This window comes from Phyllostomus discolor, chromosome 11 (assembly GCF_004126475.2).
Source record: "Phyllostomus discolor isolate MPI-MPIP mPhyDis1 chromosome 11, mPhyDis1.pri.v3, whole genome shotgun sequence".
Taxonomy (NCBI): Eukaryota; Metazoa; Chordata; class Mammalia; order Chiroptera; family Phyllostomidae; genus Phyllostomus; species Phyllostomus discolor.
The window spans coordinates 41,011,259-41,083,347 of NC_040913.2; positions in this window are offsets into that span (position 1 = coordinate 41,011,259).

Genomic DNA, 72,089 nt, shown 5'->3' on the forward strand with positions numbered 1-72,089 from the left:
ATTAATATATATCCTTGGGCAAGTTGTATAGTTAATCTAAACCTCAGAGTTTTCTCTTTGAACAAATAGAAATAATAAAGTTCTCTTTGTGGAATCATAAGAATCAAAGAGACAATAAACATAAAGTGTTGATGGGGTTGGTGCCCCACCCCTACCCCCACAGCTGCCCATGTTCCAGGACACATTTCCAATCGACAGCAGCTGCATTTCATGCCTGAGGACTTGCTTTCTAAATCCATGTAAAATCACATTGCCCAAACAAAATGCATACTTCCCTGTGTTTGACAATAGGCTTTAGACAATGACCCCAGACTTGAGCATAAATATTCCAGCTTCTTTGCCCTTTAATTAAAATAATTCTGAGGTTTGCGTTTTACTCCTTTTCCCATATTTTCCCATATGATTAAGTTCTACCTACATTGTGCCTCTAGAATAACCACCTGCACTCAAACCTTTATCCTAGGATCTGCTTCTGGAAGAACCCAACCTAAGACATTGAACAATACCTACTGTGTAATAATCACTCAACAAATATTTGATGACTTAATGATTTATAATGATAATTCTTATGCCTACTAAAGAAAATAAGTTGTCCAGAAGAATTCTAATGATTATTCCAATTTCTAGGAGAACTCAAAATATTGTTCCAGCATTTAAACTCAGAATAGAAAATACTCATTATTTTTCTCTGGTACATAAAAAAACAGAGAGTAGCTTTGTGGGTAAAATTAAAAGGTAATTAGATTCCAAACAAAAGTCATCTGCATTGTTAAGAAAGCCAAGCAAAGACCCAAAGATATCAGCAGATATTATTAATAAATTATTTGAAAGAGCTTAAAAAGCTACAAAAAGCCAAGTGCCAGTGCTTCTTCTAGGACACGAGTTCAGACTCCTGTTGGTACTTCAGACTTAGTATAAACTGGCCTCTCCTTCTGTCTTCCAACATTTCAGGACAGTTGTTGATATAAAGATGTAATATATTATGTAGGTTTACTTAGAATTGAGGGGCACTCACAGAGGTGAGTAGGTCTACAGATGGTTTGACTAATCAGTAAGAGGGCATCTGCGAGGATGTAAAATGTTTTCAAACTTAAAAGAAGTTGGTTATGTTCACAACTGCTCCCTTGGCAGTGTCAAGCCTACCTTTAGAGATAAGTATAGAGATTGGTAATGGTAGCAAACTCCAGCCAATAAGTGTAATCAGGGGGCTCCCTGCCTTGGTTCTTGTCTTGCTTGCAAGAGAAGAATTCAAGTGAGCTGCAACCCGTATACTGGAAATGAGAGAGCAAGTTTGCTTCTGAAATGTAGAGGAAATAAGGTAGTAAGTTTGTTAGTATGTTCTATACACTAAGCACCTGGCTACAAGTGGGCGTTCAGCTAGTCTGAGTTCACCGAGCATTGGAGTTCAGGAGTTATATACTTTAGTCAGCTTTTAGGTACACCTCTTTCTCCCTCTTCATGAATTTGGGATTAATGTACAGCTACAAAGGCTTTATTTTTCAGCAAGTGAAGGCGTTTTGTTTTAGTGAAAATGCTATGGAGGTTAGTAAAATTGCTAGAGTCTCCCTTTCCCAGTACACAGAGTTTCAAGGGCTCCTTCTTCCTGCTTGTGATGATCAGAACAGCCAGCGATCTTATCTGACTGAGCTCAGGACAGCTGAGTCAATGGGTGAGACATGACTCCCCCTCCTCCCTGTCTATCCTACCTGACTTAAGGACATTTTACTCCATGACCCTCATTGTAAACTTCAAGCTAAAGATCACACAATTATACTACTTTTATTATTAAATAGTATTACCTTAATAATAAAAATCTCTTAGAAAAACTATGGTCAGCTGGTTTTAAGATTAAGAACACTAAACTATCTAGTAGAATATTTTACCCAGGGTTTTTTGTTTGTTTGTTTGTTTGTTTGTTTGTTGGTACATTAAAGCCAAGAGAAGAAAACTAACTCTCAGACTCTACCTTGATCTTTAAAAATAGTAATTTTCATTACTATTATAGTAATAGTAATGAAAAAAATAGTAATTTTCATTACTATTACTATTACTATTATTACTATTTCATGTGTGATAGTCACTGGGTAGAATATCTTGTGTGCATTGTTTTATTTATCCTCATAACCATCTTCCAATAGTAGCTATGGCTGCATAAACAATTTTAAAATTTAGTGACTTAACACAATAACTATTTCCCATGATGATAGACCAAGCTGTGTGGGGCCAGCAATCTCAGCTGGGCTCACTCACATGCCTGGGGCCTTGGCTGAAACAGCTAGGTTCTCCTGGCTCTGCTCCACAAGATCTCCCATTCTTTAGGAGGCTAGGCCAGGTTTGATCTCATGGTGGAGGCAGGGTTCCCGGAAAATGGAACCATGAGCTTGGAACTAGCACATCTCTTCTTCCATCAAAATATGTTGCCAAAGCAGGTTAGCCCTGATTCAGAAAGTGGGGAGTTGGGGGAGGAATTGCATCACTTGATGAAAAAGAAAAGCTTCAAAGTCACATGCAAAGAGCATGGATATTGAGAAGGGTAAAGAATTATGGCCATTTTTTTTATCAGAGCAGGACATCTGGTAATTGGTGTTATAGACTTCACTGATACTGTGAGGAGAATAAAATATAGCAAATCTCTGGAAATCTCAAAGTCTGCAGGCCTTTGCATGCAGGTAGAACAGATAAGACATAGGGCTAGAACTCCTTAAAATATTCTCTTCTTTCAACTCCTCATTTTCCTCATTAAATTTCCCCTCTGTTCCTCTGGGAAACTTCCTCTACATAATTGCTGGGGGCCCTTATGCACTCCTGTAATACACAGGAATTCTTCTGTCATGACATCACATTGTATTACATTTCTTTGTTTAACTCTGACTTTTCTAGAAGGTAGCTTTCTGAGGGCAGGAACTGTGCTTCCTCTTCATTATTATGCTATATGCACAGCAACTGGTAGAGTGCTGCAAGGAATTGCCACACAATAAATATTCTACTGCTGCTGAATACATGAACAGTCAGAAAAATGTGAATGAAAATAATAAGGAAAGTCACTGTGTGACTGAGAGTACACAAACACATAATGATTCTCATTTAAGTGAAGAGATAGGAATTTCTTGGGAAAGAGAAATCCCAGAACTAAATGCTGGGTAGCACACAGCCAACTGCCTTCTTGCTCCTTTTCCCCCTTGAGTAACTGTACTCTTTAGAGGACTAAGCATTTCAACACCATAACGGAGGCAGTCAGTCATTTGTCTGCAGGCCATTGTGCAACTGAAAGCTGAGAGTCTAACAAAGGGTTCTAAACAAGGGTGCATTTCTTGATTGGATTTCTGTCCAGCACAAAGCTTGAAAATACTGTAAACTGTGTCCAGTTTGGGGTGAAGAATATAGATCTGCTGGATCATTTTCTTTTCAGCTATGTTTCTAATCACTAACTAATTATTTTTCCAATTTGTACCTAACAGAAATTTATTTTCATTGAAATTGAATAGTCTTGGTTGTGTGGAACTAAGCCTGGAAAGTATTGGGTGGTACAGACTATATTAGGGGATACAGGGGTTGCGTTCTTAGACATGATTAGCCAATACAATTAATTTCAGCTTAAAATATATGTCAAAATAAATAGAATAAAGTTACTTTTTTCTGCAACCATTTTTCTTACAGTATTTTAAGATTGAACAAAAAAATAGGTTCCATGTGATTTGTCAAAATTTTTAAGTAAACCTCAATAAAGCGGACTTCTTAGTTACAAGTTTTAGGGAGTAAATGTGATATAAGCAAAATGTTCAGTACTTAAGCAGATTTATCAAACACTTCAGATCTGAGAAACTAGTTAAAGACTCCATAAAAATAGAATGAACAGACCCACATAACATTTAACCCAACAATTTAACCTACAGGAATTAATTTTAAAATTATCCTTGAATATGTTCACAAAAATGTACATTCAAGAATATTTACTGCAGCATTTAATAGTCACAAGTTACAGACAATCTAAACACTCGATGGAAAGCTACATGATTGTTTTGATAACAATACAATACAAAATAGGATGCTAAAACCCACAAGTTCCAGGAAGAGTCTAGGTGCCTGGATCAGGGACGCTTTTGGACATCGAGACAATTCTATGAACGCCTTCTAGGATATTTTGCAATACATCCTGCTGTGTTTGTGCCACTTGCTGAAGGCACCCATGCATGGCATGTCTGATCCCTATTCCTCACTAATGCGGGAAGGGCTGTCCTCGCACTCTCCCTGTGTAGCCTGTGTCTTTTCCAGGATATTCCATGACTTCCAGCTCTCCACACATGTACTAAATTGTACTAAAAGAATTCCAAAAGTTTCTGCCTTAATCTGCCAGAGCTTACTGCTCCTCTTAAGCAGTGTTCACAGCTCTGGCATTGAAGGTGCGAGGCCAGGGATTCATTCACTGTTTGAGAGATGTAGATCCTTACTTTTCTGCATAACTGAATGCAGGACACAGTTTCTCTAGGAGTGAGGGCTCTTCACAAAGTGTGCCCATCACTGCTCCACTGCTTCACCTCTCCTCTCAGCAACAGCAAAGTCCTACATCTTCTCAAGGAAGATTGGTAGTCTCACCCTAGCCATCGTGCATTCCTACATTCCGCCAAAGGAGATACCACTTTCTATGTCTTTTCTCCCTACTGCCCTGGGAGTTGGTAAGGCTGTGATTTCCAAATTATCAAGATTTCAATTCAAATAAAGCTGTTTTCCAACATAAAATCTAAGAAATAATGTTCTAGAGACCTCCTTCCTTCTCTATGAACTGTGTCTTCCAGGTGATACATTCTGAAAATTGGCAGCAAATATGAAAGGTAAAGAATTTTCAAAATTACAAAGGATTTTATTCAATAGTAAATGTCACATTAATTCTATAGGAGAAAAGCTAGTATTAGTCAGCCTTCCTTACTTTAAGCTACAGGAACAAACAGTTTCCAAATTTCAATGTTTTACAAAATCACTAACATTACATCAACAAATTTTTGTGGCTCTGTTCTGGAATCCAGGATGAAGGAGTACCAACTAAATAATGCGTAACGTTTTATGGCAAAAGGAAAGAAACAAGAAACCAAGCAATGGCTAAAGCTTTCATTGATCAAACAAATTTGCATGACAAGATTGATGTTGGCAGAATAGAGAGGCATAATCCTCTTCAAGAAGTAGTAAGGAAATAATTGGGAACAATAACACAATCTACCACAGTACTATATAGTAGGACACAGCCTTAGGTGACTTTATCCATTTAGTACACAATTTGCAATCTTACACATATACATAAGCCTAATAGCAACATAAATAAGTTAAAAATGAGAGGTGAGGAAATAGAATGTATCAGCTTGCCCTGCCATTTCACTCCAGATCCCAAATACCACTTATGGGTTAGGGAAAACCTATCTGAAAAGACTTTGATTAATTCCTGGCTTTGCAAGTCCACAAAACTCAACACTTACCAGTTCACTTGAGAATGAGCAGATTATCCATCCCTACAAGAAAATTATTGATAAATCAGGGTATTAATCTAAAGTGTATTGATCAACAGGATATAGATATAAAGTGGACCTAAAACAATTGAACTTTAAATCTAGATTCAGACACCCATAAACTGTATCAAAGACTGCAGATAGCTAAATTGGTAATCTGACAGTTTTTTATTAAACCAAAAATCAAAACAAAAGGAGTTAAAAATAAAACAGGATATATAATTTTTATTATATTTGAGATTTCCAACAGAGTTTGTCTTTCCAGTAACTGATATTACTAGTAACTGATGTTTTCCTCAATTCTGAATAATTCACAGGTTATTTCTTATGTTCTCTCACCTCCAGTTTTCACCACAGTGAACACCGCAAAGGTATGTGACTTCTGTCTGCATTTCTCATTGTTACTTTCCTTCACATCTCATAATATAATTCTAAGCTAGTAGGTGATGTGAAAGTGTTTATATTTTAGATTAGTTGCTTTCTTTTAAAAAGATGAGTCTCTTTATATCACCAGGAAAATATCCCTATTCTACATTTTGTAGAGGATGATTTCTGATGATTTGCTGAGAACTTGTTCATTCAACTTGCCTTGGAAGCTGAGGCAACTTTCTTTATTAGGCTGTCCATATGTGATTGCTGCTTCATTTTAACATTCTCTGATTATTTTAGGATCTAGACACTCATTAGAACTCATGCAAAATATTTGATTTAAAGCTTGTTTCTCATAGTACTAATAACCCAAATCAAAGGTAGAAACCATTGGGACCACTAGAGGATGCCTATCAACCAATCAGGGTATATTTGTTGATTGCTTATAAACATGCACAAAAGGTGAGAAGATACAGTCCCTGCCTTCAAAGAATTTACAAAGAGTATGTGAGAGGAATACATGAAAAGCTAATACACAAGGCACTGTTCTAGAGAAAATGTCAAAAAAAGCACAAAATAATGTAGAAGACTAGACATGTTGGGAAGGCTTCTCTGAAGACGTGGACTTTGAAGGATGAGTATGAATTTGACAGGCAGAATCCAGCAAAAGTACATTCCAGATATGATTGTGTTTTTTGCTTCAGGCAGGAAACAGTTCTATGTCTTTTTCTCTTATGAAAATCAGGTTATCAAATATCTTACCAATATTTTTATATGTTTTCATTCATGCTAATTACTTGACCGATCACAACTACTAATGATATTTTTATTCATTACTTATTAATTACTTTTAAAGTGTATTGAACCAAATGATGATACTATGATATTCAATGAGAAAAATTTCAATTATTTTATTCTGAATTTGGTCCATGATTACCTGCAAATCATCAGTTTTCTGAATACATGTCATAATATACAGAAGGCTGCCTTAGAGCTAATGGAATAAGTGTGAGTATAGCTACTTAGGGTTCTATCAAGAAAGCAAAAAACAAAATGTTTTGTATAAAGACTGACTATTGTCCAACTGCTTTGAATATTGTCAGCTAACTCATCAGTTCCTTTACAAAGTTCTTTCTACTTCTTGAGGATGATCATATGCTTAGTTCATAAAATGGAGCTTCACAAATCAAATGAAAGCTCGATCTCTGTGTTTAGACTCCACTTTTTATAGTTACCAAATATGTAACTCTAGGCAAGTAACCTAACTTTTCTGAGTTGGTCCATCAGTAAAATGAGGATAGTAAAAGTGGCAACATCATGGTGTTATGTGGATTAAATGAGTTAATACAAGTAGAATGGTTGCAACAGCACCTGGAAGATCACAAGCCATCAAATAAATGATACTAAAACCTAAATTTAACACAGAAAACACCCACAAAACTGTTTACTTTTATAATTATTTTTATTATAAATGTTACATACATTAAAGAAAAGAGAATGCCAACTGACAATAGCCAAAATTGATATGGTAGAAGGGTTAAGTGGATAAAAGAACTCTAAGTATCATCAACTTGTCAGGTGAAGACATTATTGGGAGAATAAAACTTTAAATGTGGTTGATTCTGTAAGTCAAAAATTTATAAGTGGTCTATGGCTCATTAATGAAGCACTAAATTGGACAACCAGCGATAATGAGAATTGCACAGTGCAATCACTGCACATCAAGCTGAGACTCTGGACTAAAGGCAAAATCTTACACTTAGCAATTCAGTTCCAAGCACTCTGTGTCATATTTCAGATTAGATGAGTAGATAGATTACCTTTATTTGTAGGGAACATTTTAGTTTTTGCTTATTATTATATCTTGCCTCCTTCAAAGAAAAAATAAAACAGTTAAAACAGTTGAAAAATATGAAGTTATGGCACAAAGACAGAATAACATCTATCAAATAATTAGCTTGATATAGTTTTTCTGCCTGAATACAAAACTGAATTCAAATCTTTCTGGTCATCAAGGATTAGGGCAAGTGTCCAGTGTTCTTAGTAACTATCTCAGCCAGAACTATTTCAAAATTTATTTCTCTTGTATACCTGACTTTCTCTATTAAATATGTAGAAAAATCTCTAAATGTCCTACATTCATTATTCCCTCACTAATTTAAAGTGTTCTTTCCCTTCATTTAATATGAGGGACTAGCTATTTGTTGCAGAGGTCCTATTATCTTGTCACCTGGGAAACCAATGCAATCCTCAAGCAAATACGCCTATTCCTAAGATGGCCTAACCTCCCAGAGACCCCTTGGGAGATGAAGGGAACAGTCTACAAACGACCCATCCATGAGGAGCTAACCTTTTGCTTGTGTGATTATGAATCTGAAACACACCAAACCTTCCTTTTATAGTTTATATTTCCTGGAAAGATGATTTACATGAAACCTCACAGTTTAGCATCACGGAGCAGTTAAATCAGACTTAATTACCTGTCTAACTTAGTTTCTTAATCTTGGCACAATATGCACACAACTTAGCCTCATCCAGTTCTTATTTAAAGTCATGTCATTGGTGCTTTATGCAGAATCGAGTGGTTATTATACACTGTGGAGTGAAGCAAAGGGAAATATTAATTTTGCAATCTGACACTGAAAGGAACACTTTAAAACAATGGTTAGGGGCTGGATCTGCTCAAGGAAAATTCTGAAACATATCCATTGTAAGCATCAACACATCTATCTGCTGCCATGAGAAAACCCAGCTTTGTAAGCATAATTTCTGTATTCTTAAGGAAAAGCACACTTAAAATGAAAAGATCAATATTTCTGGCTACAAGTAGTTTGGCATCTTTCTAATTTACTCAATATCCCATTCTTTAGTCAAAAATTTGCAGGCAGAAAACTAAAACCTAAATTTTTACAGAAAAAAAAGGAATACTTTGAAAGTAACTTTAAAAAACCTAAACTCATGAGACCTTGCAACAGAGTCACTACCCTCAAAAGTAATCATTACAATAATTTTGGAGGACACAATTTATATCATGATTTTTAATAAGGAAAAATATAATAAAACTAGAAAACTTGGTTTTTATTTTCCTTAGTTTCTTATATGTAAACTCTTTTGATAATAATTGAAGGGAAAACATCTATATTTTTTTCAAACCTAAATCTATAATGATCACTTGAAGGCCCATTATTTTCTCTTGAGGAGCAACTGAAGGGAGACATGAAACAAACTTTCAAGTGGATGAAGGGTCATCACACAGAGAATGTTTGAAAGCATATGAAGAGGGGACATGATGTGAGGTATTCATATAAAACCCAAAGGCAAATTTCCTGACCGTTAATGCTGATAGGCCTGGGGATGTGTTACCAGGGAAGCAGAGGAATCTCATTTTTCAGAAGTATTTAAAAACAACATTTACTGGATTTCTATTCTAAGTACAGACTGTACTAGAGTCCTGGGAGTATTTGAAAGCAATAGGAGCCATGATCTAACTCTGGGAAAGTTTGAGTGGGAAGAGGAAAACATAGCTGCGAACTTATTCACAATCCTGAACCAAAGTAATGTTGGCAAACGATTTAAGTTGGAGAGTAGAAAGTCACTTCCTGAGTAGCCTTCAAATTGAGACACACAGGTTGATGGAGAGGAAAAAGGACCTTCAGTCTTGAGGGGGAGGGTGTAGACAGGATATAAATGATGGTGAAAGTACTAAATTCAGTAAAAATAAGTTCAGTGCATTCTGTGTCCTCCTCCAAAAACAGGAATAGTATCAATTTTTTCACATGGTTGTAAAAGTACATAAGGTAATATATATAACACATTGTAAAATTAAGATCTTAACAAATGGAAGTAATTGCTAATAAATATAATCACCATTATTGTCATCATTGTAAATATCACCACCCACTTCTATTACCTCTATCCCTACCACCAGTGACAGTGTTCAATTTAATAGGCAACAGTCTCTGGTGTTTCACTTCTACCATGACCTGCACAGAACTTGTTTCCTCTAACTGGCTCACGTTCATACTGATTAACATGCCTAAAGCTTTGTGATTCCTGTGCATTCAGCAGCATGTAATAACCACAATGAGATACCACTTCACACCGTCAGAATGGCCATTGTAAACATATCAACAAACAAGAAGTGCTGGCGAGGTTGTGGAGAAAAGGGAACCCTAGTACACTGTTGGTGGAAATGCAGACTGGTGTAGCCACTGTGGAAAACAGTATGGAATTTCCTTAGAAAACTACAAATGTAACTGCCTTTTGACCCAGCAATTCCACTACTGGGATTGTACCCTAAGAGCCATGAAACACCAATCCAAAAGAACCTATGCACCCCAATGTTCATAGCAGCACAATTAGAATAGCCAAGTGCTGGAAGCAGCCTAGGTGCCCACCAGTAAAATAAGTGGATCAAAAAACAATGGTACATTTACAGGATGGAATACTACACAGCAGAAGGAAAGAAGGAGCCCCTACCCTTTGTGACAGAATGGATGGAACTGGAGAGCATTAGGTTAAGTGAATTAAGCCCAACAGTGAAAGACAAATACCATGTGATCTCACATATAAGTGGAACCTAATCAACAAAACAAACAAGCAAGCATAATATAACCAGAGTCATTGAAATAAAGAACAAACTGACAGTAACCGGAGGGGGAAGGGGGATAATGGGGGGAAGGAGAAGAGTCATCAAGGAACGTGTATAAAGGACCCATAAACAAAGCTAAAGGATGAAAAGATTGAGGGTGGAGGACGGGGATGGATGGGGTGGGGAAAAGTGGTGGCAGGAAAAGGGAGACAACTATACTTGAACAACAATAAAAAGAAAAAAAGAAACTAGAAATACAAGATCCTCTCATTTTACTTTAGTTTTAATGGGAGTCACCTGCATCTGAACACAGGCAAACTAATGCCTCAAACCCAAACTCCTGAGCAGACAAATCAACCAGACAAAGCCACATTCATGCTCAAGATTAATTTTTACCTGGAATTTTCTTAAGAAAGATCTACACTCATATAAAAAATAGTTTTTAGGATTTTTTGATTCATATTTATCACATTCATTGGGTAGTGAATGATTTTATTAGTAGTATTCACTCAACCCTGTAATTTGGCAACTTTCAGGAGATATACTCAATAATTTATCATTGTGAGTTCTATCTTCAATCAGAAGCAAAAACTTCATTACTGTGTTCAAAATAGGTCTTAATGAATATGCTAGCTGGGAGCACATTAGCACATTTAATTTGCCTCTGTGTTTGTTTCTAAAGAAAACTAGTAAATTGCTTCCTTGTGTATGTTTAATGTTAAGTAAATTTCTAGCATAACAAAACCATTTCCAGCTTCCTCACTTCAGCAGCAAAACACTTGAAAGATAAGAAATACTCGCTATCAATATAATTTTAAAGTGATATTATTCAAAGGGAAATTGTTATGACTTTTACTAGAAATGGTTGAGGACATTACAGGTGCTTGACATCTTGTTACAAAGAGGAGTCGTTCATGATAATGATCAACATGAGTCTACTGAGTCCCTGACCCTCAGCCAAATCACACTCAGAATCAAAATGCCTAGTAGAAATTCATAGGTTCAGTGCATTAATATTTACTTAGATATTCACTGAAGGACATTTCACAAGGTAAAAAATTACTTCCTAGAGGGATCATTCTTTTAAATGGGTCTTAATTATGCCCAGTTTCCAAATAATCCCCGTTTACTGTTTATGGCATTGTTTTGTACACACATCTGATAAAAGGCCTTCCATTACTGAAACAATTCTGTTTCATTCCTTATTCCCTTGGTGTCCAATTCATGGTTTCCTCTTATTTCAGACCCTTATGGAATGGACTTGAATGGTCAATGAGAAACAGGACACTGCTCCTGAGAAGAAATTACAGATTCTATCTCCATCCTCCTTCAGGACCCATTAATTATTCTATTCAATAATGGCTTGGAGTTTTGTGATAATTCAAGTAAATCAGTGTAGGAAAGCAAAACAAAACAAAACAAATGATGGCTGGCCCTGAATTTTAAATGGAAGTTTCAGTTTAATGTAGAGAGCCTGATCTCTTGTCAAAGCACATGAATGTGAATCACAGCCTTTCTTTTTCCAGTCTTTAAAAATCATGGTTAAATTTTGACCTCTCCAGACTTCAGTATTTTCCACCTGTATATATCAGAAAATAATAATCTACTTAGATGTTATTGGAATAATCATGAGATAACATGTAAAAATATCGGTAAACTGTAGTAAGTGAGAAATGTGAGAATTACTGTCATTAGTAATAATAATATCAGCAAAAATGATATCCTCCTTACCACTTCAAGTCAACAGGATGCTCCAAGCCTGTTGAGGTGGCTCATTAGGCAAAACAGCTGAAGACTATAAATAGTAGAAATCCAGAAGTTCTGCTCTAGCACTTGCAAGGGGTTCAGACTATTTTGGTTCTTTCTTACTCTTTTCTCTTTGTATATCCAAATACACCAGTCATTCAAGGTAAAAACACAACTGAAATGCCAAAAAAGATTTGTGCAGTATATGGAGAAAGTACTGTAACTAATCAAAGGTGTCAAAGGTGGTTTGCAAAATTTAGTGCTGGAGATTTCTCACTGAATGATGCTCTATGGTTGTGTAGACCAGTGGAAGTTGATAGCAATCAAATCAAGACATTAATTGAGAACAATCAACATTGCACCATGTGGGAGGTAGCCAACAAACTCAAAATGTCCAAATTAATAAAGTTATTGGTGAAAATGACAAATGTGTCTTTATTTTACAGAAAAAAAAAGTTAAACAGACTTTTTGGCCAAACCAATATTAAGAGTGCTTACTATGTGCCAGGCAAGGTTAGGTACCACAAATTTAACTATTAGCCCACATGATTTTAACTTCAGCAGGTTTGAAAGCTTGTAAGACTGACCTTACAGCCTGCTGATGTCCCCTATCACCATCTCATGCAATACTTGCAGCACAATTATCCAAAACACCATTTTAGTATATTTCTAGATCAAATGCTTGGAATTTTATCCATAGTCTAGTGGGTCAAGTTCATGATCTATCACACTTTTCCCAAATTACTCCATTTAATTACTCCATTTTTTTATCATCCCCCGAGATGAATGCATTATTTTTTGTGGATATCACAACACATCTTACTCACTCCCACTTTCAAGCCCTTGCTCCTTCATCGCACCCTCCAGGAATGATATTCTCAGTCCTCTCTATTAATCCATATTTAGTCCATCAATCCACCGCAATCCTGCAGAAGGTCCCTTTATTGTGGCTTTCCTTATTTTTTTTTATCCACAGAAACTCTCAAAACCCATAGTACTTGTGTGTTTAGCCTCCATTTGACACTTTTCCTATTCTGTGAATGTATTTTGAAAGGTTATTACTAATAACTTTCAAATCTAAGTCAAATGTTAAATAATTCTTTAAATTTTTTAGTTTTTCAATTAAAGTTTACATTCAATATTATTTTGTAGTAGTTTCAGGTGTACAGTATAGTGTTAACTAATTCTTTTAAATTCATCTCCATACCTGAAAAGGAGCTCTAGGACTCTGGATTCCTGTTTTATGTTTTCTTGAACTCCTTTTTAAGCATTTACAAATGTGGAATTTCTTGTCTGATCTTAATATTTTAAAATTCTTCAAAACTGACTAAACAAAAGAGCAAAATAACCCTAGACATAATCCACTTATAACCATTATTATGGATTTTCTATTAATTCAGTTCTGCAGAAGTTAACTTAATAAAGCAAACTCTGTTATTTTCTAATCTTTAACATCTCCAAATAGATACAGAAACCTCTTTACGGTCTACGGTTTCATGGTATATATAGCCTAGATATAGATTTCTTTGGAAGTCATTTCAAAACAAGTAGAGTTTTAATATAACTGTGTATTTGTCTTTCACAATAGAAAACATGTGGACAGCTTTCATTATAGCTGGATAAATTTAGATAAATGAAGTGTGTCAACTAAATAATTACTAAATGTTATATGTGAAGCAATTAAAGCATGAATACTTTTAGACCCCCTTGTAGCTAAAGGCTATTTTATTTGTTGTTATTGGTTTTCTTTATTTGTTTGTTTTTTATGAATTGCAATTCAATATAACAAATCTGCCTCAAAAGGAGTCAAAAACAAAAAAGGTGAAGATACCCTAAGAATCATTCTACTTTTAGGAAGGTTGCATTTCACCCTTTAGTAATCAAAGGTATAACAGTGAGATGACTTTTTATAACAATATTCTTTTACACTCTGCTGCAAAATAAACTACATAATACTTTGAATGTACCTAAGAGTATAACTGAGGCAGGGATACTATAATATTTTATATTAGATTCAATTACACAAGTGAATCATCAGCCAAGCCAAGAACTCAGAACTCATATGTCTTAAAACATATCCTCTTGACACCCTTAACATCAGACTATGTCTCAAAGCCATCAAACTTTGAATTCCCTTACAATGAACAAAATATAGAACACATAAACAGTTTGGCAATAAGGCTATTTCAAACAATAATAATTAATACATGGTGTCCTAAAGCAAGTTGATCAGTAGTCTCTTTTTCTCTCTAAATATATTGCAGTAAAATCAAGCCATGCATTCATTTTGTTAAGCTCTATGAATTCTCATCAGTTCTGAGAACTACCAGTTTCATGTATATTGATACTTGGCTCGAACTTAAAATGAAAAATCAATAGATTAGGGGAAGAAATGTGCCTTGCTCTTTAAATATTTCCTCTGTCTTTCTCTCTTTCTTTCTTTCTCTCTCTCTCCAACCCCTCTCCTTGCAATGACCAAAGTTTTGAAGCCAGGGTGATATAGTTTTAAATGCAAAGGACTAGTGAAGTCCTTTCCAAAAAAATAGTGACAACTAGCATCTGTTGCTCTATTAATTTAACATTGTTCACTGGATGGAATCCAGGTCCTAAAGATCTGTCAGTTTTGCTCACTAGTTGGTTGTTCCTTGTCATTTGTATCTCCACTGGGTAATATAGCTATATGAAACATAGTAGCAGAGACTATAGATTTCCCTCCAATTTCTTATTTTAATTTGGGTTTCTGGCTCCCCAGAAGAGCAACATTTCCCCAGCCGACATTCTATTAAATGGAATGTAAGAACAAGTGATAGGCAGAAATTCCAGAAGTACTCTTACAGGGGAGTGCCCCTTTTCCCACTTCTTCATGTGCTCTGAAATGAGACATGGCAGGCAGCAGGACCTTAAGCGGTGATCTTGAGTTGTGAAATAGGAGACAGGGCAGATAATGAAGCAAAATGATGAAAAGAAACTGGATGGACCAATTGGGGCACCATATTGTTCCTTGGCTGCTTATTTCTGCCTTCTTTTCTGTGAGAGAAAAATCAATCTCCACATCAATTAAACCATTGTTATTTGAGGTTCTCAGTCATGTGCAGCCAAATTTATCCTGATACAAACATAAAAGTTCAATGAATATCTTTCTTTTGTCTAGATATGGAATTTCCAATATCCAAATGATGAGTGCTCTTAAAAAAACATATTTCACACTGCATTTGTCGTTTGATAAAATTGATCCTTTCCGGTCACCTCTTCTGAACTCTATTTAATACACTAAAATATGTCTCTAAAATAATTGAAAGAAAAATACATTTTTTAAACAAAATAAAATCTGTGTGATGCTAATACCACTAAAGCTTTACACTCACACTTTCAGGACTACACTGAAACAATAAGCATTTGGACAACACACAATTTATTAAGAATATGCAGTCACAAACACCTAATTCAATTCTAAGCATAATCCAAATATCTCCCACCCCTGAATGTCTTTGAGAACTCTGGTTATCCTGGTGACCTATTTCTTTAATGTGTAAACGGAACTTCTCCAACCCTATGCAGCCTGGAGACAGTAGCAAGTTCAAGTCCATAGACAGCTTACATTCCTCTTCATGTCACTCTCCAGTTTCTTGCTTCTGCTGACTCCCCATCTTCCACCCTGGTCTCATTTTCTGAGGTTCCTCCTTCCCTTTCTTTCAGGGTTAACTCCACACTGGACATCAAACCTATTCTTTCTTTTAAGAACCACACACACAAGGAGGCTATGTGTGTGTTACAGGTCAAATTTCTGGTCATGCACACTGGAGAAATTTCTTACTGCCCACCTTTTAAAATTCAGGCTGCCACTTTCTGCAGATTTCTTCCTCATCTTTCTTCTTCTTTTCTTATCTTCCTGGTCCCTGTGACACCACTTGCTTTTAGAGCTCTCAAGAGGCTGCCCTCTAATTCTTATTACTTCGTTTGTACATCAAGCTAATGTGTTTTGATGTAATCTTTTATTATAGGGGAAGAGGAGGGGGGCTATTGGCTCCTTCACTATCAAGAGTTTTATTAAGGTAAAAAACAACAAGTAGAGACATAAAAATGATAACCTTTATCCTCACTTATAAATGGGGATCAAAAATTAGAAGTATCAATTTTTTTTAACTTTTGGCCAGGTTGAAGTTTAAATATTTAGGGAGGACTTTCTCCTGAGAAAAATCTCCGTGAATGAAAAGCATGACTATAGAACAACTGTTGTCCTGACCTTCAGATCACATCTATAGAATTTGGAAAAAATTGTCCCCATTACATAAAACCCTCTAATATAATACCACCAGGGTCTTTTGACTTTTAGGGCATTGCTCTTTCTACTAAATTACATTGCTTTCCAAAGCACTTTATCAGAGTTTCTTTTCTAAATCCATTTTGATACCTTATACAAAAGTAATAGGACCACGTTTGAACAATATGTCTTTGGAATTAATTGCTGATAAGGCCATCTCATTCCTTTTAGTAAGGGCATGACCAGACTGCATTTGCTTTTCATGAGTAAAAAGACTCCTCTCTCCTCATAAGTACCACTCACAGTCCTCAAATATAGATTTAAAGCTCTTCCCTAAACAAAATTCCAAGCATGAATTTCTACAGAAGACATACTCTTAGAATTTTGAGAATTATTTCAGTTTTTTTTCAATAATCGTCTGTTGAATACCTTTTATCTAGTGCCATCACACTGGTCACTATAGCTATTCAAAGATAATAGGATTTTATATTATACTCTGGAGGAGAAAAAAGGGAAGAGAAACAAGATAAAGGTATGATAATGAGCTATACAAGTACAAGCCCTTACCCCAGTCAGAGAGGCATCACTTAGAGCTTCATAAAGAGGTAAAATCTGAGCTGAATCTTGAAAGACAAAAGGAAGTAAAAGCTAGAAAAATTAGGTCTCAAAGGATATTTCATGCAAAGCAAATAATTTGAGCAAAGATTAAAAGGAATCAAATTTTATATGCAAGTAGTTTAGAATTACTGTAGCATTAACTGCAAAGTGAGAGACCGAAGTTATTTGCTTATGTATTTACTTCCTTATTTGTGCTTTGTCTGTCTTCCCCACTAGTTCTAGGAGAGTGGGATTTTGTCTGTTTTTCTCCCCCTCAGCACCTAGACCAGTGTTGGGCACATAGCTGTGCTTGGTAAATATTTGTTGAAAGACCGCATATCTCCGAGTATAGCAGGGGGAAGGTGGTGTAGTGCGGGGATGGAGAACACAAGGGACCCATGGAAACATGCCCTAGGAACATGAATAAGAATGTGCCTGGCAGCGCTCTTCACAATAACAAAATCCTGGATACAACCCAATGCCAATCAACTAAAGAGCAGATCAATAAAATGCAGTACACTCACAAAATGGTTTATTATATCATAGTCGGAGTACAATAATATAGATCAATCTTAACAATAACACTCTCAAAAGATTACATATATTATGGCAGCATCTTTGAAGCAAAAATCATCTCAAATAAAAATATACACTTTTTAGAAATACACATGATAGCAATAAGTGTATATAAGAAGAAAAGTGGACTCAGAATAATGGTAAGTTCAGGGAATCAGAGGAAAGGAAACAAAATGAAGGGTCATATTTTTAGGTTTAGATTATGTCAGGGTATTAACTCATGTTTTGGTGGCACTTTGGTGTGTTATTACATTATTAAAAATGACAAATTACCCATGCATGGCAATGTTGAGAATGTCATAAAACAAACACTACGCTGACTTAGCCCAAAGAAGAAAAATGAGGAAAAAAACATGTTCCTAAGCACCTGCTCTCTCCTGGAAGTGGGAGATGGCAGCCAGAAATATTTTGTGCCCTGGAATCAGGCCATCTGCATTTAAATTCTATACCTGCAACTTTCTAGCTGCGGGATATTGGATTAGTTTCTTAAAGACTTCATGCCTCAGTTTCCTCAACTATAAATGGGGGGGGGGGGAATACCTTCACTTTAGAGTTGTTTTGAGATGAAATTAAATATATGTAAATGTGTATGCCCGGCAAACACTTACCCTGGCAAATGTGTATGCCTGGGGTAAGTAAATGTTGCAATAAATCCAAACTGGATAAATAAATATTTGCTGTTAGTAGTATAAGGCCAGAAAGTGGAAGACCTTGTATATATGTTAAATCATTCCTGCTTCACCTGTAAAGACTTTGAGAACTTCAGATGAACTTTAAGTCAGGAAATAACATGAGTAGATTTTTATTTTCAACATGTCCTCCTAACTGCAATATTGTGAAGAAGTATAGTACTTCTAGCAGGGAACCCAATTGATATATTATTACAATTGTTACAAAAAATGTATGATGAAAGCCTAACTTAATACAATAGTAGTAGAGAAGGAAAAATGAGGACAGAAATGATGATATAGTTATAGTAAGGAAATAGAATCTTGGTACATAGTTGTATCTAGAATGAAGAACTTGGAATGACTCCTAAGATTTAGGGTTGTAAGGTGGGGGAATGCGGGCACTGTTCCATAATAGGAAGTACAGAAAAAGTGGTATTTCTCAGTCTAGGCACTATTGACATTTTTGGCATGAATAAGCCCTATAGAGAAGAATCAGATTTATAGGGGAAGACAATGAGATCAGTTTGTGATGTATTTGATGCGTCAACTTTGAGATGCTTCTGGGCCTTACAGGTGGTGCTTTCTAAAAAAGAGCTGGATGTTAAGAGTGTGATTCATGAGAAGAGTCTAAATTTTCAGTATAGATTTGGACTCTTAATTTATATATTATAAATAAAGCAAAGCCATGAGAGACAATGTGTTTGCCTAGAGAGAGAATGTGGGGTAAGAAGTTAAAGCCCTGAGGATAGAAACCTAGAGAGCACACTGATTCAGGGAGGAACAAAAGACAAATCAGAAAATAGATTGATTTCTTTTTTCTCTTGTCCCAGTGCATTTGCTAGGATCTCCACTGGAGTGTTATATAGCAGTGATAGCAAGTTTTTCTCAAAATAAGAATGCTTCTAAAATTTTCACTATTTAGGTACTTCCTGGAAAAATTTGATGGGTATGATGCAGAAAGTGTTAAAGACATCACTTCTAAAGAAATAAAAATAAGGACACAGAGGGAAGAATAAACTTGAAAAAGGTAGCATAAAAAAGAATTACCTCTTTCTCCAAGAATGGAGAAAACAAAGTGAGAAGGTTTTGATTTTTTAAATTTTTTGTTGTTCAGTTACAGTTGTCCCGCTCTTTCTCCCTTTCTCACCCTAACCCCTTCCCCCTGACTCCCACAGTCAATCCCCTCCTTGTTTGTACCCATGAGTCTTCTATTAGTGTCCTTTGCTTGCCCCTTCCCTTTCTTTTCCCATTATCTCCCTTCTCCCTCCCCTCTGGTCACTGTCACTTTGTTCTTTATTTCCAAGCCTCTAGATCTATTTTGCTCATTTGTTTGTTTTCTTGTTTAGGTTCCACTTAGTGAGATCATATGGTATTTGTTTTTGACTGCCTGGCTTATTTCACTTAGTATAATGCTCTCCAGTTCCATTCACGCTATTGTGAAGGGTAGTAGCTCCTTCTTTCTTTCTGCTATGTAGTATTCATTGTGCAATGTACCACAGCTTTTGATCCACTCATTTACTGATGGGCACTTAGGCTATTTCCAGCACTTGGCTATTGTAAATAACACTGCTATGAACATAGAGGTGTATAAGTTCTTTTGAATTGGTGATTCAGGATTCTTAGGGTATAGTCCCAGCAGTGGGTTCTAATAATTACTTCCCTGTTTCATCTATAATATATATAAAGTATTTAACTCAGACTAACTCTCATAACCATTATACCAATAAAATCAGACCAATATTTTTACCTGTAAGTTTATAGGTTTAGGGAATGAAGAGGACTTTATGCCTAGTAGTTTCACCAGTTTTTTTTTAAGTAGGACGCAATTGATTGCAGACATCTTAATGAATTCAAAGTGTCCCCCAAAGGCTAGAAATCCAAAGCTTTACATAGGAAAGCTGAACAGGAGTAATTCCATATAGGGAAAGTGACCTTTTAATAATATTTTGTTCTGTGATTAAGTTAAATTCTGTGTTGCTAAAATATTCAAAAAGATTTGGAAACTGCCTTTTGATTTAGACTAAATAATCCTTTCCAAGAAAAAATGAAGATGGTAAAATGCAAGATCCAGCAAGGTACAAGCTATGGACTGACAAATGGCAGCCCACAAGCCAATCTCCCTGCCTCTCTCAATCCCTGGGCTCTACTTAGCCCTAGAGGCACAGGGAACCAAGCCAGACATCTGTCCCATGTCCCATGCCCCACACACACACAGCTGCCTCCCCTGCCAACACTGAACCTTGCCTCTGGCCAGGGTCAGCACACATTGCCACCTCAGTGTCAGGGACTTCACTGTTAGCAACAAGTGATGGAATCTCTGTCCAGCAGACACCTCACCACCAGGCCCCACTGCTCAAGCTGGTTACTCTTCCCCTGCAGAATAGCGGCTGGGTGCCAAGACTGCTGGACACATGGACAGCCAATTCCAGGCAAACATAGCAGAAAGAAGCTGGGCTTTTCTTCCAGGCTGCATAAGCATCTTCAGATTTACCCCATGGCCCTACAAAGCCTAAAACATTTACTATCCAGCCCAGAGTTTGCTGATCCAAGATCATTTCTTGGAAAATGAGTAAGGGGAGGAGCCAAGAATTTTAAAAAATATTTTAAAGAAAATCACAACCATTTATCTAGCTAAAAAATAAAATATTTTTATTCTTAAGCAAACTAATTTACCAAATGTAAATAATATGTCTTTGTCATAATTAGGGTAATTCAGGGTTTCTCCTCCAGGTACAACTGACACTTTAGACTTGATAAGTATTGTGCACTGAAGGACATTAAAGGGCAGCCCTGGCCTCTGGCTCCTAGCATGGGTGGTAACACTCTGCCTCCCCACCATGCAGCTGCGACAACCAAAAATGTCTCCAGACATTGCCAAACATCCCCTGGGGGAGGCAAGCAAAATCACCCCCCAGGTTGAAGCTACAAGAGTAATTAACAGGTAGTAAAATCCCCTAGACCTTTCCCTTCCTATTCTATCAGTATTTTAACTACATAAAAATTATTTTCATCACTTCTGGGAAGTTATTTAAGAGTATTCTTCCTTCGATCATATGAGAATTTAAATCACTGGGATGTCTGTGTCAGAATCCTCCCCTGGCGATGTGTATGGGGAGGGGTGGGGATGGGGAGCAGGTGGTAGACTATGAGGACAGAGAGAGGGAGAGCACTTGAGCCAGCGAAAATGATGGAAACACAGAAACCAGGGAAAGGAAGGGGGCTGGGAAACAAGGAGCTGCTGTTATGCAGTACCCTAAAGGAGTCCAAAGATTTGACAAAGACAAAAAGGCCAAAAGCAAGGATTAAAGCAGGAGCCAAGAGAATGATGGCAAGCACAGCACACATGAGTGGGGAATGGACCAAGATAGTTGTTTTGAAAGCCTTCATTGCCTGTGGCTTTTATTTGTAGTTGCCACATGGCGTCTGAACTACTTAGTAAAGTTGAATGTGCCAGAGAGGATACTGACATACTGATCTGATCTTATTGGCACTTATCTTAGCAAAAGGAAGGAAAATTTTTCATTCTGATATCAATTCAGAAGATGGGAGTCATGGTGATGCACCTGTGTTAAGTGCAGGCAACCAAGGTTTCCTGAAGCTGCAAGTGCGCTCGCACTCGCAGACCAGATAGCCCACGCCAAGTGAGCATGGCACGGGCACACCAAAGGGCTCTGACCCAAGGGGGACTGGAGCAAGAAAAACTAGGGGTGGGAAGGCTTTCCTGTAGCTGTGTCCCTCACTGCTGCAGCTACTAAACAGCTTTTTTCAGTTTCTTTGCTGCTAGATGATATCTGTCTTGATATCAAAGGGCCACCTCCACCCCCTATACCAGGCCTCACCACACAACCCCCTGCAGGCTCTGGGTGCTTCTGTCACTGTAGCCACATTTTTAACACTCAGGTAGTGATGTATTGGACTGCATATGAGTTTCTGAGAATAAGTTTTTTCCTGTGTATTTTCAGTACTTTTTATTCTGTCCCTTTTATTTTTGTGAGAGTGAGTCACTCCCATCCAATTCCCTAATGTGACTGGGACAGTTGTCTGCAGTGCTGCAGGTACTCAGGAATGCTGCCTACCTGCCTGGCCACTCAGACATGGATGCTCGCCCCAGCATATTAATAACAGCATTTCTTTTAAAATGACATGGTGGTTGTGTTATATGTCAATGCTGGAAATTCCCTGAGTTTCTGTTGGTCTCTGCCTCATTATCTCTTTTTCTAAAGGTTTTATCGGTCACACACGCAAGAATTCTAACCATGTCTTTTCCCCTAGGAACAAGATTATGAGCAAGAATAGCAAAATGAGATTCAAGTTAGAAAAATGCATGGAATTTTCCCTAAGAGAGTCTAAGAATAAGAAGAAAAAAAAGTCAATGAATCAGAGAGGAGCAGATTTAAAAGAAGGAGAGGAAGGCAAATAGCAGAACAATAGCGCTTCTTTTAATGGTTTGCCATTGAACACTGTGGATCAATTTGTACTTGCCTGGATGAGAGACCATAGTCTCCTCGTCTGTCTCCTTGACAGCTGTGGCTACTGGTGTGTGTTGTAAGTACAGTACTTCTGTATACACCTGATAAACAACAATGGTCACTCTCACTATTTAATCACCAGTGTTTCCCCAGAATAATAATTGATCAGGTAATTTTGGAAACACCTTTCCCTGTGAACACACCCCACACATTACCCTTGTTTGTTATATACTCTATGAGCCCACCTTGCTTTTTTTGACCCTGAAACCCTTTCATCCTATCATTCATCCCATCACTCATCCCTGTACCGAGACATGGCTCAGCATTGCAGGGTAAAGCCAGAGAAGAATAGTAGTAGCACCAGAGGTCCAGCTTCCTATAATGTTACTAGGGAGCAAGAATGTACCAGATAGGCCAGCCTCTCTCCCACCAGAGCAGAAAGCTTTCATTAACAGACAAAGCTAAGAACAGAAAGGATGAAATACACTCTCTTGCCCTCTTATGACTTTGGGGGGATTCCTGGAGGCAGCCCGAGGCCAGCAGGAGGGCCATGTCCAGTACTGATCCAGGCAGGTGCCACTTGAGATATGGGTGGTGCTTGGCATCAAAGAGGCTGTGTCAAGTCAAAAGAGAATCTTGAAAGAGAAAGTGGGAGAGAGGGCACTGGTTTGCTGTACTTTCTGGTAGAAACAATGACTGCAACTAACTAGCATGAGCTCCCAGGCCAGAAGACAAACAGGGCATCCTTTTGAAAATTTCCCTTCTTTTTGGAACCCTGTGAGTGGCAGTTGCAGGATGAAAACAGAAAGAGACCAGTCATGATACCTGTCCTGTTTCTTCCTTCTGAAATATAAATTTCTAGTTCTGGGGAAAGGCCAAAAGTTATGCTATGACTCTGTACCATCTGCTGTTAATGAGGCCTCCCGTGACATTTCCCCACTAGACAGTGGAAGAGGTAATGATATTGGTTCTAAGAAAGGGGCATCTCTGATTATTTCCAACTGCTGACCCCCACCTGGGGGTACCCCTGGTCCTGACAGCTGTACTAGTCATGGAGAGTGGCTGGGATAAAAGGCCCTGGTTTATTGGTGGGTTGGCCATGGGAGGGTACAGAGGAGAGCTTTTTTTTTTTTCAGATACTCACCTGAGGGAGTTTGCGAGCAAGATGGGAGCACAGGGAAAGACACAGGTTCTTTGGGTGCCTCTGTATTCTTCTGCAGCTCTTCAGCCTCTGTCAGGGCTCAAGGTGCCACTCAGGCTTGTCCCAGGCATTTGCTGACACTCAGTCATGCCACCCACATGTGGGCCAAGCCTGGCTTTATCTAGCTTGCAAAGTGAAATGACCTTGTTACCAAGACTGACTGACTTGGTTTCCCAAAAGTGTCACCAGATAAAAGCCTCTGAGAATAGTACACTCATAAGACACTTCCTAAGAGGGCAGTGTACAGGGCTGCATCTCACCACCCCCTCTCCAGATAGCCTCTCTAAAGGCTGATACATGCAGCTCTGTCCAGGCGCAACCTTGCCCATTTGTGCCACCCAGATCACCCAGGCACTGGCTCTCTTCCTGCACTCCATCTTGCACTCTCCTTTTTTATTCTTTAGCTCCGTTTGTCATTACATTCCAAGCAAATACTACTTCCCTGACTATGATTGATCCCCACTTATTTCATCTTGAATGCAAAGTATTTGATTTCAAGTGTGGTTCATTCTGCTCAGTGAACTCATTATAAAGTCAAGCTAAACATCTCACAGATGTGAATCACCTTGTCTTTGAGGTTCAGCAATCTAATTTGGAATCTCATTATAGACCTTCTACTGGTGGTGAGCACAGGGGCAACTACCTGGCCTGGGTTTTTCTGCCCACCTCCTATCACATAAAGGAACTGTCATTTCAATACCAGCACACTAGAATATTCCCCATTTTGGAAAATAGCTTATTTATTTATCTATCCACAAATGCCTCTTGGCACTGATGAAGGAGTATTACTTTGTAGGCTATTTTATTAAGCATCTCAGGAGGTCAGGTACTGAAAGAGACAGCTCACAGCTGCTTGCTTCCCATCTATTTAGTAGGCTTCTCTATGCACTGCATGTTACATTTTCTAAAGTTTGTGGCATAGATATCATCTTGCTAAGGATCTTTGCTTGAAACCCTAATGTAGTTTAACTTGGGGAGGATCTGATTTCTGGTGTCTCTATGGTGGATGAAGGAAAATTGGGGTTGAAATGGAAAGTTAGTTTTATTTGTAGAGAAATGCATTGATTCTGAAAGATTGATGCATTCATTTTTTTCACCTGTTTGGTGCTTTCAAAACCAATGAGCATTGAAGGCTCCATTCTGGCTACTAATGAAGTTTTTATTTCTCCACTTTCTATTTCAAAATTTTGGTATGGAAGAATATTTGCCTCTCCAATTGCAATTGTTTCCATTCCCCTATAGAGCAGGCCAGTCTTGAAAAGGACAGGAACTTTGCTTCTTTGCTATAGAAGAGTAAATAGATCCCTGAAATCACATAGAAGGAAAAGGAGCTGATGACATTTACTTATATTAATGAATAGAGGTAGGATGATGTAGCTATGTCCAGCAAAGTATACAGATACTTGTCTTGCATTTTATGTTCAGCAAAAACACAGTCTCCTACCATTACACCATACCTCCTGATTTCTCAGTTTAATCTAGTAAAGGGGTCTGCAAACTCCCGTCTGCAGGCCAAATCCATCTACTGCCTGTCTTTGTTTGGAATACAGTCACCTATTTATTTATATACATTTCATCTTTCAAGCTGCAAAGGCAGAATTAAGTAGTTGTGATGGATACCATAGCCCACAAAGCTTTGCCCCTTTACAGGAAAAGTATTGTGACCACTGGTCTAGGGAAAATGATCTTACAGGTTCTATTCAATTCATGTTTAGGAGTGCATGTGTTTTGAAAATAATTTTCAGTAGGTAACTGAGCTTTAGATTACAATGAGCATAAAATAAAAGTCTGACCCTGCTGGCGTTTTGTGAAGATTTTATGGTCTCTTAATAAATACTTTATTTATTTTTTAGAGAGAGGGAAAGGAAAGGAGAAAAGATGTGAGAGAGGAACATCAGTTGGTTGCCTTTCTAGGAATTGAACTGGTGACTTTTTGCTTCATAGGCCAGAGCTCAATCCACTGAGCCACACCAGCCAGGGATGGTTTTATGAATCTCAGGTGTCTGCTCTTTCTACCCAAGAAAAGACTTTGAATAGAATGGTCAATTAATTGCAAAAATATGACATAATTTTTATTTTGAATGACTTTTTGACTTAAAAAACTCCTCCACTGACTTTTGATTTCCATTTATGGGTTAGGGAATTAATTATTTTATTTTATTTTATTTTATTTTTATTACACTACATTTGGGTCAGACCTATCACTCAGAAAAAGTGGAATTAGGAATAAGTGATGAATAAGTGATGTTAAAATTTTATAGCATATCCACTCTATAAAATTTTGTTATGATGTGTATTTCTAACATTTTTGTCCTTCCTTCTGATAGTTTCTCTTTGGTTGTTATGGCCCTTTAAGAAAGTACTGGCAGCTTCAGTGATAGTAGAACATAGAGTTGACACATATCACACAGCATCATGTATTTGGGAGCACACCAACCATCAGATAACTATTGCCTCCTGCATTCTTCTCTCAGACCATGAGTTGCATGCACCCATTCAAATATGATTACAACAAAGCTATGAGATTGGATGGATGGATGGATGGATATTAGATACACAGATAGATACATGGATAGATAGTTACATAGATGGGTGGATGGATAGATAGATGGTGATAGATAGATGGTGATGATAGATAGATAGATAGATAGATAGATAGATAGATAGATAGATAGACAGAAGAGAGAGATAGAGAACTATTGTGGTTAAAGACCCAGATTTAAGTTCTGCCTCTGCACTTACCTCAGCCAAGTCAGGTACCTCTTTGAAATGTCAGCATCCTAAAAATAATAATGCATTATGAGAACCTCATAAAAACTTTAAGAGCATAGCTGGTAATACATCTGAAAGCAAGTTTATAATTATAAAGTTACTATTGTGACAGGTCTAAACATTACTTTTTACATGGAAGTTTGTAACATTTCCCCATTCCAAGAAAGAGTACTCTAATATCGCCCAATCCAACCCTTTCCTTCCTCCTTGCTTTTAGATAGAAAGGAGTTTGTGTGGCTGTTGTTAGGACATATCAGTGTGCATTATAAAGGAATGGACTAAGGGACAGAGAGAGAGATAGGAAGGACAACTAGTTCGGAGTTGAAGTCTGAGACCTGCAGAGTGGTTTCTAGTGTGTGATGGGAAAAAAGGAGGAAATTTAGAGTTTTCATAAGTGCTGCTCATAATGATGTATTGAACTATCTTTCCTAGTCTGAGAAATGCAACATAAAGATTTGTTTTTTCAAAATTCATTGGTTACTTGAATTTGTGTGTTTCAACTGGAAAATACCAACAGGGACTGAACTTCATAATTCATCCATGCTTTTAAGGGTTTATTATGAATTATCATCAGGAATCCCTGGTATGTTTGTTGGGTATTATTTTTAAGCAAGCCTAAATTTATGCAAGGGGTGATTCTAGGTGTTTTTAAGGTATATACTGAAGACTCTTTCACTTAAAAAGCCGTTCTCCAAAATCAGTTAGAAATGTCATTCCTTTGTATTTTTCAGACAATAGCAGAGGGTCCTTCGCAGTGAGTAACAGAATATAGTTCAGAGATTTTCAAAGTTGGGGGGTAGGAGTATGTTTGTGTGGCATGATGACAGTATTGTTAAAACAAACCAAAAAAAAACTTACATTCAAACTACTCTCTTAAAACAAACTAAAGAGCATTCAATATACATCTCCTTGTCTGTTAGTTGTAAGTAGAAGACAGAACCAGAAAGTCCATAAAGAATGAAAAATGGGGGGGAAGGAAATTTTGAAACAAAAGAGAGAGAGATTGAGAAACCTTGTCAGACAGGGTGCCAGGACTGAGTGATCATGATGATAAAGAGGTTCTAAAGTATTTGAAAGAAAAGTTAAAGTTTAATGGAGAAAGAAAAATCATTATTAAGTACTTACTATGTGCCAAAAACATGTTCTACATATATTTCCCCATTTAACCCACCCCATAGCCTCTGAAGAAAGCATAATAATCATTATTGTATAGAAGAAGGTGAAGGTTAGCAAGCAAATCATAGGAGTAAAACCTTTACCTAGGTGTCCTTGTTTCAAAGCCCTGGTTCTGCCAAGCTGTCTTCCACTACTGAGTGAATGGCAGTGTCAAGCTAGCAGGCCTCAGAGTGAGGGAGTAAATCATCAAACTTTAAAGCTGGTGGGGGGCCCTATGCACCAATTTTATAGATGAGGTTCTGCAAAGTTAAGTGACTTTTTCAGAGTCACATAATTAGTTACAGGCTGCCCCAGAATTGCCATCTCCTGAATCACATTTACACCTATTTCTAAAACTGCATGTCAGGGAAGACAGGGACACCTCGCCCAGAGGGACACTGGAGAGGACCCATTGGCTTCCACTAATGCTTCTGTTTCTTTTTTTTTTCCTATTCTCATCTTCTAGTCTTCTTTCCATTTTTTTTCCTACATTTTCCAAACAAATGTAGCCAAAAGTATGACTTTTTTATATTATTTTTTCTGTTATAGAAAAGAACCCAACTGTTTTCATTTCCTAGGGCTGCTGTAAAAAAAAATCACCACAATCTTAGTGATCTAAAACAACAAAATTTAATTACCTTGCAGTTCTGGAGCACAGATGTACACAATCGAGGTGTTGGCATGGTTCATATCTTCTGGAAGCTTTGAGAGAGAATCCACTCCAGGTTTCTCACCTCGTTTTCTGGTGGCTGTGCACAATTCTTGGTGTTCTTGGCTTGTAGCTGCATAACTCTTTGTCTTCATCTTTACCTGGATGCTGGGTCTCTGTGTCTTCTTCTTTTGCGTCTCCTATAAGTACATTTGTCATTGGATTTAGTGCCCAACCTAAGTCTGGGATTATCTCATTCTTAACTGAATTAGCAAAACTATTTGCTAATTCAGCAAAAACTATTTCTAAATAAGGTCACATACATAAAAACTGGGGGTTAGGATCCACAGTATCTTCTGGGGGAACATAATTCAAGCCAATACATCAGCAAAGGCTCTGCAGCCCCTGTGGTGACTTGCTAATCCTATGGGAGCCACAGGTTGTATAAACCAATCAGGAACAAAAGGGGAGTTGTTATGGTGACCACTCAGAGCCATGGATCTGGGTGCTGTCAGCCATACTCTCCAAGGACTCAGTAAAAGGGATTGTGGTCTGAGCCCCTGTGGCCTCACTACCATGACCTTGGGTAATGGCTAAATGTCCTTAACCTTAATTTCCTCATCTATAAAATGGGACAACAATGGTAACATCTACATGCAATTTTGATTATTATATATAAACATTATTTTTACATTATACAATAGCAATTTTAGTATTAGCTAGTTCAAAGTCCAAGTAAAGGGTTCTATTTCGTTTTTTATTTTGCATAGCTTTTGCTTCTTCCATGCTTTCAGGATCTGTATCATTCCCATAGTAGTTTTTGAAGACTTTTATTTTAACTCAGATCCTTGGCATGATCTAAAATAGTTTTCTATATTTTGCATTTATATTGAAATGATTATATGCAGGTATATACAGGCAAGCAGAGGTGACATTAACAACAGTTAAATTATGAAATCAAAAGTAGGAGATATATCTAAATATTTCACTTCATTCATAAGTAACAATATGGCTTATCCTAATTGCAGATAAACAGAAAAAAAGAAAGAGTAAAGTTAAATGTCTTTGGCAAATATCATGTAAACCTGTCCTTCCCAAAACATTTTCATGATCGCTTAAACAGAAATGAATAATATAATTCAAAAATATAAATAGATGATCATATCAGACTACAATGGCAGCAGATGTTTCAAGTTATGTAAAATTGTACCCCATCTGGTAAACAGTAAAAATGTCTCAACAGCAACCCACAGAGGAAATGCTGCCAATACAGTGAAAGTAGTGGGAATTGGGTAGAAGTCAATTTTATTGGATTACTTCATAAAATGCCTAAAAGCTATAAATATACATAGAATAATTTCACCTCTTACAGTGATTATCATTCCAAGAATTATTTCTAAAATGTTAGATATTGCAGCTGACCAATTGCACGATAAATCATACTATTAATAACAGTTGTTAAACAGTTCATTTTCTCCCCGAGGACCTGGAACCTAAAAATCCACCCTGGAGTGGTAATATATTTATGGTAATTGAAACATTTCTTCCACCTTCAATCCAGTGAGGATGAGCACCAATGAGAGAATAAAATTAGAGACAAACCCGACTCCCACTGTTGCAGACCCCATTCTGTTTGCAACGAGTAGGCGGATCTATTGGGAACATTTGGTTTGTGTCAGCTTGCCTTCTAGCTGGGTTTCATCGTGTGAACTACTGCAAGTCTTTTCAGCTTCAAATAGGTGGCTACCAATATAAACTTGCTGCATTATTCCAAGTTAAATTATCACCAGAAAAGTTTTCTAAGAGCAATAAACAACACAAAGTCTATTCTTCAGTCTCTCTACTGCTTAAATCTAAAAGTTGTATTCCCACCACATTTTTGTACCCTTTTTTTCAACTGCTCTATGGAAACCCAGTACCAATTTACTTATTCATTCTAACTGGAAGAAAGGTCCCTCACACCGCAAAGAAATCTGTTAAAAACTAAATGAATCACTCCCGAATATGGGCAGATTTCTGCTTACAACAATAAAAGGAGGATTTCTTGCATGTATGAGGGGTAATCCTAGCTGCGGAGAGAAATTAAGTGAAGGGGAGGAGATTGTAATTATAAGGACAAGTTACTATGCTAATTTTTAAATATTTGTTCTAAGAATTCAATTTAAAGCGCACCATACTCATACACGGACACATTCTGCACCATTCCCCAATGTTCTATTTATACTAGAAGTTTGTTTAGCAAAACCTTTTTCATAGATTAGAGGAAATAACGCAATTAAAACTAAGTGGCCAAGACAATAAACATGAAAATTTAGAGTTAACTATTCTTTTATTTTGAATGTTTTTTAATCTTACTTTATTCATTGAGTATGGGTAGACTCTGCAAATGTTTCACATGAAAAAAAAACAAAGACCATTAATATTCAATTAGAGTAATTAAGCCCTGGTCTTATAACAGATTCAACTTAATTTAAAAAATATCTATATTATCTTTGAAAAATATAAGTCAAATGATATCACATTCCTGCTTAAAACCCTTCAATGGCTCCCCACTGTATTTAAAACAGAATCCCAACTATTGGTCTTAAGGCATCTGGCTTCTGCCTACCTGTCCAATTCTATCTCCTACCTTTTCCCACCTACCACAAAATGCTTTCAGACCATTCCTAGAATGTGCCAAGCCTTTTCCTGCCTCAGGATTTTGTTCATCCTACTCTCCAGAATGCTCTACTTGGCCTGCCCACTGCCACACCCTAGAGTGGCACTTGTTTACCCCTCAAGTAACCACTACAAAGGGTTTGCTCTCCCCCTCTGCCTAATGAAACATCTCCTTACCCCAAAGATTCTTTTATCCCATTACCTCATTTGTTGCTTTATAGCATGAATCAGGATTTTTAATTATTTTATCTATGTTTTTATTTATTGTTATTCTCCCACCACTGGAATAAAAATTCCATTAGAACAGGACTCTTTGTTTTTTGTGCTATTTGTTTCCGAGCACCCAGAATAGTATAGTTGCAATGTGCTCAGCAAATGCCATTTAGAAGTTCTCAAAGAACTTACAGTCTGGAGGGTAGATAAGATAGAAATGCAACTACAATAACAGGAGAATTTGAAAATGCTAAAACTTGGGGTAGAAACAGAAAATAAGTAGTAATGATCTGAATAGGGTTACAGAGACAATTTAATTTAAAAAAGGTGAAATTGGAAAGGGGTCAATAACTGACAAGAACATCAGGGAAAAGGACACAGAACGAGGTGAGTACAAGAGACATGCAGAACGATGGAGAAATTGGGATGGATGGGACGTTGGGTGTATGAAACGTGGCTTGGGGACAGAGAACAGAGGGCTTCAGTGCTCTGACACGGCATTCAGGCCAATCTTAGAGGGCACTCAGAATGGTCCCCTCAGCAGAAAGAATGACAGGTGGCCCACAGGGTAGTGGGTGCCCAACCAAGGCCAGAGCAAAGGGGAGCCAACGGAGGATGGGGCAGCAGGGTTTGCTTTAATGACTTAATGAAACTGTTTTCATATCTCTTACTCTCTGCTGGCTTCAGCATCTCAGGCCCTTGATGGAATAAGCCCTCCAGAGATAGTGGTTCCATCAACTGTGTGTCAGAGTGAAATCTCACATTTTCCCCTCTTTAAGTGCATTTCATTACAAGTAGTTAGCTTTTTTTTCCCTTTCCAATTCTCAAAGGCACTAGTGAGTGATAAAGGAAGAGAAGTAAGAACTTAGGTATTTGAGGTTTATGTTTCTAAGTAATGTTTTTAAACTCATGTCTAGTTTTATCAAGAGAAGAAATCAGGCAATTTTTCACAGGGTGAAGATAATGCCTTATGCCTGTGGCAGTTAAAGTATTTCCGGTGCTTCTCCCTTTTTTCTGGCTTTAATGAGGACTACTGCAGCACTAAACCTCGGCCAGAAAAGGCAGATACAGTCAGTGGACTGTTTCACCAAGATAAGAGGAGTAAAGGAGAATATAAGTCTCTATGCTCCGGGCGCATATGCTTTACCCTATGATAGCAGGAAGCCCATGTATTAGCATTATAGAAGGCTGTTTTCTAGTTGACCTAACAGAAAGATTTGAAGTCATCAAAAATCTTAAGTAAGACTCATGTTCCTCCTAGACTTGCTTTAAATTCTGCCACTAGCTTCACACTTTACCTAATTGAACATTTTTAATGTGTACAGTTTTGATTCCTCTGTGTCTGGCTACTATTCATGATGATATGGTCTCTGCAATAATATTTCTAAACATTGTTAACATCATTGGTGAAGTTAAGCACTCATTTGTTACAAAGTCTCTAATTTGATCAAGCTGCAATGCCGGCCCTTAATACAATTATCTAAAATTTGTTTGGGAACCTGCCTGTCTTCAACCACATGCATAAAAAGAAAAATATATAGTAACTTCTGTATTGTATATGTGAGGCTTCGTAGCCATGAGTAAAAAGTAATTGCATATTAAAATATGCTAACTGACCTAGAATCCTGTGGGGAGAGTAGGGGGAAAGTAAAGTGACCTCCCATGTGGCAGCTTTGATGACCTCATCACCACCACCCAAGTTCAAGGACTTGATTCCCTTTAACTCCTAGAATCTCTGAATGTCAGGCTGGAGACATATGTATCACACATGTGAAGATTGTCCATTTTTGTGTGATCCTCCATCCTAAAAAGTGACTTTCTATCTTCTTTGTATGTCCATATTTAGTATATAGCACATACTAGATACAATAAATACATAAGAATGAATGGGAGAAAGAACATCTTGAAATTTGTCAACTTAGAATAGTATTGGTTTTGTCAAGACTTTAAGTTTTATTAATATGCCAAGTATATTTAAAAATGCAGAGAAAATATTCATGCTTTCCAAAATGCAAGTCTGAACATATCTCCCTCCACTTAAAGACTTTGAGTGTCTTTGTATACATTTAGAATAAACTCAAACATCTCATGGCTAAGAAGTCCCTGCCTGATAGGACCCTCTGTCCATTTTGTATCTCTCTCTCCTGCTCCTACACACTCCACACATTCTGGCCCATTTCAGTCCCTGGAACACGCCTACCTACCTTTGCATGGAAGGCTCTCATCTTCCCATTCCAACATTTCTGCGACTAAGTCCTTTTCTTTCAGATCTCAACACAGAGATACTCATTCATTGAGACCGTATTGCCTAAATTAGACTGAACATTATTTTTTGTTTGATTATTTGTCTGCGTTTTTTATCTTAGCTTCTTTTTTTTGTTTCTTCCATGGGCCTTAAATATGTTTCCAATCAATTTACTGACTGTATGCGTGTGTCTTCGGTTTCTCGTATTAGAAAGTTCGCTCCATGGAGACAGGCCTCTTTCTGTCTTGGTCACCCTTGTATCCCCAGCATCTAGCACAGTGCTTGGAAAAAAATAGAAGTTCAATAAATATCTGTTAATTTTTACATTGAATAAGTACCTACCAACTGGAACTCTACTATTTCCTCCTAAAACCCCATCTCTGGGGGATGTTTTTAAATAAAGCCATTTTTAAAGCATCTTTGTTTCAGACTATTCTTGGAGCAATGAGTCATTAACTTCTCTAGGATGAGGATCAGGTGACTGGCCACTTGGACAGTTGAGCCATTTAAATACACTCCATTTGTAAGTACAATTTCAGGTCATTTTGGTGAGTATAAAACTGCATGTATTTAAGAGAAACCACTCCCTTTTGGAAAGCTGGCTGATTAGCAACACTGAGGAGTGATGGAGTGTGCTCCAAGCATCAGTGCTTTCCTCCAGCATTGCGGGGGGGTGGGGGGGGGGACCGTCTGTGCATTAATCTCAACTACACTAACGCCATAGCACCTTCCTTCTCTGAGGCTCTGGGAAACCCTGCCTGGGGCCAACAGCCACCTACCCTGATCCTGTCTCACAGAATTACAAACCTTTCTTTCTGATTCTGATTCCCATGCACAGTATTGCTTGTTTAGATAATAAAAAGTAATCTAAGTATCAATCACATGGTATATTCAGTGCCAGATGCATGCTCTCAGCTGTCACAAACAAAACAAAACAAAAATTACTTTATTAACAGATCTCCCCTACCTATACTATACATTCATGTCTCAGTTTTGTAGATGTTGATACACTTGATTAGGGTTCATTTTCACGTCTTGACAGTTGCTTTGTTGTTTAAAATTCTCAGCAGCACACACTGGATGGAGATGAAATGTACCAAATCCCTGGGAAATTTAAGTGGAAAGGCAATGGCTTTGTCTGCCAGGTTTATCAGAAACCTCAGTTCCTCTTCCCACTTTGGAGAAGTGCACAAAAGGTCAGTGGAAATTCAAGTCTGGTCAAGTTACCTCTAACCGTGAAGGAGGCACACTTTAGATCTTGAACAACTCACATGTATTCTGGCACTTCTCAAGTTGCTTGCAAGATGAGTCATGTTTGTTGACAGTGTAATGACTGCAGTTGTCCAACTGAAACTTTATGAAATTGATGGGGCTTTTTTTTAGTATACTCAGTACTCTCAGAAAAGCTTGACATTATTAAAAACTGGAATAGTGTATTAGTATAATTAGAGCCTGGAAAGGGTATCCACACAGGTTGTGCAAAAACATTCACAGCATCAACAGTAAATAGTTCTAGGAGCTAGAAAGACAACACTCTATTTAGGGAAAAGAAAAAAATAATGTATATAAAAAGCAAAAAGAAGGAAGGAGTCCAATGTGACTTTAGGATTCAAGTCTTACTGACTATAAGGTTGATGAAAAAGCTGAAAGATTCCAGAGGGAGAAAATGATTTTTACCCTTTCAACAATGAAAGTCAATATATATGAAGTGCTCACTGAGTGAAGGCAATGCACTAGGTACAAGAAACACATGACTGAGACACCATGTCTTGTACCAAAGAATTCACAATCTATTGGTTAGAAAACACAGCAGTCCCTTCTTATCTGCAGGGAGTATGTTTGAGTCTCCCAAAAGATGTCTGAAACCACGGATAATATTAAACCATGTACATATATAAACATATATAGTAAACCTTACCTATGGTAAGCTTTAATTTAGAAATTAGAGTAAGAGATTAACAATAATAATAAGATAGAAAAGTTGTGGAGTTTCTCTTTGGCATATGCAAATCGCTAGCATCGTTATTCTTGTGATTTGGGACCATTATTAAGCAAAATAAAGGCTGCTTGAACACAAGCCCTGTGATTACCCGACAGTTGATCTAACAAACCAGTGGGCTCAGAGTCTCTGGGCGGGGAGAGCACCCGCAGTGTGGAGAGGCTGGACAGAGGGTGATTCATGGTCTGGAGCAGGACAGCACAACATCTTATCAGGCTACTCAGAATGGCATTTACGTAAAACTTACGAATGTTTTATTCCTGGAATTTTCTATTTAATATTATTGGACCATGATTAACAGCAGGTAACTAAAATCACAAAAAGTAAAACTGTAGATAAGAGGGGACTACAGCAATTACAATTTGATAAGGGGCCATAATTCAGGTGACCAGGATCCTACGGGGAACATGATGGGTTCCTTTGGAGTAGTTCAGAAGTAACTTCAGCTTTGAGCATTCAACAGGCTGAGACTCATGAGAAACTCCATCTGTTGACACCTTGTCCTGCAGTCTAAAAGTGAATCGGAGGTGGAACCAATGTTCAGTCCTGGTGAAGACAAAACCCAGATGCAGGACTGTGGTTCTTACTCCTGCCTGTTGCAAAGATCTGAGCACAAGCCAGGAAAAACATCCAGGGCCAGGTGATTATGTTCTCTTTAATGAATCACTCCTTTCACAAGTTAAGTGCTTTTGTTTGTTTTTCCCAGTTTCTATTCTCTCTGACATCTGTCTACTAAGGTATCCAATATTAGGGAGATACTTTTTGAATTCTTATAAAGAAACATCATCAAGCTCAACGAAATTCATAGAACTTCAGGGATTATCTGGTCCAAGTCATCATCACCTACAGTCCTCCAGGGTGGTATGTTTGATGCAAAAACAGGTCATATTAAAATCAGAAATGAGTACTCCATTAATGCTCAACTGAGCCTTTTCCAGGGTTATTTTTGCATAATTTTATGTTTGTCTTAAGTTGTCAAAGGAGACCACAGTTACTTACTCCTGTAGGTTCCCAGTTTACTCAGAAAGGCTATTGATGTGAGCAAAGATACAGCATCTGCAGGAAGAAAGCAGGGGAGAAGCATCCTTAGACATTTTCCTTTTGCCTTTCTGTTCTCACGGGTAACACTGAGGCAGGCACACATGGCATAACCCTGCGAGAGTGGAGAAAGATGGTGAATTCTTGCTATGCCACAGCTCTTTTCTACTCAGGGTTACATCTTCCGTACAGGTGAACTTACAGTAATTATTTATGAATTTCAGGTTGTATTAGTTTTCTATTGCTGTGATAATAAATTACCACAAACAGTGCTTCATAACAAAACTTTATTCTCTTACAGTTCTATAAATCAGCAATACAACACAGGTCACACTAGGCTAAAGTCAAGATGTCCTCAAGGCTATGCATTCCCTTCTGAGGGCTCTAGGAAAAAATACATGTCCTTGTTCTTTCCCAGCTCCCACAGGCCACCTGCCTTCCTTGGTTTGTGGCCCCTTCCTTCATCTTCAAAGCATATCACTCCAAACTCTGCTTCCATTGCCATAGCTTTACCGATGCTGACCCTCAAACCACAAGCTTCCTTGTGGTACCACTGAGTTCAGCCAGATAACCCAGGATAACTTTCCATCTCAGGATCCTTAACTTAGTCACATCTGCAATGCCATTCTGACATGTTGTGTTCATAGGTTATGGGGATTAGGACCTGGGTCTCCTGAAAAAATGAGGCATAGCATTGCATCTACCATACTGATAAAGGAACTCTTTACAAGGGTTTGTCTCTCTTGATTCCTGAAGCAAAACTCTACTTAAGAAGAGCACATCTTCATCTGTTAGCCACTTCTGAATAGCATCTTGGACTCCAGCTTCTAAGGGTTTCAGAAAACCAGACTCCTAGCAACCACCAAATGAGTGTTTCAGCTAAAATACCACTTAAAGAAGGGAGACAGATATAACTGATAACTCACTGATGTTAAGCATGTCTTTGCACCATTAACTCCCCTGTAAATTTCTTGTATCTCCAGCAGAGCCTGGCATATTTTCTTGTACAATAGGTACATAGGTTCTTTAATATTTATTGAAAGGGTAAACTACCCTGTTATAAAATAGGTGTGATTTCACATGTCAGTATTTTTTGCATGGCAGCATCAAAATCAATTTAAAAATGGAAGGGTTTTAGTCAGGCAGCAGTGACATAAAAGACATAAAAACACTCGTTCTTGGAAAAGTGGAAATATCAGTTTGGTTCTCTAAACAGCTTAGAAAACAAAGCAGAAACAAACAAGTGAAATGATCTATCTATAACAAGTTACTACTCTCAAAGGTACATGTTACATTTGTTAAATGTCTCACACGTTTACTTAAATGCTTGATAATAACACTGGATGGTAAAATACTTTAAGGCTAATCAACCCACTTTCCTGGCACAGCAAATGTAGTCTGTGAAGCTAAATGTATTGACTCCATATTACTCAAATAACATGTTTTGTCTTTTGTTTGCCAACTCTGCCCACTCTTCCCTAAAATAAAGTTGGCAACTGCACCTTGTTCATTTTGTTTCATTTTCTATGAAGATAGACTCCCATTCACAATCTCTGCGTTTTACAACTCAGTTGTAAATCCGAGGTAGGGAGGAGCAAATTAACTTCCACCCACATGCTTTTAAGATTGCCCCCCCTGCAAATCAATCACAGTAGTAAAATTAATAAATAAAGGCTCAAAGACTTCCCTAACCCTTCCATCTCATGCTAGATAATAAAACAATAGCTCTTATTTCTACCACCAGACATTTCAGGATCTAAAACCTCTTCATTCTATAATCTGAGGGAAAAACTCATCTTTAATGCACTTTTAAATTAATAGTCTGTAATGCTGTCTTTTTATGAGTGTGAGCTAATAGAATAGAAAAACAAATGCTTATTTGTTCTCTCTGCTGAAAATGTCTAATGTTAGAAGAAGAAACTTTGGTTTCCACAGAAAATATTGGCTCCCCCATTAGCCATCTGCTAGATGGTGGGAATGTTCTGTGTGGTTTTCTCAGCTGGAACATTTGGAAAATGAATACATTGTTGCAAGAACTCACATTGTTGGCCATAATGTTTGTGATAATGTTGTTGACTTACCAGATGTCCTGGAAATTCCTGGGGTGGAAGTATTTCCAGCCCTTCCAAACTCCTCTGTTATGTTGCAGAATGGGGTTTGGTATACATAACTAGCTATTTCTCATGATTTACCACGGAATTTTTCATTCAGTCAGTCATTCCGTAAGTTAAAAGAACATGGAAATAGATAATATTGAATTGCTCATGTTATTCCAAACTTTACCTTGATACTCAGTGTGTAACATCTATTTTTTCCATTTTTCAAAATACTTCCTTCTCCAACTCCTACTATATACATCTGTTCATATGTAAGATTAAATAGCATGACCATTGTACTTGTCTCTAGCTGGTAGAAAAGCAACGGAATCTAACAGTTGAATGCTTTGCTCACTCATTATGCCTGAGGAGTTTGTTTGAAATGTGAATAACCTCTGTTTCCAGTGCAGGCCTTTCCTTTTGAAATTAGATTAATGAAGTCATGAAAAACCTGAAAAGTCCTTTACAGTTTGGCATGAAAATAGATTAGACTTCCCTTGCAAATAGAATGATTTCTTACAGGTCTGTTTCTCTACCTGTTTGCCTTTCTTTTAAAGCAACAGAATTCTCTGAGCAGAGCGAGGACTTGTTCTCAATGGGAATTCGTTTTAATACTCTATAGAAATCTGAATGCTGAACTAATCATACACAGCTATGTTTATTTGTCATGCTACATGATTCATTTCGACTTTTTACTCTATCAGAAGGAAATCCCATAAAGGTTTACATCTTCAAAGAATTTTAAAGAATGGCCTCATTTTTATCTGAGTACTCTGTTCCATCACACCATCCCACTTCATTTGTTCCTTGGGGCTTACATAGTGTCATAGCAAAGGGGTAGCCTATCTGGTCTCACGTCACTCATCTCCTGAGCATCCATGACCATCCATCCTTCATTTTGATGCTCTGCCATCAACATGCACAGTCACTGCCTGGTCCCAGGGACCCCTTCAGTTCTGGAGGTTCTTGCTGTTGCCTGTAGACATGAGATCGGATGAGCTGTCTGTGGCATGTCCTTCTAGACAGGCCCCGAGACCATCTCTTCTTTGGGCTTTACCATTGGTAGGGGTGAGGGTTTCCATCAGGAAAGTGAGCTAAATCCGCTCTGGCCATATGTCTCAGGTGCCCTGCTTATGGTGTTCTGTCTCCGCAGCTGCCTCCTGCAGACGAAGCCCAGGCCCCTGTCTCCTGGGCACAGTGAGGTCTCTGTTCTTCACTTTTCCTTCTTTCCTCTCTGTTCCCTTTCATTCCACCTTGAAGCAATTCATAATCTGGAAGACAATCCCTGTATTAATCTCCTTAAAGGAACTGGTTTTAAGGAACTTAAACCTGTGCATGGCTTTTTTTGCTACACTTGTTCGTCCTGAGGCCAACTGTCTGCTTGAATATGGTTATGGAAGAGGGGGGAAGAAACACATTTAAAAGCATGTTAATATTTAAAAGCATTTTTTAATTATCTCAAATACATCATGACACCACCTAACTAGAAAAAGGACAGAAGAATAAACAGAGGAGAAGGCAAAAATGTAGGATGGAGGATTGAATATCAGCATTTCCTGACATTCAGAGGACTTAGCTCCAACAGCTCGTATCCATGAGCACACCTCCACATTTAAGGGCCCAGTGCTTGATAAGCAAGTAAACCCACCCCTCTGATTTTCAACCTTGAATTGGAGGAGTTTCAATAGTTATTCCATCTCTGATTAAATGAATGAATAAATACAAATTGGACAGAAAAATATTGACCATTATATCATTGTCTTTTAATACCATATGTTATTTTTATCGATAGTTTTGGTTTGGGGTTCTTTTTTAAACCAACAAGCATTCTTTACTTTGGGAATATCCCTATAACAAAGAAAATCCATGGAAACATAAGGCTGAAGAAACTTAAAGGCTATCAAATTCGGTGGTTTTCTATCTTTTTTGTATGTACTGGTCACCTGGGGAGATTTCACAAAAGCAGATATGCCCCACCCCACCCAAACTAATTGGACTAGGTGGGCCCCATCATTGCTGTTTTAAAAGCTCCTTTGGTAATTCTAACACCCTGGAGGTGGGGGAGCACCATTTCTGTCTCATTCTCCCATTTACACAGGTAGTGGTGATTTATCCAATATGTATCATTATAAGTAAAAAATCAATGATTTAACACTCTTTCTCCTGACTCTTTGTTATATATTCTTCCCAGCACACCCCCACTAAACATCAACATTTTAAAAAATTAGAGTGACCAAAAAATGACTCTGTTCTAGTATATTTCAGTGTTGAAGAAAACAGATTAGAATAGTATCAAATTGTATTTTCATGGTTTTCTCACTTCAAAAGCTATAACATTTGTTCATATTTCCCTAAAGAATGACTCCACAGCCCCCAAGCCCCACCCCATCCATGTGTTTGATAAATGTTAAACAACACCTTTATGAGATGGCATTCCATTCTGCTATGACATTTAAAAGCTGAGAAGTTTAATTGCTGTGGATAGCCATCGATCATGGCTGGGATGCCCCTGGGACGGTGGACTTTGAGGTATGCCATCCATCTCGTGGCGATTCTGTGGCTGGCTGCCTGCCCCTCTTCATCACCCACCAGCTGATGGGGCTGATGGAGATGGCTGCTGCACTTTCAGCATGCCTCCCGTTCCCTCACCTGCTCTGCATGACTACTGAACTGAGCCATGTTGTGACAGTCCGCCTGCTCTTCCCTGTTCAGATTAATGAATACAGCTTTAGCTGTTAATTCAAAGCTAGTCAAGCTTGTATCCAACAATTAGAGACCAATTTTCATATTCAGCTCAAGTGTATGTGTGGAAGGGTGTGGAAGGGGAGTGCAATTTGGCATGATGCTTTATATCTAGGGGGAGCGTGAAGAAGAAGCAAGAGTAAGGGATCCTGAAGACAGTACCTGCAACTCTCATTGGGTCTGGCTACAACAAAATGTTTCAAGTCTCAACATCTCTCAAGCTACAACAATTTGACCCCGGGTGTTTGAGCTTCCTGCCCTGCAGCCAGACTGCAATCCATCAAAAATAACAAGCATGCAGGCAGGCGGCTCCTGTGCACTTCTGTCTTCAAGGAGGCTCAGCAGCTAACCAAGTACTTGAAGGGGCTTTAGAAACAGAGCCCCAGATCCCCCGCTTCTCTTTTCTTCCCTCCACAGTAAGAAATGGAATGTTTACTTGTCCATAGAATTATGTAAGTGACCTCATGGTCCCTTGTAGGTTTGTCCAGGACAATGAAAACTGAACACTTAATTCTTGACCATGAAATATCCTCTCTGAGAAAGCGAGCGTTACAGATACCTTGGCTTACGTGGACAGGTTATTTATGGACCCAACTGCCAAACACTGTCAATGTGCACTCTCACTGGAGTTTCTACTCACAGAAGGGCCGAAACAAGCCCAGTCAGTGCATTCGGCCCCTGGTTACTGATCATGGAGGTGACCGTGGAGATGGAACCTATGCCCATCCAAGTTAGGCTTCACCTTTGCCACAGGAATAGAAATATCTGTCTAGACATCTCAAGAGATCTTATTTTTAAAGCATGCACCCTGGGGTTAGAGCACAACACACAGCAGCAGGTAGTAGTTTTAGTCATGTTAATAAACTCTAGTGACTTTCCTGATTGAATTTCCTTTAGTTATGCCTTAGTAACTAGCAATTGCCTTTGGCATCAAAGTAGCTCAGCTATGCAATGAAGGATCAAGGAATGGAATTGTCATCCACTTTGGGCAGTGCACCCATGGGACACCTGGGGATAGCAGAGGTCGCCCAGCGTGAACATCTCCACTTGGCGGGTGAAGTGCAGGCAGAGGGTCAGAGGCGACACATGCAATCACCCTTTTCCTGACTTGCTGTTTTGCCCAGATGTTCGAAATCTCTATTTGGTATTTTTAAAGGATGTCTGTTATCTCATCTGTAAATTAGTGATTAAAAAGATATGACTTGCAGATTTGATGTTATGAATAAATGAGATAAATTTAAAGCATTTAGTACAATGTCCAACATGTAGGCAGAACTTAATAAATGATACAGTGGAAAACATATTAATGATGGTTCCTATCTTACTGGAAGTTTATATCTAATTGGGGTACATACAATAAACAATGGAACAAATAAATAAATGGTTGAGTAAGGTAATTACTCAATAGATTGAGTAAGGTAAACTATGATGGAAGAAATAATTACTCCTGAAGAGAATAGCTGGGAATGAGGGGGTGCTTTGCATAGGTGGTCAGGGGAAGCCATTCTCTGAGGAGCTGACATTTAATCTAAGAGTAGAAGATGAAACCAGGGGTGGGTGAGTGGCACTCCATGTACAGGGAACAGCAATTACAAAGCTTGAGGCAGCAAAGTGACAGTGGCTGGAATGTGGACACCAAAGGGAGAGATCAGGATGAAGGGAGTCTGAACAATTTTGATTGCCCTTCAAGTTCTTGCTACTGGAAGTATGACCCAGGCATTGCCTGGAAGCTTGTTGAAAGTGGAGAAACTCAGGTACCATGCCAGCCTCCAAGTCAGAACCTTCATTTTTTTAAAGAATTTTTTATTTATTTATTTTTAGAGAGGGAAGGGAGACAGACAGACAGACAGACAGACAGACATCACTGTGCAGTTGCTGGGGGTCATGGCCTGCAACCCAGACATGTACCCTGACTGGGAATCTAACCTGCGACGCTTTGGCTTGCAGGCCTCATTCAATCCACTGAGCTACGCCAACCAGGGCTAGAACCTTCATTTTAACAAGATCCCTGGGTGATACCTTTACATGTCTGAGATTAAGCAGCACCAGATTAGGAGGTCATGGAAAAGTCTGGGTATGATTTGCTTTATATTTTTTAAGGGTCATTCCAGGTACTATCATGAAAATGGATTAGAGGGGACAGTTTTTATTGCTGTTTCTATTACTACCCTTGAAGTTGCCTAACTCCTCCTCCCAAGACTAGATCCTGCTATAATCTGGCCAACTTCTGCCTGGAATCCAGCCCAGTGGCTACTTTCCTGCTCTCTGCATATGTATTGCTCAGTGCCACTGCCCACTTGCCTTGTATTTTCAAGTATCACCTGTTACTATACTCCCTAGATCCCTGCTCTGCCCACCACCTCAGAACGCCCGCCCTCTCACATCCTTATGGCCCACTCTGAGGCTGGAGACAGACCTGTCTTTGATGAGGCACCCCACACCTTCACTGGCTCTCTTCCACACCTGGCCTCTGCCTTGGAGAGGCTCCATGCCACATCCATCTGTTCCCACTGTATGCCCCTTTCATGCCCCAGGAATTCAGGGACCAAGTAAAACATGAGCATTCTTAGTGACTATAATTAGATTTCAAAGATGAGAAGCCAGTTCATAAGTAAATGTCAACCATCTTCTTATAAAAAAAATAAAACTTTTTAATCAATTGTTGGGGGGGAGCTGTTAATGAGCTAACCATTTTTAATTCAATATTTGACAGTAATTGCAACAGAATTATATTTAACAAGACAAGAACCTCTCTGGGTTTTTAGCAGTCAAATGAGGTAACAGAATGGTTCTTGTTAAGGAATGAAATATTATCAAAGGAGCCTTCATGCCTTTTGTGGAGTCTGAGTGACAAGACTACCAACAGTAACCCCCAAAGATGGATGATACTTGTTGTCTAGAATAAGAAATGTAATACAAGATATCCCTGTGCTTAGTATAGAAAGGTTTAAATGCCAAGGCTGATGGAGCATGTAGGTTGTTGAGGTTGGCTGGAGAGCTTGTTCAGCTAAAGCTGTCAAGGAGGCTAGGAGCCAAGAGTAAAAAATGGCACTGCTTAATGAGTTCTAATGGACTTTCATACTTTTGCAGCCGTTCTACAAGTAGGATGTCACGTACCTTACCATTAGGGGGCGACAGTGAGAAATATATTTTTCCATCCTGTGTTGTGCTCTGGAGAAAAGGAGCCGTTAGTGTTGGTGCTCAGCATTCTTCCTGAATGGCGATGCAAAGCAGCCCCTATATTAGCAGAGTTCAATCAGACCCACGAAATAAGGGCAGCACTAAAAGAGGGGTGTTTATACAGAAGACAGAGGAGAGAGGGTCAGAATATCATAAGGGTTTAATCAGGTCACATTGCCTTTCATCCTTGAATGATCTGAGTTAAACAGCCGGCTCCAAAATTGTTTTCATTATGCACTTTCTTGAAGTCCTCTGAAGAAGCTCACCTTTCTCACCTCAAATGACTATGTCATCACCTTTATTTCTGCTCTGACTCTAGCTGTAATGGATTTCCTGAGTGTCTAACTTTGAAGTCACATAGAAAGAACAGCCTCGCCTGAGTACCATAGCTGTTACTCAGATCAAATGTCATCTGTCCTCAGGGACACCTTTAACTTCAGAATGATGTTCAAATTTGAGGGGTTTCAAACCAAGCAAATAGATTCTATATATTTTCAGTGTTCTCTAAAAGGAGCTTCAGAAAGAAGACTTTCATTTTCTCTCAATTTAACACCATATCTGTTATAAAACAAATAAAGTCAAAATGCCATTTTCTATAGTATCTTTAAGGGAAAATAATGTGAGAAGAAAGAAAAATAGCTAAAAAATATTCACATTGCTATATAAGGAAAATGAACCTTTGGATACAAAGTTCATACTTGACAGGTATTGTGACAGTAAAGGGGGAAACATGAATGAAAATGCAGTGAAAAGTTCACACTCTCCGTGCACAGAAAAATAAGTGAATGTCCTGAAATTGATCAGCTTTGCAGCTAGGAGAAAATCTTCAAATAATTGATGGGTGTGTGATAGTTTTTCTTTTAGATGTATGTTGAACCATAGTGTGGAGATTAATTGGAGTCAACTTTTTCAAAAGAATATTAAATGCAATTGTAATGTGCTGTGTTTTACATACAGTAGGGAGTTAAAAGTGCTTTTAAGGTTAATTCAAGACCAAGGGATAAATTGATGGAGGAAAACAAAAGATTCTAAAGAGATGCTATAAATATTGAAATTCTTCTGGAAGCTAAATCTGAAGATGGTATCAGACTGAGGAACTTTTGAGGAAGAGCTAGTAATGAGGTCATCACAGCCACAAACTACTGGGTGAGTGTTCAAGTTCTCATCAGTGAAACCCAGTAAAGCAACTACCTGTCATGCACCAGCAAGACAGAGGTTGAAAAAGTGTTGAAACAAAATTAGATGGCATGAATAAATGGAATTCTTCAAACTGACTGCTCTTGGAAATTATGTGGGAAGCTTCTAAGAGAAGAAACTCTAGGATTCCCTTGACATTGACTAAATCAAAACTGCAAAGTGGACCCCATGGTACTTCCTAAAGTTCAAATCCTCTGCTTCTTTTTCAGGCTGAATCGGCATGGTTTTAGACCAATGGCTGAGTATGAGGACCCCATTTTAATGTCAAAAAATTGGAGGAGCAATATGTTTATAGTTGTGGTGAGTGTCTGCTACCGCAGCTGAATGAGAAATATAGCAAGCATATATGCATGATAGCTCTGAGATGAGTAGTTGTGTATCAGTGACAGAACACTGGCTTCATAAGGGGAGACAGAGTTTTCTCCACCATTCTTTCTCCAGACTCTTACACAGTGCCTGATGCATAATGGATAACCACAAAACATTTATGGAACTAATTAGGGAATTAGAAGGCCTCCAAACTATTGTCTCTCTTTCAGGTAAGGTTGAAGATTTAGAAATACTATACCCAGTGGTATTACAAAGGAGATAAGCATGGAGAGCACTTCATACACAAGTTTTATAACATCTCAAAACAACTAGACCCAGGAATCTCGTCCACCTTGATCTTTGAGGCCTTGTAATTACCCCTTTGTATCTTTCCTTGTGCTTATCACAATGACAGGTTCACAGGAAGTGTACAATAAATAACATTGTTCAACAAATTAGTTCATCCTTTTGGGAGGTCATTAGAAGAATTCAGATTTATCAATTATAAGGAAAAATTTTATAGTTGGCTTCTTCTAATTCTTTTCAAAATAAACAGATACTAAAAAGAAAAACCGGTAACTATATCTAAGCTATATGAATGTCACATTAATTCACATGATTCGTAGATCAAGAGAAAGCTATTTTAAGTTTCTTAAAGAGCTTAAAGTTTTATGCTTATTAATTCTTTATTACATAGGTAAAAATGAAGAAGAGCTCAAGAAGTTTCTTCATCATATCCAACTGGTCCACCCATTTCTGTGGATTTACCAGCCAGTTAGAGTGACAGGTAAAATTCTGTCTTAGAATTTCTGGCAGCCATCACTACCTATGGCACCTCTCTAGTCATGTGTCAGTTACAACTAAACAGATGTGAACAGAAGTTTTCTAGCCAACTTCTGTATTTTCCTCTTAAAAATAAAACAGCCTGTTCTTGCCTCCCTCTCTTTTCCCTTTCCACTGGCTGGCCTGTTGACTTAGCAGTGACCCAAACATAGATAACACCCTTAAGGACAATGGAGCCACAAGATGGAAGGAAGCTGGGTCCTTGAATGATATCATGAGCAGATCCTTCCCCACAAGCCTGAACTTCTCACCTTCCGGCTGTTATGTGGAACAAAATAAGCTTCTGCCTTGTTTAAGTCCTGGTATTTGTGATTACTTTTGTCAGTAATTTAGCTCCACTAAATATTATACTTCTCATTCTAAGGTTCTGGAATTTCACATATTTCCAGTAGGTAAAACATCTAATGTTTTGTCGCCAAGAAATATACTAGTTACAGGTTTTCTCCCAAAGGAGATTGTATGGGTTAAAGCTAGTATTCTGGGTTATCCTACAAAAATAACAACCACCAAAAGAAAATTTCCTCAGGACAACTGTGCCAAATAGTGAAAAAAGTGAGATCATGGAAGCTAAAAGTCTTACAATATGCAATATATTCTCACCTGGATATATCACCTGAAGGTGCATTTTGTTTGGCATAATTTAAACACATTCTCAGTGACAAGAAACAATATTTGTGAGTCTATTTCTGGGCACATGCACAGAGTTAATTAGAAACCTCCCAACTTACTGTGCATGCAAATTTCAAAGTTCAAGAAGTAGCAATTTGCTACATAAACCTTATGTAGCTTTTACTGTTTTGTCAGATCTGCTTAGTTAAATGCATAAATTAAATACTATGTGTTCTACTCACATAAAAATATGGCAGGGTTCCTTGAGAGAAGTGAAAATTAAAATGTCAGAAAGAAAAAAGCTTTGCCCTCTCTCCCTCAAAGGTTGTGCCATTGGATGAAAGTCAGTTTTGGAGATGTGTTAGCTGCCAGGTTAAATGTGGCCACACAGTCTGCTGGTTCTCCTAGTCCACCCACTCCACACAAATACACTCACTCTTGGCACAAGGGAAGTCTATAAATGCTGAGCATTGAGAACACATGAGCTTCAGGAAAGCTAGCAAGCAAAGAGTTCACCTCTCCTTTTCCAAGTATTTCATTTAACATTTCAGTAACAAACCCTGGTCCAAGATTCTGAAGTTAAGATTATCTTTGTTGTTCTACATAAACCAGGCCTCTTAATTCTTAATTTTGTCAAAATTGTCTACACATTCCTGATAGAAGGCTAAATTTTCCTTTGCTGTGCCTCTTTCATGACAGAAACTATCCCCTATGTAAAAAGATAAAGATTAGATTGTTTGCAATAGAGGCAGAGTAGGTGAAAGCTACAATCACCTCCTCCCAGGACCCAACTGGAATGACAATTAAATTAAAGAACAATCCTTCTTAATAACCAACTAAAGAGTGGCTGAAGAGGAGTCTTATAACCAAGGATATACAAAAGAAGTCACATCGAGACTGGTAGGAAAGGTGAAGACACAAAAAGGGCTGGCTCTGCTTAGGTGGCAGTTGAGGTTCCAGAGGGACATCTCAGCAGCAGGGGTTCCCTCTGAGAAAACTGGGGTCTCAACCAGAAGCTAGACTCTCCAGCCCAGAGTACCAGAGCTGGGAAGAGGCACCCATGTAAAATCTTGTTGTGAAAAGCAGTGGAGTTTTTTTCCTCCAGAGAGAGTCCACTGGGAGACACAGGCACCCTCTTAAAGGGCCAAAACACAAAATTTTGTTTGCAACCACTCACACTGGGCTCTGGCAGAGGGAAGGCAGAGAAGACTAGAGTCATCTGAGGAGAGCCTAGGCTTTGTGACTGACTTTGGGAAAGGCCCTTCAGGGAAAGCCATCAGGATCCCTGTGCTGAGTCATCCTTCCACACCCTAGGCACCATCATTCTGGGTTGAGCGCTCTACTCCCTGTGGCATCAACCTGGGGGAAAAGCAACAGTCCCACCCTCTGGATGTCCTCTCCCCTCACCCTGTGAAGCTAAGGCTCTGCTGAGGAGTCAGCTCCTGTGGCCAAGGTGTAGAGGTCTAGGCAGACTCAGGGGGTATCAGTGATGGAGTTTTCTGATTTGGGGTAGGGACCACTGTCCCCACTTTCTTGGAAACCTGACTGGTGCTTTCTCCTCATAAGAGATCCAACAGAACCAGCATTCCCACCTCAGGCAGAGCATACCTTTAGGCTCCAGAGACCCCATCAACTCAATTCCTAGTGGCTCTGCCTTGACAGGTCAACACAAAATCCAAGACAGACTCAGTCATGTGGCTCTGGGATGGAAACCATACCTATAATATTCCCTGAAGCCTGACTGGTACCTCCCCATCACAGGAGATCCATCAGCTCTATTCACCCCACCCCCAAGTCTGCCAAATGTTCTTTCAGTAACAGCCTAACAGACAGCCAACAGGCAGAGGCAGGGGGAGGTGGATCTTGGGGTGCTTTGGGACATTTGGCCCAGTGCTGGAAAAAGTGGGCCTTCATGTGCAGCTTGGTCCTTCCCACACACACCCAAGCTTATAGCTACAAACAGGCAGCCAATGGACCAGGCAACAACAGTATCTGACATTGATCTGCACCAGAGTCCCTCTCAAAAGGCCCAGAACCAACATACCCAGTGGCTAGCTTCAAACAACATCAGAGCAGGATCCAATAAACTTTACAAACAGCATATTCAAAGGGAGATCTTGGCAGGCACAAACCCTGCTGAGGCAATGTTTGTTTCCTGTGCTCAGCACCTGCACAGAGGTTCACAAGCCATGATTGGGGTTGAGCCTCATAGCCAGCCAGCCTGAGGGTCGATCTTACACAAAAATGGTCCAATAGCAATCACAACTAATTTACAACAATTTTATGCCCCAACATAACCCGCACAGAGAACACTGTTAGAGCACCCAGCTCAGGTGATCAAGTAGACTGTGTCACTGAACTTCAAAGGATACCTACTATATAAGGCCATCTGGCAAAGACTGGGAGTCATAGCAGATCTATCTAATACATAAACAAACACAAAGAGGCAGCCAAAATGGGGAAACAAAGAAATAGGCCCAAAATAAAAGATGAATGAAATTTCCAGAAAAAGAGCAAAATGAAATGAAGGCAAGCAAATTATCAGGCATAGAGTTCAAAAAATGGATATAAAGATGCTCAAGGAACTTAATGAGAACTACAGCAGCATGAAAAAGGACATATAAACCATAACAAAGAACTAGTCAGAAATGAAGAATACAATATCTAAAATGAAAATTACACTAGGAGCAATAAACATTAGGTAGAATGACAGAGAGGACCAAACAGCAATTTGGAAGAAGAAATAAAAAAAGAAAACAGCCAATCAGCACAACAAAAAGAAAACAGAATTTAAAAGAATGAGAAGAGTTTAAGGGACCTCTGGGACAATATCCACAACACAGGGGTACCAGAAGGAGAAGAGAGAGAATAAGGGATCAAGAGCCTATCTGAACAGATAATGGCCGAAAACTTCCCTAGCCTGGTATGGAAAGTACAGAGACCAAAACAAGGTAAACCCAAAGAGGCCCACATCAAGACACATCATAATTAAAATTACAAAGGTTAAAGACAAAGATATCATCTTAAAAGCAGTTAATTACTGTATTTTGCCATGTATAATGTACACTTTTTGCCCAGATTTTTGAGGGAAAAATAAGGATGTGCATTATACATGGCTAGTACTTGAAGTACCTCATACACGTTCTTGTGTTTTGTAATTATTTGTTACATAAGACTTCTTGTACCATAATATGTTAAAAAATAAATGCTAAAATTCCTTTATAATACAAAAACCAGGAATCTAAACATAAATAAATAAAAATTGAATTAAAAAATTAAAATAAAAGATTTTTTTCCTGAAAGTTTGGACCAAAAATATGGGTGTGCACTACACATGGCAAAATTCAGTACCTTCAAGAAAGGTCTCATAAGCTGTGAGCTGATTTCTTGACAAAAACATTTCAGTCGAGAAGGGAGTGGCTTGAAATATTCAAATTGATAAAAAGCAAGGACCTACAACTAAGGCTACTGTACCCAGCAAGGCTATCATTTAAAATTGAAGGAGAAATAAAGAGCTTCCCAGACAAGAAAGAACCAAAGGGGTCTGTTACTACCCAACTGGTCTTACAAGAAATTTTGAAGGTTCTGCTTTAAGAAATATAAGAAGAAAATGAAGAAAAAAAACAGGAGAACATAAATAAAAAATTAAAGTGGCAACAAATGCATACCTATCAATAATCACTTTAAATGTAGATGGCTTAAATGTTTCAATAAAAAGATATGGGGTAGCTGAATGGATAAGAAAGCAAGACCCATATATATGCTGTCTACAAGAGACCCACCTCAGAATGAAAGATACACAAATATCAAAAGTAAAGAGATAGAAAAATCTATTTTATGCAAATGGAATGCGAAAAAAAGCTTGGGTAGCAATATTTATCTGACAAAATAGACTTTAAAACAAAGGCTATGGTAAGAAACAAAGAAGGACACTATATAATGATAAAGGAAAAAATCTAATAAGAAAATATAACCATTGTAAATAATTATGCACCCAACATAGGATCACCTAAGTATGTAAAGTAAATCTTTTTTTTTAGATTTCATTTATTTTTTTTAGAGAGAGGGAAAGGGAAGGAGAAGTAGAGGGAGAGAAATATCAATGTGTGGTTGCCTCTTGTGCACCCCCCATCAAGGACCTGGCCTGCAACCCAGACATGTGCCCTGACTGGGAATCAAACCAGTGACCTTTTGGTTTGCAGGCCCACACTCAATCGACTGAGCTATACCAGCCAGGGCTGTAAAGCAAATCTTAATGAACATAAAAGGAGAGACTGACAGAAATACAGTCATAGTAGGGATTTTAAAACCCCATTGACATCAATGGATAGTCTCTCCCAGACAGAAAAATCAACAAGGATGTCAGCCTTAAATGACACACTAAATCAAATGTATATTATTGATGTATTCAGAGTATTGCATCCCAAACCAGCAGAATACACATTCTTTTCATGTGAGTATGGAACACTTTCAAGGATAGACCACAGGTGAAGACACAAAACAAGTCTCAATAAATTTAAGAAGATTGAAATAATATCTAGCATCTTCTCTGACCATAATGGTATGGAACCAAAAATTAAACACAAGAAAAAAACTGAAAAACACACAAACACATGGAGGCTAAATAACAAGTTACTAAACAGTGAATGAGTTAAACAATGAGATCAAGTAAGAGATTATAAGATACCTTGAAACAAATGAAAATTATAACACAACTCAAAATCAGTGGGACACAATGAAAGCAGTCTTAGAGGGAAACTCATAGTATTATAGACCAACATCAAGAAAATAGTAAAATGTCAAGTACACAATCTAACTTTACAATTAAAGGAACTGGAAAAACAACAACCAAGCCCGAAGTCAGTAGAAGGAAGTAAATAATAAAGATGAAAACAGAATAAACAAAATACAATACAGAAGATCAATTAAACCAAGAATTGGTTTACTGGAAAAAAATTAACCAGACTTCTGGTCAAGATGGAGGTATAAGTAGTATACTTCACTTCCTTGCACAATCAAAAGAAGGACAACAACAAATTTAAAAATAAAAAAAAAAAACACCAGAACTGCCAAAAAATCAAACTGTAAGGAAGTCTGACAAGAAAGGAGTTAAAGAAGAAACATTCACCCAGAAGAGTAAAGGGGCAGAAATGGGCAGCCAGGGTGGAAAGGGTACACAGCAAGGCAGTAACTGGATGAACAGGTGGGCAAGGTGGCAGCTGGCAGAGCAGACTGTCCCACATTTGCATGTTGATAAACTGGGAGGAACAACTGGGGAATGAGACAGACCATGCAACCCAGGGCTCTAGTGCAGGGAAATAAAGCCTCAAAACCTCTAGCTGTATAAACTTGTGGAAATTTCAGTGGCAGGAGAAACTCCCAACCTCACATGAGAGTCCTTTGGAGAGACCCACAGGGTCCTAGAATGTATACAAGTCCACACACCTGGAAATCAGTACAATAAAGACCCAATTTGCTTATGGGTAGTGGAGGAAGTAACTGAAAGTCTGCCAAGAGCTAAGCAAGTGACGCTATTCCTTCTCAGAACCCTCCCGTACATACACTGCCACAATGCAGCAACATGGATTTCCTCACCCTGGAGAACACTTAAAGCTCCACCCTTTAGAACATAACAGGTACACCAAGACAAAAAAAATATGGCCCAAATGAAAGAACACATCAAAACTCCAGAAAAAATACAGCTAAGCCACGAAGAGATAGCCAACCTATCAGATGTGCAGTTCAAAACACTGGTAATCAGGATGCTACCAGAAATGGTTGAGTATGCTTGCAAAATAGAGGAAAAAGTGAAGGCTATGAAAAATTTAAATAAAAGGAAATGTACAGGTAACCAACAGTGATGGGAAGAAAACTGGGACTCAAATCAACAGTTTGGAGCAGAAGGAAGAAATAAACATTCAACCAGAATAGAATGAATAAACAAGAATTCAAAAATATGAGGAGAGGCTTAGGAACCTCCAAGACAACTTTAAACATTCCAACATCTGCATCACAGGGGTTCCAGAAGAAGAAGAGGAAGAGCAAGAAATTGAAAACTTATTTGAAAACATAATGCAGAAGAATTTCCTCAATCTAGCAAAGGAAATAGATTTCCAGGAAGTTCAGGAAACTCAGAGAGTCCCAAAGAAGTTGGACCCAAGGAAGCACACATCAAGGCACATCATAATTACATTACCCAAAATGAAAGATAATGAGAGAATCTTAAAAGCAGCAAGAGAAAAGGAGACATTTACCTACAAAGGAGTTCCCATAAAATGATCAGCTGATTTCTCAAAAGAAACCTTGCAGGCAAGAAGGGCCTGGAAAGAAATATTTCAAGTCATGAAAAACTACATCCAAGATTACTCTACCTAGTAAAGCTATCATTTAGAATATAAGGGCAGATCAAGTGCTTCAAAGATAAAGTCAAGTTAAAAGAGTTCATTATCACCAAGCCCTTATTATATGAAATCTTAAAGGGACTTATCTAAGGAAAAGAAGATCAAAATCTCTGAACAGTAAAATGACAACAAACTCACAACTATCAACAACCTAACCTAAAAAAAACAAAACAAAAATGAACTAAACAAACAAGTAGAACAGGAACAGAATCACAGAAATGGAGATCACATGGATGGCCATCAACGGGGAAGGGGAAGGAGATGAATGGGGGAAATGGCACAGGGAATAAGAAGTATAAATGGTAGGTACAAAATAGACAGAGGGAGATTAAGAATAGCATAGAAAATGCAGAAGCCAAAGAACTTGTATGTACAACCCATGGAGATGAACTAAGTGGAGGGAACATGGGTAGGAGGGGGAGTGTAGGGAGGAGGGGAATTAAGAGGAGTGGGGAATGGGACAACTGTAATAGTAAAATCAATAAAATATATTTAAAAAAATAAACTTAACACCAAAAAACCCCAAATAATCCAATTGAAAAATGGGTAAAGGATCTAAATAGTTCTCCAAAGAGGACACACAGATTGCCAGTATACATATGAAAGGATGATCAATGTCACTAATCATTAGAGAAATACAAATTAAAACCACAATGAAATATCACCTCACACCTGCCAATATTACCATCATTAATAAATCAACAAACAAGTGTTGGTGATGATGTTGAGAAAAGAGAATTCTCATGCACTGCTGGTGGAATGCAGACTGGTGCAGCCACTGTGTAAAGCAGTATAGAGTTACCTCAAAAAAATAATAATGAAGCTGCCTTATGAGCCAGTGATTTCACTTCTGGGATATATCCAAAGAAACCTGAAAAACTATTTGAAGAAAATATGCACCCCTATGTTCATTGAAGCATTATTTACAACAGCCAAGATTTGGAAGCAGCCCAAGACCCCAGCAGTAGATGAGTGAATAGAAAAGCCATGGTAAAGTTTTACACTGGAATATTACTCAGCCATAAAAGAAGGAAATCTTACTTTTTCCAAAAACATGAATGGACCGGAAGAGTATTTATGCTATGTAAAATAAGTCAGTCAGAGAAAGACAAACACCCCATTATTTCACTTTTGTGTGGAATATAATGAACAAAATAAACTAACAAAGTGGGGATAGACTCATGGATCCAGAGAACAAATGGACAGCCATCAGAGGGTAAGGAGTTGTGGGTTGGGTGAGTGGGTGAAAGGATTTAAGCAAAGAAGAAAACAAAGACTCATGGACACAGACAACAGTATGGAGATGGCCAGAGGGCAGGGGTGGCTGGGCGGACATAGGAGGTAAAGGGGGAATAAATGGTGATGGAAGGAGACTTGACTGGTTGGTAAATACACAATATAATATACAGATAATATATTGTAGAACTGTATACCTAAAGCAACATAATTTTAACCTTTGTCACCTCAATATATTCAATAAAAATAAATTAATTAAAAAGATAAAGATTACCCACAGTACTCTGTGAAATTGTTTTCTATTATAAATATTAATTTAATTTTTTAAGTGCTTTGCTTGAGACTACTTTGAAACAGTTAACTTTTACCTATGTTAATTAACCATGCTTATGTTAATAGTTGAATATAATACCTGTGTTCAGTGGCTTCCAACACAAATTTTAAGTGACTTAGATAACCTTGTTGGTGATGAAGGCATTCTCCAATAATATTTGGCATTTCAAAATGACACAACCATGCACATGCATGCACACATGTGCACACACACATTTACTCTTGATAAGACAGCACAGATAGCAGACATAACAAAGGTCTTTGCTTTATGCTGGAATTATTTTAACTCAGCATGGCAAAAACTGGGATTACCTTGTACAAGCTTGTCAGAAGTTTAACCAACCAGAAACTTGGTTCTGACCAAGTTTCCATTAATAGGAATATGAAAGAGAGTAAATTATTACTGAATGAAGTTTACTTTTGGTAGATATATTTTTTCAAAATAATGGGCCTACTGAAGAGTGAAAATAATAAAGTGTCTTGTTGCTTAAAAATTAAGATAAATGTATTATTTTTCTAGCAATTTTAACATTCTATTTCAAAACTTTAAATAAGTATTTAAAGTATTATTAAACAGTTTTTATTTAAATAGTTTTTAAAATAATAATGTCAAACTATCAAGTGGGATAATCATGGAAAATTTTGTCTTCCCCTCTACTTAATTTTGCCATAGAGCAGATGATATCACCCTAGTATCACCTGTCAAAGGGAAAAGAAATCCCTCCTATTTCCTAATCATTTACTTCTCAGAAAAATAATGAAAATAGAACCTATGCCCATTTTGTTTTCCTGAACATTTTTCTACATAAAAAATCCTCATTATCCCCCATTCAACTCTCCTGTATTCCCTGCCTTAATTTTAAAAATTCAAAGTATACTTTTGAGTGAGTAGTTCCCACACTATCCATACTTCCACAGGCAGTTTAAATAACATAAAAGAGAGAGGATATAGAATCTTATTCTATTGTCATCGTGACCCTCTGCACCAAGCCCAGCAATCTCGGAGATCCACATCTCTGCGTCTCACATTGAGTGTTTACTTTTTATCATTTCAAAGGGTTTCTCTTCGATAGCACTTCTGTCAAATTTATGAATAAGTCTGGAAATTTTCAAGATAAGCTGAAATTGGCCTTATTTGTGAGCTTCTGACTCAAATCCCCTTTACCTCTTCAGGGAGGAAGCTACTGATTTTAGAATCCAACTGCAGTATGTTTGTTTGGGGTTTTTTTGCCCCAACTCTAACTGTAAATCACACTTGGTTTCACAGATTTAATAAAGCCTGTGAGCTTATAATGTTGCTGCAAGAACTAGCCAAGAGTTACTTCCTGGGGATTGAAACCAGTCGGCAGCCCTCCTAGCTACATAAATGTGACCGTATTATGGAGAAGTTGCCAGGTCTAACAGTGGGGATTTTCCCAAACTCCACAAAGTAGTATCAAAATGATACACAAAGTTTCCTAAAATACTAGGGAGAAAAGAAAACAACAAAGGGTTCTGTGTTGATTTTTGTCATTTGGACTTCAACTCAGCTTGGATTCCACAGTGATAAGGACTTCCTAGCAATACACGACCTGTTTCTACATGAAAACACAAGTTTCCACTAATACAGACGATCTCTCATACCTCAGAACCCACATCATATCACAAACCACTGTTTTGAAAAGTGAAAGCACATTACATAGGTTTGGGCTGTGGTAAGTGGTAAGGAAGGGAGCAGGAAGTTACAAAAAAATCAAGTTGACATATTTCATGTCTGCTTAACTTTAAAATATACTCAGTGCCTTTTGATGATGATGGTGAAGACCCATGGTAATGACAGAGAAAAATTAAGCTGTCATATTGCCATATAGAAGGTGGAGAAAAAGTAAACTTAACAGTTGTGAGTATGTAAAACACAGTTTATTCTTGTATTATTTATTAATTACTGTATTATTTTTCACACGAAGAACTGCAAACCTACATTTTCCACACTCTGTATTCTACCTATGAATAAAAAGGGTATATATGAGGTCTGTCCAGAAAAAGTCCAGCCATTGTTAATATAACAAGAATAGTTTGCATGACTTCGATGTAACCTGGCAGCCAAGGAGAGTGAACTGGAATGCATATGTGTGAACAATGATGACTTCACTGTACTAGTCAGTGGGGCCAATAGATGCCACTGAGTGAGCATGTCTACTGTGCAGCCATCACATTCAAAATGACTGAGCATGTAGAGAGCAATGGATCTGCATCAAATTTTGTGTTAAGATTGAATATTCCTCCCCAGAAACTATTCAGATGATTCAGAAGGCTGAAGCTATGGGCAACTGGGGATTGGCAACTTCATCATGACAAATACGCCCACTTGTGTATCACGTCTTATGCAGAGTTTTTTGGAGAAACATCAAATCACACAGGTGACTCAGCCCCACTATAGCCAAGATTTGGCCCCCTGTGACTTCTAGCTTTTCCCACAACTAAAAACACCTTTAAAAGGGAAGAAATTTCAGAATGTTGATAATACTCAGGAAAATACAACAGGGCAGCTGATGTCAATTGGGAGAACTGTGTGAGGTCCCAAGGGGCTTACTTTGAAGGGGACTGAGGTGTCATTGTCCCATGTACAATGATTCCTGTGTCTTGTATCTTTTTCAGTAAATGTCTCTGTTTTTCATATTACATGGCCAGGTATCTTCTGGACAGACCTCATACACTAAAACTGATAACGGTTTATAATCACAAGCACTGCCTTGCTCAGTTGGCTCTTATTTGACTTTATCAAAGACCATCTGTTAACATGAAAATATGCTGTTTGAATATTTACTCATTATTTAATTTTCTCAGCATATACTGAGCATCTTCTATGCACAAATGCTATATGCATTCACTTCTGATATTATTAACACAAAGAATGTGCATGCATGGTCTGGGGGAGAATAGAGAGAACAAATAAACAAGCATTAAAAATCTAAACAGGACAATAGAAGTTTGGCTTTTTTTTCTTCTCCCACATAGATGTACATTATTTTAGTTTATCCCCAGATAAAGGGGTTTGTTCTTCACTATATGCATGAGTTAGTGACTATAAATCTTCACTGGTGAAGTTGAGAATAAAGGAATAAAGGACTCTAATCTTTAAGTGCTAACTTAAGACATTAATGTTAGACAAAAAAAAAAAACCTTGAATATATGATAATGATAACATTATTTATATTATCTAATATTGTCTTTAATCAAGTATTTTTTTAAATTAGTATTCACAAACCTGGCAGGAAACTTAAAGATAAAATTGCCCAATATTATCATTTTATAACCAAGACCCACAAAAGTTGGGTTTTCTAATACTGTACAAACAATTGCTGTGGGATGCAGAAATAATTAATCATATAACCTGGCTGAGATTGCATCCAGCCTGATTTGTCACTATATGAAATAAGAATTTTGCTCAGACTCATGACTGTGTCATGGGGTCTTTTTCTTCAGGGGAAAAATAAATATGTGATTAAGGTAGAGTTTTCATCTAGGCCCTGAAAGGGTTTTCCTGACAGGGTGAACTTGCTTTCAAGTTTCTCTCTCAACATAGCCTTGACAAATTAATGGATAAGGCTAAGATTAGAATACCTCAAATTAGACACTAAATTCTGTAAATTGTTTTCACTATATAATTAGAATCAAAATCAAAATTGGGCCCCTGCCAGTTCCCAGACTTTTTAGATCTTTACAAAGAGGGGACTAACTGTCTCATCATCTTTTTGTGAGATACAAAATACACCAGATAAGCACTGCCCTTCTTGGACAGACAGAAATGGGCTGCATTTCATCAAGTGCAGGCCCCCTACAAAGAGTGCAATCATCTAGCCACTGTAAGAAGACACTGTACAAAAAAAAAATTAAGCAGGCATTAGTGGACTGCAGGCCACTCATCTCATTCCCAGTAAGCTGGCAGATGCAACTGTGTCACTTGACAGCCAGCTTTGCACCGAGTTTCCTGACACAGAAAAGTCGATGCTCTGCAGCTGTCATTTAAGGAACATCTGCTTTGGCAGAACCTCAGACAAAGCTCCCCTTCGTAAAAGGACCTCGCTACTGGGTAATATAAACCTCCTGCAAATAAAAATAACCATGTCAATCCCCCAAATAAACACAAGTGGGGATATAGTGCATTCTTATTTTCTCCTCATAGCCCATGCCAAGTGAAAAGTATGAAGTTGGGAACAAAATGCACAGTGAAGGATTGGTGTGGAGATAATTTTTGTCTAGACCCATGAGAATCACACCAAAAGCAGCAGCCTGAGGGAGCTCCTGTGGAGACCCCCATTTGGCAGGAGCAGTGTTTAAAGTAGGTCAGCATGTCCCCAAATACCTCCTTTTCTTCCAATTCTGTACCCTGTTCCAAATGTTCACTCTTGTGGCTCCAGTGAAGAGTATAGTGACACTTCTCCAGCTGTCTTCCATTAATAACTGGTAAAAGTAGAAAAAAATTCTTCCTCAGCCAGCTTATGAAATCAGTTAGGACCCACAAACTAGTGAGATTTGCCCTAACATTTCAAATTCAGATATATCTAAGATCATGCAAACAAATTCTGAAATGGTCAATGGGAGCTACACTTCAGACCTTGTGAATGTCTAAATTCATGGTATCCTAAGAGATTATAGGAATATATCTTTGGGGTAATCATTATTCCTATACTTTTGCAGCACTCTTCAGTTTGCAAACAGTTTTTATACTTAACACCTCATTTAATCTTTATAATATCATGAACTTTCAGTTTTAAAAAAGAAGAAGGTAAGGCTCGGAATATTTAAGTGGCTTGCATCAAGCCAACAGCTGGAAAACAAGAAACACAGCTGAACCCACATGCAATAGACTTTTGTTATATTTTGCTCCCCAGCATTCACCATCCCCAAATGTTGGGAACACACTATTGTGTGTTCCTAGATAGAAAACATGGCCCCAATCTCCTGTCTTTTTGTAGCATGGAGTCAGTAGGCATTTTATATGTATGAATGTCCCATAAGTAACAATTCCTTTTGCAAAGCTTATGAGAATTCCTTACCTAGTCATCCATCACCTTTGATAATTGACTGTCTTTCTCTGGTCAAAGCAGGTCAATTATTGTTTAATCAATGTCTATAGTCATAGACATCAAGAAGCAGAAGGGAGTCAATCTCCCTCTCCCATTCCTCTGGGATTAGGGTACAGGCCCATGGTACATGCTAAGCCAATTAGAAGCTCCTCCTTTGGTCTCTGAAACTTGGGGTGGGGGGGATGGCAGCCCAGGGAGCATGCCTAGTGCTCAGACTAATGATGGAGAGCTCAGTGTTCAGCATTGTAGTGGTAAGTGTTGGGTGGGGCTGCCTCCAAGCACAAAGATATAGCTACCCAGCTCCTTGCAGCCCAGGTTCCCTTGACTCCTGCCCATGCAGTGAGCTAGCTACCCAGTAGCCCTTCCAGAATTTTATACTGCTAAATTAGGGTCAGTTTCTGCTATTTGCAGTTAAAAACCCTGCATGGCACCCAATTTTGCAACTTTAATATCCGTGGTTTTTCCATCATCCTCAGCCTCTTGTAATAATTTCATCTGGTATTCAATTAGGTTCTAAACACTTACTATACCCTTTCTGGCAAAGAAGGAAAATTACAGTGCCTTATATTCAGAAATTTAAGCTGAAGTGTGTGTACATTAATTTTTTGTTCTTGGACTTTGTAATATGGAGTTAATCCAAGTTTAGACTATAAGAACCAGTTATGATTTTTACTAAAATTGTTCATGACCACTCCAACATAGAGTACATATTTCCTCCCTAGAACTCATATCACTTAATGTGTATAACATCATTTGGTAAATAATCACTTATTGTCTTATAACAATTCTTACATTACTGTTATATCTTAAATATAGCCTTAAATGTGGCTCTTAAATTTTTCATATACTATCATCCAATTTCCCTAATTAGAATTATGGCATAAAGAAGACAGGGATTGAAAACTAATTTTTAAAAATATTTTCCATCTATTCCTATAAATTCCTCTTATGCTTTCCAGTTTATTAGTACAGTGACTTACACATAGTATATGAGTAATAAATATTTCCAAGTCAGTGGTTTCAAATATTTCAGAAGGGATTTCTGACATCAGTGACTGCCCAGTATTATTGAAGCAGTCACAGGAAATGACCAGAGAGAAGAAGCATAGAAAAAGGACAACAACAATTATAAGCTGGATAGGGACTTTTATAATATGGCTTTATTGAATAAGAATACACATGTAGTATATTTCTATATTTGAAATACTTAATGACTTAATTTATATGAAGAGGTCCCCTTCATCCTCATCTTCCTGCCCTTACATAAAGAACTGTTATACAAATAAAGAAGCTGTTGGTGTTGTTTTTTCCATACAGCCAATATTTTTCAGCCATAATCAGATATAACAAAATAAAACCCAAGCCTCTGGTATATGCAGACAGTAGAAGATAGGAAGAAAGTGTAGTGTGAAATTAGTGATGGCACATGCATATTTTTAAAATATTTCTTTCAATTGCCAGTTGTCTTGTCTAATCAGGGCACTTCTAGTCTGGAAGAGCAAATATCAAAGTCAAGATGGAAAATAAATGCAACATTATAATATGTGGCATGTAGAATGAAGATATGGCAAAGGTTGACACTGATGATGATTAAACCATTTGGGATTTGGTCGTCAAGATAATAGAATAGAATCCATAATCACCAGCCTTCCTTTCCTCTTCATACACTATGTGTTAATGTACACTAACTTCATAATTACCTACTAAAAGATAGGTGGAGAGTTCATTAACCACACTAATTACAAGAACAATTTATGCTAAATCATCAGCAGGGATGTTAAAAACACTTCTTGAAAACCAAAACAATATAAAACCGACCTTAGCAGATGCAGAACATCTGTTCTCTAGGACAAAATAAAAGAGAAAATCACAAGAAAACAGAAAATGAGAGCAGAAAAATTTTTTCTTTGTCACTTCCAACTGAATGACAGGTGCAAGCCTATTATGTGAAGAAAATGGTGTGTATTATAGATGGTGACCTCACATAAAAGATCATTGGCTTCACCACTTGTTACCCAGTAGCCCAATTTGTTATGGCTCAAAAGGATTCCATACCCTGCCTCCTCCTCTCTGAAATGTGAATCAGACAGAGAAAAGCAATATCCCAAAAGTTTTTTGAGATGTGTTTTAAATGTCATGTCCACTTTTATGTAACTCTACCAGATGTTCCGAACCAAAGAACGAAATACAACAATGACTAATGACTTGACAGTGCATGATAGAGAAGTTTAATTTTGCAATAATTTTTTGGTTAATTTTACAAGCTATTTTAAAGCATTTAGTAAATACATACAAGCATTAGAAGCTAGATTTTACTGAAGGGTCTCTTTGAACATAAGAGTTTTGGGGTTATTAGTATTTCATGATTATGAAATAATTCCTTGTGATTAGGCAGTGTCAACTGATTTATTTTTTCAAAAGCATCCATATCTAAATGAATATAATTAGCTTTTTCCCTTCAAGAATAGAATTTTTAATAGGGGCAGATGACTCAGATAATGTTTTAAGATCTCTTTAAAATGGAAATGCTTCTTGGAAATTTTCTACACATTTGGCATCAGAAGTCTCCTCAGTCAGATCTGCACTAATTAGAGGCATGCACACAGAGGTTGCAATGTGAGGTGAAGGGAGAGGAACATTAATGACCCAGGCTGTAATATCATTTGTGAGAATTTCTTTGCAATGATCTGACATCCATTAAAGCTCAGCTTTCAATCCTGTCTTTGAAGCATAGATCAAGCAGTGTCATGGACATATGTCTTTTGTGGTAGGCACTCATGTTTTTTCCTGAATCGCTGTGGACTACCTGAGAAAGAAGGCACCTACCCAATGCTGGCAGTGGACACTGTTTCAAACTAGTTTCTCATCTGACATCAAGTCGACTGTGGCAATCTTTGTGGCTTTGTAATAGCTTTGGACAAGGCTACATCACAAGAGGAAAATACTGCTTTGGAAATGATAAAGAATGACTAAAAATTCATTTCTACCAAACTCTCCTTTCTTTCCCTAGTTCCTGGGCTGCTTTGAAACCAAATAATAGGTCAGCCCCAGAATGATCATCTCTGCTATGTATGCTTCCAAGCCAGCAGATTGTTAGAAAAGTTCTTTGAGGCATTAAGTTATTGCTATTTCTTTCACAGCAAAAAAAAAAAAAAAAAAAAAGAATTGGTTACTCTTGAAAACACAAAATTGTTAATCTTTGGCAATGCACTACCTTCTTGATTGGCACCATTTCACTCTAATTCAACATACACCTGAGGCTTGGACCCCTGTTACAGCTCTCTCTGCTTCTCTCTGCTTATTGCAATAATGACTTTTGATGTAGAGCAGACATTTCCAAACTCCACAGACGGGAGCTTCTTAAAATGCCATTGCCTGGGAATCAATCTTTTTTAAAGATGTCTTCAGGGGATTCTAATGTCCAAGGGAAGTTTAAGAACCACTGGAACCTTGCTACTTAAAGGATAGCCCCCAAACCAAAACACTATCATGAGAGTATGTTAGAAATGCAGCATATCAGTCACCTGCTAGGCCTACTGAATCTGAATCTTCATTTTTTACAAGTATTGCTCTAGAGCAAAGAATCTTATTAAACTTAGTGACATACAAACTTCAAAGAAATCTGTGATCAGAATATTATATGTTTGTGTTCTTGCATTTTCTTCTGGGAACATGTCCCAATAGTTTTCATGGTGTTCTTCAAAGGCTTTGTGACCCAAATAAGGTGAAAAAAGAGTGCCAGAGGATAAACCAGGGCTCATAAACTTAAATACTTGTCAGGGATAACCAAATGAAATAAATGAGTGAAGCGACTGGGAAACTGTCAAATAAACATGTAGAAATAGTGTGTACAAAAACACCAACCTGTTTCTCAGTTTTAGAACACATCACCCTCTCTCTCCATCCTAATTTTATCACATTTAGTAGAAATGTGAGTTCAAAACAATAATTCTCTACCTTAAAGGGAAAAATTCACCTGGATGGTGGCTCATGACAATTGTCACAGTCTGAGGGTGATGGGATGAGATGAGGGTGCGGAGGCTGGGAGAGCACACACCCAGCACGAATAAGGAGGCCTGTGACAGCTCTGGCCAAAGGCAGGCATGAAGGGACACGGGCCCATCCTTCTTGGATCTTCTGACATTTAAAGATAGTCCAGAACTCTAGACATTTAGTAAAATGAAATCTTTAAATGTTGTATCTCTTGCTGGTGGAAATTACATTCTTTCATGGTATATCAAGGAAAGCATTCCAGAGACCTATGTATGGGAGATTGTCCCATGTTAAGATTTATTTGTAGCTCCACATGCAAAATCAAAGGACTTCCCCTGGGCTTCCAATGTCCCATCTCCTTCCATCCAGCCATGGAAAAAGGCCAGTCTTGCCTTTGTGAGGCCCTGAAATAGGGCCAGTGACCAGAGATTCTGTGCCATTGGGTATAAAGTTTAGTCCAGTCCAGACTTTATCACCACCCGGGCTACCTTAGTCTGTGTTCCCAGCAGCGCTTCAGCTGGCACTGTGTCCAGGCCCACGCTTGCAGGCTGCATGGTCTGCCACAGGCCTGAGGCAGATGCTAAGGCCACATGGATGCTACAGAGAGGACTCACCAATGGACAGGGCAAGTGTGTGTTATCCAGTAAGAGAGAGAAGGGGCCTTCTTTGTTAAGTGAAGTTGATTATATTATCTCAGGCTTGGGAAGGACCAGGCACTTTTTAAACTAACCAATTAACTTCCCAAGCTTTTTTGGCTTCTGATGGGCCCAAATCCTAACCCAGGCTAGAGTGACTGGTTTCTATGGTCACCACCTTGGCCTCTGCTGTTTACCTTCCCCTTTATTGTTCTATCCCTCCCCAAGTGACCTGCAGAGAAGGACAGGTGGTTGGTTCCCCCGGTGAGTGTATGAAACTATAACTTCCCAGGGAAGTAAGATGGCTTGTGTTCCCTAATTGATTATGCTTAATAATGTCTTATCTACTTTGCTCCCTTCCTTTATTAATATCTGGCTACCTACACTAACACATAAATATATTGTTTTTTTATACTGACACTGAGAAGGCCAAATAAAACTCATAAGCACATCTGGGAAATTAACATTCCCCTGGACAGAGCTATCTCTTATCCCTTACTTCCAAGGAAACATCTTCCTGGAGCACATGACCAGCTAGAATCTAAAAAGAGATCATTCAGCCCATGCTAGTGTGGCTCAGTGGATTCAGTGCTGCCCTGCAAACCAAAAGGTCACTAATTCAACCCTGTAAGGGCACAGACCTGGGTTGCAGGGCCAGGTCCCCAGGTGGGGGCATGTGAGAAGCAACTGATGGATGTATGTCTTGCACATTGATGTTTCTTTCTCTCTTTCTCCCTTCCTTCTTTCTCTCTAAAAATAAATAAGCAAAATCTTTTCTTAAAATATCATTTAAGCCCATTTTTTTCATTTTAAGAATGAGAAGCCAGACAACTGAGATGTCTTGACAAAGGCTGTAGTCAATTAATCAGGCTTAATTTCAGTGTAGCAGTGAGAATTTAGTCAGGAAAGCCAAAATAACAACCTTTTCAGGAAAGAGGAGACTTAATAAAGAGAGATAAGTGGTGAGAAGGCTGAAAGAGTGAGTGCCTGGAGAAACTGCTTCTAGTTCTCAGTCTCCGGGCTAGCTTTCCACAGGAAACTGTTAGCAAGGGAAACAGCCCCTTACAGCAACCAAGTGATTCACAGGGAAATGCCCAGAGGCATTTTCCAGATCTCTTTCAGTCCTCTGCTAGGAGAATGGGGATGTTTTTCATCTTTCTCCCACATTTAAAAACCTTTTACTACTGCCTCTTACCAGCAAAACCTAACCTAGAACCCAAATTGCAAGGGATTCCGAAAAAAGGTAGTTAACAGGCTTTCAGCCCCTGCAAGAAGAACAGGCCCCAATGAGGAAGAGAGGAAGTGCTGATTTGACGACTGACAAAGAGGTGTAGTTTACTAATCTGATATTCAGCCTATGCTGATGTCTAATCTGTGACAAATTCACTGAGACACCGGCCTTCTTGAGTTAAGAACTCCAGACTTATTACATGAGGACCAACAAATCTATCAAGAGCAAACTTTATTCTACTGGAAGGACAGTTCAGGAAGCAAGAAAAACTTTGTTCCATTGGAAAGTTATCTAAAGAATAAAGAAGATATAGATCAATAAGAAATAGATGGCAAAAATCAATGTATCTATATAAAAAAACTAAGCACGTGCAACCATTTCCATCTTAATTTTAACCTTTTTACTGAGCTGAACCTTATTGACAGCATGCATTTTTATGTCAGTGGGATAAATAAAAATGCATGCATATTAATGTCAAGGAGATACAAGTAAGAGTACAGGATTTTGGACCCATGGGAGATACAAATGAAGCTCAAAATGGTCAAACACAGAAGCAGAATTTGTATTTCTTAATGTTATCTTTTTCTTTAAAATCTAAATACATTATATAAGTATAGCCCTTTCCCTTACTGCATTCCTAAACAAAAATAGTTAAGATAAGATAGATTGATTTAAATAAATGTATTACTCACCTAAAAGATGTTCAACCTGATTGTACTGAAAGACACCAAATATAGGAAGAAAAGAAGGGTGAAAATTGACATTCCTTTAAGATCAACATACTAAAGAGATGTTTCAACTTGAAATCAAAGTTATTTTCCCAATTCTTCCACTAATTCACTTTGTATATTGAACTTCAGTTCCCATCAGGTAGAATGGGACTTACCACAGCTTGATTTTGGAATTATTACAAAAGATGCCTCTGTAATGAGGAAGTAATGGGAATGGAAATATTCATAAGAGTCCCAGTGGGCATAAGGCATAATAAAACGACAGAAATCAATGCTGTCAAAAGAGGTGCATTTTGTCCTGTGCCAAATAGCTTTGCTGTGCTGTGTACAGCTGGGAGAAAGCAACACAGTGACTGCTTCAGAAAGACAATGTGGTACAAAAATGGCTTTTTGGGTTTTCTGGTAGAGTTATTCCTTCTCCACTGAATTCACATACAGAAAGTTATAAAGGTTAATCTGACCTAATGCTGAGCAGAAACATAGTTGGGTCGTTGAATAATAACAGTTAATATTTTCTGCAGTTTACCATACTCCAGGCATTGCCCACTCACATGCTAATTCATTTAAACCTCATAGCAACCCTGTGAGGGAGTTTTATTATGGCCTCCATTTTATAGGTGAAGACACTGAGGCACCAAGAGGCTAAGTAAATTGCCGGAGTCACACAACAAGACAGTAGTGACAAAGCCAGAATTTGACCCAAGTTTGTAATCATTTAGCCATTCTGTCACTGAAAATGGTTTTCAATAGATTTGTTGCAGCTTGGCCACTAGTGGAATTTTCCCTAAAGTTTTGAAAATTGTAAGTCTTAGTTCTTAATATTATTGTGGATTTCATGTTTTTCGATGTCTGTATAGTTATTTTAATAGAAATTTTGGAGAAATTACTAGCTAGAAACCACTTGAAACAGAAAATCAACATTTAAACTTTATGCTTGTATTCCAGACCAACTGTTTAGCATACTTTACCTCCTTCCAAGGATTCTGACCCACTCTTATAAACATGAATATTTTACAAATAATAATAGCTACAGACTCAACCAGACATAGAATGAAATATGTAAAAAGATACATCCTAGGGAATTTACTAGGTCCCCACTCTCCAGATGCAAAAGTCCTTTTGTTTTCAGAAACAAATAATTAGTTTTCATGCAAATTCCAACAGAAGAACATAATGAACAATTTGGGAGCATAAATTCTATTATCAGCATGAAGACGAAAGCACAGAAAAAACCATGCATATGATTGGAAATACTTTTGGAAACCTTAAAAACATCAATTCTAGGTACTCAGATCTACTTAACCACAAACATTTTCAAAATGGAAAAATAAGGGTTCTTGACTATTTTTTAATCTTTTTCTAAATTAAAATCACCTAATTTTCAGACTTACAAACGTAAAAATGCCTTAAATCAAAGTTGTTCATTAGAGGTATTTGACTACTTTCTTACTCAAAATTAATTTTTAAAGTAACAAATAATATATATGTATGTGTGTTAACAGTATATTTTGAATATATTTAGTATGCAATTTAAAGGGAATAGATATATTTACACACATGAAAAAGTTTGAAGTATGTAAGTTCAGAAGCTGTTGCTTTCAACACCACTTTGTACATTGTACATGTTTCTGAAAGCTTTAGCTGAAGTTTTTAAGAATTTAGTCACTCATAGAAAACAGTTCCTTTGGTCTATGAGGTAAAAATCTTTTAAATTGGGGGGCAAGACAAGAAGTGAAATTTCTACCCATCTATCATCTATTTTCCAAAAAAGTGCTCTACAGAGCCAACTGTTAGAAGCATGACCCCTTTCAGTGGCACCAAATTCACATACAGAAGAAGAAAGAGATTTGTGTTTGGAAGACACTCTACCCCAAACCACACAAGTAAAAGCCACTTCAATCTCTTCACTTGTTTTCAAATTCTTCTGCTAAATATCATTAGAGTCTAAGAGATAGTATACATAAAACCAACATCTCCGTTGAAAGAGCTGACTTTCAAGAACAATTTTTGCTCCAAGCTTCCAAAATCACTAACACAAAGAACAGAGATATTGGTACTGAGTGAAAAGGACTGGATTTAAATCAAAGTTCAAAATTTACCAAACTGTGGATACCAGTCCTGATAATGCTGAGAGCAAACAAAAAAGCAGTTACAGAAAGACTATTTTGGTAATAATTTGGCCAATTTATTATTCATTTTACAGATTGAAGTAAAAACTTTATTTAGCAAAAAAAATGTATAAAACACCTCAAACTTGTTTGAATGAATAGCAAATAACCATAAGATTATAATTTCAAAGGAAAGATCTAATAATGTAGTTCTAAAAAACATTTCAAAGGAAAAAATTAATAAATATACATTTAAAATATCAAAACAAAAATTAAACATTAAAAATGAGTTTCTCACTATCTGGATTTCACACAATTTTCTGGAAACATTTTAAAAATTTAATACATATTTTTATCCCATCAGTGTAATCCAGATGGCCCTTTAAAAAAAAGAAAAGAAAAGAAAGAAAAAGGGAGATTGATTTTATTTCTCTTAAATTATCTGAATAAATGAAAGGCAAATGAAACAAAAATCTGTTTGAAGGCCTGAACCATCCTGTACTATCCTGTAACATTGCATCTATACAGTACAGAGAGTAGGGAAAGTTTGCTAGCTACCTAATTTATTTAAAGGTTAACATCTCAACCAAATATTTCAATTACAAAATTTAAAAACCTTCAAAATTTATGTGGAGAATTATTTAGATTAGCTATTTAGAACTATCAAATAACAAAATAACTAAATTTCACTACATCTACTTGCAAAATGTGGTACAGAAGAGAAAATAATTGAAAAAAACACCTGAGATTCTCAATTGGACACACACAAATTTAAAATTCTACTTTTATTCATGCACAAACATAAAGATGTAAGCATTATATTCTTCAGGGAAACCAGAGACAGCTCTGTATACATGAAATGAATCCTCAATTAGTTCATTGTCTATAGCAGTGACAATTATATAATGTTCCTTTACATAATTAATTTGGGGGGAAAATAGGATTTTTTGCTTAATTTTTCTGAACAGGTGCTACAAATTTCTATTTTGGTTTGCCTCTGTGGACCTCAAATACTGGGTGGGGTCAGGGAGGGAGGTATGAGGAGGCAGCCTTGAAATCAAGGTATATGAAACTATTCTGTTGAAATGCATTGTATTTGAAGGTGGCTGAACTTGTTTGCAGTGGCTTTCATTTTTATGAAGTGTTAGAAAATGTTTATTTTTCTTCATTGTTTAGGTTTCATCTCTAGTTGAAGAAATAGGAAAAGTTATTCATTGATCAGTTAATAATGTTCATCATAGGTTGAATATACTAAGCATTCCTTTGTTACACCTACTTTTAAATGAGATCTACTAGTTTTCTTGACAAAAGCATAGTCTTTTTTTTTTTTTTTTTTGAGGGAGAGAAGTGTCCTGGGTGTTCCGTTTACTGTCTCTGCTAACTGAGGGGTTGGAGGGAGCTGACTTTTAGATCTGGGAAACATAGTAACAGGCTTGCTCAGCTTGGTTCTGCCAACATGCTCCCTTTTAGGAACCTCAATTACAGGCAGCAGATTCTCCACAGCTCCCCCAGATACTCCCTCTTATAGGAGGGGGAAGACCTGCCCTGGCCCAATGTGAGAGGACTGGATGGCTGAGTTTGCCTATTTCCACCAGCTTATTCATTTGTCCAATGGATCAAAACCCACACCCTCCATCTTCTATCAATAATAAAGGAATATTTTAGTCCCTACTTGCCATTTTTAGATTTCCATCTCCATTTGTTTGGTGAAGGGGTGAAGATTCTGCAAGGAAGGGCCCCTTCAAAGAGTTCCCCCAACATCACCTACAACGAATCATTGCTTCTCCATGTGAGACTGTGACAGAGCAGACAGGGCCCCATCCACATAGTGCCTTGAGGAATGACCCAACAATCAGTATCAAAAGGAACAGGTCTTTATTTACAATATTCTGCCCTTGGCGGGCACTCAGAGCACTTATGCTCACAGCCCTCTTTTTCCATGAGACCCAGCACTTCCCTTGTTCCCCAAAAGGCTATAAGCCAAAAGGTCCAAAAATGTCCCCACCTCCTTACCGTAAGCTGGCTGTGCAAACAGTCTCACAGCAGCTCTCTCCTTCAGGATCTGGGGTATATGGTCATCAGCTTCTATGTTATAGTCCAGGAAAGCATGTGCCATGTACACAGTATCATGGTGAAGTCCAGAAAAGACATTAAGTCCAAGATACAGATAAAGTCCCTTGCAAGGCACTGACCTGGTGGGTTTGCACAGCAGCAGGTCAGTGTCTTACAAGGCAGAATCTGTGAAGGCTTTGGAGTCAGCTGGAGCAGGCACAGTCAAAGCAGCATGCCTGCTTTCTTACCAGCCCATGGAGGCCCAACTCCTATAGTCTGCATGGCTCCCATCTCACCACCCGCAGCATGGCAGAATTTCCTTCACTACCAGCTGCATCATGGCTCTTCTTCCTTCATGGCTCTTCTGCACCCTTTCAAACCACATGGCCACATAATCCCTAGAAACCTCATAGCTGCTACTTCACTACCAGCAGTGTGGCTCTTATCTCACTACTGGTAGCATGGCTCTTCTACACCCTGCATCATGGCTCTACTGTTTATTTCTGCCTGCCCTTAGTTTAAATCCTGACCCGGAGCCTCCTGAGTGAACTCATCTCTCACTCCTCCCATAATGAGCTACATTTGCTAGTTCTCCTGTATTGTTTACATTTATTCAGCT